General features: G+C 45.0%; 1 protein-coding gene and 2 long non-coding RNA genes across 9 annotated transcripts; 2 read left to right on the plus strand and 1 right to left on the minus strand.

Annotated features, from left to right (window-relative positions):
- Positions 1-27,776: 27,776 nt before the first annotated feature.
- LOC127326710 (uncharacterized) lies at positions 27,777-30,920 on the plus strand. Its single transcript, XR_007868098.2, has 2 exons — positions 27,777-28,056; positions 29,371-30,920. It is a non-coding gene; the product is annotated as an uncharacterized lncRNA (long non-coding RNA).
- A 1,782-nt stretch (positions 30,921-32,702) lies between these two features.
- Positions 32,703-45,093, plus strand: LOC127326742 (uncharacterized). The gene is made up of 3 exons (XM_071822580.1): positions 32,703-33,138; positions 42,943-44,273; positions 45,040-45,093. Exons 1-3 carry the CDS (start codon positions 32,703-32,705, stop codon positions 45,091-45,093), a joined length of 1,821 nt encoding a protein of 606 aa, XP_071678681.1.
- A 6,865-nt stretch (positions 45,094-51,958) lies between these two features.
- LOC127326693 (uncharacterized) lies at positions 51,959-55,536 on the minus strand. Of its 7 annotated transcripts, none has more exons than XR_007868071.2 (6): positions 55,139-55,536; positions 54,810-55,058; positions 54,081-54,536; positions 53,934-53,993; positions 52,737-52,810; positions 51,959-52,385 (listed from the first exon to the last, which is right to left on the minus strand). It is a non-coding gene; the product is annotated as an uncharacterized lncRNA (long non-coding RNA). The 7 variants fall into 7 exon arrangements; XR_007868069.2 differs by having other exon boundaries at positions 52,737-52,820; XR_011746263.1 differs by lacking the exon at positions 53,934-53,993 and having other exon boundaries at positions 54,081-54,287; positions 54,378-54,536; positions 55,139-55,534.
- Positions 55,537-72,089: the final 16,553 nt, after the last annotated feature.

A 72,089-nucleotide genomic window follows, 5' to 3' on the forward strand; every position in this document is an offset into this window, starting at 1 on the left:
TGTAAAGCAGCTCATGAGATCATTGTATTGAGGTACATGGGAGAGAGATGAACCACATAGCTACAGCGGAGCCCTCAGCCTCGGGGGTGGATTACTCCCTCCTCATCATGGAGGCAGCGATGGCGGTGAAGATGGCGGTGAAGACGGCGGTGGAGATGGCTCCGGGGGCAATTCCCCGTCCGGCAAGGTGCCGGAACAGAGAGTTCTGTCCCCCGAATTGGAGTTTCGCGATGCCGGCGGCGCCCCTGGAGTCTTTCTGGAGTTTCGTCAATTGGTACTGCGTTTTTAGGTCGAAAGGGCTTTTATAGGCGAAGAGGCGGCGCAGGGGGGTCGAAGGGGCGATGACACCATAGGGCGGCGTGGCCAGGGCCTGGGCCGCGCCGGCCTATGGTCTGGGGGCCCACTGCCCCCCTCTGGTCCTTCCCGGGTGTTCTGGATGCTTCCGGTGAAAATAGGAACTTGGGCGTTGATTTCGTCCGATTCCGAGAGTATTTCGTTACTAGGATTTCTGAAACCAAAAACAGCAGAAAACAGGAACTGGCACTTCGGCATCTTGTTAATAGGTTAGTTCCAGAAAATGCACGAATATGACATAAAGTGTGCATAAAACATGTAGATAACATCAATAATGTGGCATGGAACATAAGAAATTATCGATACGTCGGAGACGTATCAGACTTTATCCCCAATATTAAATTCTCTTTTAATAATCCTTCTATCATGCCATTTTTTAACTTTCTCTTTAAAGAGTTTAGCATTTTCATAAGCTTCACTTCTCCATTCATCTAGAGAACTTAATTGCAACAACCTCTTATCACCGGCAAGTTTAGGATCTTTATTTAATTCTCTAACTGCCCAATAAGCTTTGTGCTCTAGTTCTAAAGGTAAATGACAAGCTTTCCCATAAACCATTTTATAAGGTGACATTCCCATGGGATTTTTATAAGCAGTTCTATAAGCCCATAGTGCATCCTTCAATTTACTAGCCCAATTCTTTCTAGTTTTATTAACGGTCTTTCCCAAAATAGATTTAATCTCTCTATTTGATAATTCTACTTGACCACTAGTTTGAGGATGATAAGCGGAAGCAATTCTATGATTAATACCATACTTAGCAAGAGTTTTTCTAAAACCTCCATGAATAAAATGAGAACCTCCATCAGTCATAATATATCTAGGCACTCCAAATCTAGGAAAAAGAATGTCTAAAAGCATTCTTAAAGAGGTCTCACCATCAGCACTTTTTGTAGGTATGGCTTCCACCCATTTAGTAACATAATCAACAGCAACAAGTATATGAGTGTTACCTTCTGAAGACGGAAAAGGTCCCATAAAGTCAAATCCCCAACAATCAAACGGTTCAATAACAAGAGTATAATTCATAGGCATTTCATTACGTCTGGAGATATTACCAACCCTTTGGCATTCATCACAAGATAAAATAAACTTTCTCGCATCCTTGAAGAGAGTTGGCCAATAAAAACCTGGTTGTAGAACCTTTTGCGCGGTTCTTTCTCCGGCGTGATGTCCTCCATAAGCACTACCATGACATTTACTTAATATCTCTTGTTGTTCATACTCGGGAACACATCTTCGCATAATACCATCCACTCCTTCTTCATACAAGCGTGGGCCATCCCAGAAATAATGCCTCAAGTCATAAAAGAATTTCCTCCTTTGCTGAGCTGAAAAGGTTGGAGGCAAGTACTTGGAAACAATAAAGTTAGCATAATCAGCATACCAAGGACTGTCTCGCGAGCTCACCTTTATTACAGCCAATTGTTCATTTGGAAAACTATCATTAACAGGAACATGATCATAAGCAATATTTTCCAATCTAGACAAATTATCAGCAACAGGATTATCAGCACCTTTCCTATCTACAATATGTAAATCGAATTCTTGCAAAAGAAGTACCCATCTAATAAGCCTCGGCTTAGCATCTTTCTTTGTCATAAGGTATCTAATTGCAGCATGATATGTATGAATCGTAACTTTTGAATCAACAATATAAGATCTAAATTTATCACAAGCAAAGACTACAGCTAATAATTCTTTTTCAGTTGTAGCATAATTTCTTTGAGCAGCATCAAGAGTTTTACTAGCATAATGAATAACATTCAGTTTTTTATCTACTCGCTGTCCAAGAACAGCGCCTACGGCAAAATCACTAGCATCACACATAATTTCAAATGGTAAGTTCCAATAAGGAGGTTCAACTATAGGAGCAGTTGTTAAGGCTTTCTTTAGAGTTTCAAAAGCTTCCTTACAATCATCATCAAAAACAAATGGTACATCTTTTTGAAGAAGATTAGTAAGAGGTTTTGAAATCTTGGAGAAATCTTTAATAAACCTCCTATAAAACCCAGCATGACCAAGAACACTACGAATACCTTTAACATCCCTAGGATAGGGCATCTTCTCAATTGCTTCAACTTTAGCTCTATCAACTTCAATACCTCTCTCAGAAATTTTATGTCCCAATACAATTCCTTCATTAACCATAAAGTGGCATTTCTCCCAATTAAGAACAAGGTTAGTTTCTTCACATCTCTGCAAAACTTTATCAAGGTTTCGCAAGCAACTATCAAAAGAATTCCCATAGACGGAAAAATCATCCATGAATACCTCTACAATACTCTCACAAAAACCATGAAAAATAGCAGACATGCATCTTTGAAAAGTAGCAAGAGCATTACATAAACCAAAAGGCATACGTCTATAAGCATAAGTTCCATAGGGACAAGTGAAAGTGGTTTTCTCTTGATCTTTAGCTTTAACGACAATTTGTGAAAACCCGAATAACCATCAAGAAAACAAAAATGAGTATTTTTAGACAATCTTTCTAGCATTTGATCAATAAATGGTAAAGGGTAATGATCTTTCTTAGTAACTTTATTAACTTTTCGAAAATCAATGCACATTCTATACCCTACAACTACTCTTTGAGGGATGAGCTCATCATTATCATTAGGCACAACAGTCATTCCTCCTTTCTTAGGAACACAATGCACAGGACTAACCCATCTACTATCAGCAATAGGATATATAATACCAGCTTCAAGAAGTCTTAATACCTCATTCCTTACCACTTCCTTCATCTTCGGAATTAGACGACGCTGATGTTCAACAACAGGCTTTGCATCATCTTCCATATTAATAGCATGTTGGCAAATAGAAGGAGAAATCCCTTTCAAATCATCAAGAGTGTAGCCAATAGCGCCTCGGTGTTTCTTCAATATTTCCAATAACCTTTCTTCCTCAATCTCTGAAAGCTTAGAACTAATAATAACAGGATATATTTTCTTATCATCAATATGAGCATATTTAAGATTATCAGGCAAAGGCTTTAATTCAAAAACAGGATCTTCCTTTGGTGGCGGTGTTGTACCCAAATCTTCCACCGGTAAATCATGCTTGAGAATAGGTTGGCGAAGAAAAATTTCCTCAAGCACATCTCTTTCTTTCCTAAAAACTTCACTCTCGCTATCCTCCAAATGTTGCTGCAAAGGATTGTTAGGAACAAGAACAATAGATGCACATTGCTCCATTTTAAAATCATTATTAGGCAAATCAGCTTTATAAGGAGTTTTGGTAAATTTAGAGAAGTTAAACTCATAAGATTCACCAGCAAATTTAGTCAAAATTTTCTCTTTCTTGCAATCTATAATAGCTCCACAAGTATTTAGAAAAGGTCTACCAAAAATAATAGGACAATAATCACTAGCAGCAGAACCAAGTACCAAAAAGTCAGCAGGATATTTAATCTTACCGCATAAAACTTCCACATCTCGAACAATACCAATTGGAGAAATAGTTTCTCTATTAGCCAGCTGAATAACCACATCAATATCTTCAAGTTCACAAGAATCAATTTCGTGCATAATCTCCGTGTAAAGCTCATAAGGAATAGCACTAACACTTGCACCAATATCACATAATCCATAATAGCAATGATCACCAATTCTAACAGATAGCATAGGAACACTAACTTGTTTGGGTTTATTAGGATGTGAAACAATATTAGAAGCATCTTCACAGAAAATAATATGACCATCCTCCACATTTTCAGTCACAAGATCTTTAACTATTGCAACAAAGAGTTCAACTTTTATTTGTTCTTCAGGTTCTACAGGTTTCTTTTCACTTTTATGAACCGCACTATTTATAACAGAGTACTCCTTCATTTTAGCAGGGAAAGGAGTTTTTTCAATATAAGCTTCAGGAATAACATGATCAGCAGTTTCAACTACAACGCATTTATTAATAGATGAATCAATTTTATCTTTATACGGTTCATGATACTTATCAAAATTCTTCTTTGGCAATTCATAATGAGAGGCAAAAGCTTTATAAAGATTTGCAGCAACTTGAGAATCAAGACCATATGTAGCACTCATATTACGAAATTTATCAGTATCCATAAAAGCTTCGATGCATTTATAATCATAAATTATACCTGATTCTCTATCCTTGTCGTTCTCCCAACCTTCAGTATTTTCTTGGATCCGATCAAGAAGGTCCCTTTTAAACTCTTCTTTGTTGCGTGTAAATGATCCAGAACAAGAAGTATCCAGCAAGGTCTTGTCTTGAAAAGAAAGTCTTGCATAGAAATTATCAATAATAACATTACCAGGAAGCTCATGAATGGGGCATTTGAGCATTAAAGACATCAATCTCCCCCAAGCTTGGGCAATACTCTCTCCATCATGAGGCCAAAAATTATATATGCGATTCCGATCCTTGTGAATTTCACTTGGAGGATAGAACTTAGAATAAAACCGGGGCACAATATCATTCCATTCAAGAGAATCCCCATTATCCAGTAATTTATACCAATGCGCCGCCTTACCAGACAGCGATAAAGAGAATAGTTTCTTCCTCACTTCATCCATAGCAATACCTTCACACTTGAATAAACCGCATAATTCATGTAAGAACAATAAATGATCCCCGGGGTGGACAGTTCCATCCCCTTCATAGCGGTTATCCATAACACGTTCAATAATTTTCATAGGTATTTTATATGGTATCACTTCCTCACCTGGCGCCTCATCCACTACCGTTACAGTAGTAGTAGATTTCCCAAATAAAAATTGAAGAGAAGATCTCTCCGCAATGACTTATAGCAGCAGGCAGAAATAAAATCAGCACAACAGTAAAGGTTTTCCTTACCAATTCCACTTACCAATAGCGCTTCACTCCCCGGCAACGGCGCCAGAAAATAGTCTTGATGACCCACAAGTATAGGGGGTGTTTCGTAGTATCTTCGATAAGTAAGAATGTCGATCCCAACGAGGAGCAGAAGGTGTTGACAAGCAGTTTCGATGAAGGATTCACTGTAAATGCTCACAGACAAGTATTCAGGGGGTTTTGATGTAACAGTTGAATAAAGTACGAGTAAGTAAAGTGCGAGAGTAACAATTGCAGTGAGTGGCCCAATCCTTTTTAGCACAAAGGACAAGCCGGTTTGTTTACTTATAATGACCAAACGTTCTCGAGGACACACGGGATTTTAGTCTAGTGCTTTCGCTACATACGGCTAAATAATCTTCATTGTTATGATAAGTGTTGTGTGGGTGAACCTATGCTAATGCACCGCCCTTCCTAGGACTAATACATACTTGTGATTATACCCCTTGCAAGCATCCGCAACTACAAGAAAGTAATTAAGAATAAATCTAACCACAGCCTTAAACTCTGAGATCCTGATATCCCTCCTGCATCGATATACCAACGGGGGTTTAGGTTTCTGTCACTCCGGCAACCCCGCAATCGGCAAACGAGTACAAGATGCATTCCCTTAGGCCCATAAATGGTGAAGTGTCATGTAGTCGATGTTCACATGACACCACTAGAAGAATAACACCACAACTTAAATATCATACCATTGAATATTACCCAACCATAGTTCACTACTAGCATTTAGACTTCACCCATGTCCTCAAGAACTAAACGAACTACTCACGAGACATCATATGGAACATGATCAGAGGTGATATGATGATGAATAACAATCTGAACATAAACTTGGTTCAATGGTTTCACTCAATAGCATCAACAACAAGTAGAGATTGATACCGGGAGAGTTTCCCCTATCAAACAATCAAGATCAAACCCAAATTGCTACGGCGGTGACGGTGTCCAGCGGTGGAGACGGCGGTGATGATGGTGGAGATGATGATGATGGTGATGGAGATGATGTCCAGCTCGATGACGGTGACGATGGCGTCGATTTCCCCCTCCCGGAGGGAATTTCCCCGGCGGATTCACGCCGCCGGAGAGCTCTTTTCTCTCTGGTGTTCTCCGCCCCGCAGAGGCGGCTGTAACTCTTCGCGAGGTACCCTCTGTGGCTTAGGTTTTCGGGACGAAGGGTTTCGCGAAGAAAAGGAGGCGAAAGGGGCTGTGGGGCCCCCACACCACATGGTGGCGCGGCCAGGCCATGGGCCGCGCCGCCCTATGGTGTGGGCCCACCCTGGGTCCAGCTGGCTCCTCCTTCTGGCTTCCTTCGTCATCTTGAAAAATAGGATTTTTGGTATAATTTCCTTCCACAGTTGATCTTCCGAAATATTGCGTTCTGACGGTGCTTTTTCCAGCAGAATCCTGGCTCCGGTGCTTGATCCTCCAATAATGATGAAACATGAAAAATAGATGAAATAACATAAGTATTGTGTCCCAATATGAAATATATCAATGAATAACAGCAAATTATGATATAAAATAGTGATGCAAATTGGACGTACCAGGGCGCAATTGTGGGTAGCAAAGACATAGTCAGGTTTGAACAATTGGAAAACTGGTTCTGTAGCATCAGCGTCGATTGGCGGTGGTAGGATGAAAATTGGGTGGTTGAGTCCAAGAAATAAAGAATGCCCCTTCAAATTGTTCAATCTGTCCCACCTTGCCTCTTCTACAGGGTCCAAGGTATGGGCAGATCTCAAGAAAACGTAGCACCATACCAAAGGATAAGACATCAGCTTGTTACCCATGTGTAATATTGGAGGACTGAGGATGGGCCGATAACCCTTAACCTGAATCCACTCGAGATCAGATTCACCAGTAATGGACTCTGCTCTCATTGGTGCCAGGAACCAAGTGCGCTGATCAGAAAATCCAAGAAATACATCTTTATCTTCATCATCATCATTATCACCATCATCATCTAATTCTTCTTCTTCTAATTCTTCTTCATCAGCATCATCATCTTCATTGGCATCTCCATCGCCTTGAGCCACATCTGCTTCTTCATCTTCCATGATAGCATCTCCCTCGATTTGAGCCAAAATTGCAGCCGCTTCTGCTTCTTCATCTTCAATGACAGGGGTGTCAATGAGACGCGGGGCTGCATGCGTCCCTGCAATGCACAAAGATCAACCACAATGCAGCAAGTAGAAACTAAACTGTAAATTATCTCTTCTCTTTTATCTTCTCTCTTCTCTCTTCTACTACTATAATGCACCAGTTTTGAACAAGACATGTAACAGCAATTCTAACTGTTGGTGTCCAAAATCTAATGGTTGGGATTCGCGTGAAAAAAATACCACACCAGCGTCCACGTGTTTCTAGAACCGTCATGTTTCCATTATGTAGAAAAATCAGAGCAGGCTCACACCGATATCACACGTCCCACTTGATAGTGATTAAGAAAGGTTCTAAGTTTTTGTTCATATTTCTCAACTGCATGCTGACACTTATTTTGATGGTATAACCAAATTATTAGTTGTATTGAAAGTTTGAACAACATTTAGAACGCAACTTTTGTACATCAGTATTGGAAATCGTAATTGGTCCAACATGTGCAGCATATGCCATTTACTAGTTAAGACATAAAACAAAGACTCACCCCAGGTATATGGTTCCCAAACCAGAACATCTCCATACGGATATGTAACTGCGTATACACGATGCAGGTGTGAACTTGTACCATATCCAGGAATGCCCATGGCATCGACATAGTCGCTTCCTTCAAATAATTTGGGGTTTCTCAGGATATTCCACTCCTTGTCTAGGGGCGCTTGTAGGATAGCGATCAATCTGTCAAATACAGCGAGTACCTCGTAATGCCATGGCCCTGCTAGTTCATCTTTGTACGGCGTCTTGACGATCCGTACTTTGAGCAGTTCCAATCTTTTATCTATTTTGTATTTGAAGAGGAATGGTGGGCTTCTCAGCCACCATTCACCAGGAGGGCACAAAGAAATTCCTTCATCTTACAGAGATGGAAGAGGTATAGTAGTATCTGATCTGTATATGTTGCGGATCGTCAAGTGCCCGTCCTGCTGGACAAATGCCACCCAGTCGCCGTTACAGCCCACCCAGTGCATGGGTCCATGTCCATCCAGTTCCTCCTTGGTATGGATAAATGCTGGAACTGTCGGCTTGTCTAATGGCATCAGCAACGCGTTAATGCCCTGCAAATAGGATTTGTTTCAAAATTGTCTATGCATGCAAGGTATTCGACAAAATGAAGAGCAGATTGCGCAGAACTGAAGCACATATGTAATGGATAAATAAAGCAATTCCGAAGAGTACATGTGCATAGTGAAGGAAGCAAACTTTACAGTACTCCCAAATTAGGTGATGATGTTGAGTCTAAATACATGCATGATGTTTGGCAGTAAGAAAAGTCGATTGAAAAAACACAAGCTGAAACGAGATGACTAAATAAATAAATACTCTTACAGTATTGTCGCGGTCGTCTGGCCATGTCTCGGGGTCGCAGTGGAGCAGGATCGGTACACCGAACGGAACCTTATGCGCTCCGCGGATGGCATGCCGCATGCCGATCATGCCTCGAGTGAGGCGACCAGTGCTGAGGATATCCGCCCGCTCGGCTATGTTCTCCACCAGTGGGTAGTGGAGGTGGCCCCACCCCATGGACTGGTGGTAGCAATCAGGAATCTCCTCAACCTTACGCTTCTGCTCCATTGGAGTCGGTAATCTAATGAAAGGGAGAGAGGGGTGAACGGGAGAGAGAGACAAAAGGTTTTTTTTTGGAGAAGATGCAGTAGTACTACGTTACTTGGAGATGGAGATGCGGGGCACGTGTCCGGGGGAGAGGAACCGCTATTTCCCTTTTTAAAAAGTAACCGCAAGGTTAATCGCTTGTTGGAACTTGGGGCGGGGATATAGTGGTAACATTTATTTTCTTAGTGGGGCCAGAGAGATTCCGAGGTATTGACCAACTTTCCCTCACCATGACCCCACGTGGTAGTAGGCCCGAGATACTTTTCTTTTTGATGAACCCGATATACTTATTATAGTACTACTATAGTAGTACAAGTATATACCTTGTATATACCAACATTATTATTTTAAGGACTTTTGTTCCATGTGGAACAACTTCCCCCACTCCGCTCATCCGAAATCCTAACCCCTCCAACTTCAAGGACCAATCGACATAGCTATGGCCTTCTGATTTGGCTCTGGTCGCCGCACACATAGTCCTCCCACCGACAAGGAAGAGGAGCATCAGCCCTTTCGTCGCTTGTTGCTATACATAATCATATATAGTACCATAGTTCAAATTTCTATATCAAAAAATAGTTGAAATGTGAATTTAAACATCTCAATCTAATTCGTCGCTTGGTCTTACACATAAGCATACCATAGTTCTAGTTTTGTCTTCACCGAACAACAGAACACCATGTGTTCATCACAACACAGCCAATCGGAGTACCTAGTAATGTAACTAGAGAAGTGAACCTATAGTTGATCAAGCCTTCAACTTTAACACAATAATACCCCCACATTATGTGTTGAGGAGCCACACCCATATATAAGAGTACCATCATGTAGACCACAAATGCATCAATGAAGAGAGGGGTATACTTATAGACCACCTCTTTACAAAACAGTTGTAATAACTAGACCACAAGTGCCTCGTTCCTTAGCTATGAAATTACATACTATCAGTAGGTACAACGGCTGCATGCCCTTTTTCATAATTAAACATCACACTTGTTCCAATCCGGGGCGTTGGCGAAGTTTGGGATGAACCAAAGCGATGTCTTTACCAGGTACCTATCTTTTTTTGTTTTGCATGTTTTCTCCAAGGCGTTGGTTTGGAAAGCAACAGCGCAATCTTCACCATTCAGACTGAAGCAGCATATTTCAGGCAGCTGCGAATTGCGAAGCCATGCTTCATTCGGCAAGGTGTACACACAATTTCTTCTCGTCAGACATCCTGGGACAACATCTGCACCGCCTAATGGCAGCATAATCGGATAGTTCACTCCAAGGAAAAGAGAATATGCTCCAAGGTCATCATTTTTTCCCATGGAATACCTTCATTTAACTTACTAGTGTCCTTCGTGAACACCAGGCAACCAAACCCAGAAGCATAGTTGCCAACAGTGCAACCACGATGAACACGATGATTAGAAGCAGTATGACAAACGGTACATGAATATTCCGTTTCATCAGCAATGCCCAATGTATGGATCAGAAGAAGTCTAGAACCATCTATAGATCTTGCTAATCACCACACACCATAATCGACCTCATGATCATGGCCAAGAGCATCATCAAGTGCACACCGCCATTCAAACACGTTGGGTGGTGGCTCAACAATCAGCGGAGGACCTGCTTGAAAACGAACACTAGAAGAAAAGTTGCCATAGCCGACGAAGTTAAAGTCGCGCCGTGGTTGCTGATGCACCATGGCCGACGATTTTTGCTCTCTCCATGGTGCATGTCAAAACTTTTTTTTTCTCATTTTTGAGGCCACCTAGCCCGACGAAAACGTGGAAAACGTCGCGTATGGTGGCCCGGGATGTGGTGCATGATGAATTCTCGGGTGCGCCGGCCGAGTCAATGCAAATCCGCACAGCCCAGGGATGTAGTGCCCAGATGGCAGCCTCTCTAGCATATATTTTTTCTCGATCGCGCCATCTCGTTCAACGCTCTCCGATCAAGCCGTTTATGATACAGGATCATGGGTCCCGCATGTCATCCTCTATGAATGAAAATTCTTTCTTTTCTTGGATTTTTTTGACCCCCTGCTTTCTGGCTACTTCCTTTTTCTTTTGATCCCGTGCCGCCTTGGAAACATTGAGACCGCTGCTGCAAAATGGGACTCGCATATCATCCTCTATGTACAATCAAGTTTCTTTTCTTGGAATTATTTTTGGCACCTAATATTTGGTCACTTGCCTTTTTCTTTCGATCCCGTGCTGCCTCTGAAACGTTGAGATCGCTGCTACTAAATGGGACCTGCATGTCATCCTCTATGTACAATCAAGTTTCTTTTCTTGGAGTTATTTTTGGCACCTGATATTCGGTCACTTGCATTTTTCTTTCGATCCCGTGCCGCCTCTGAAACGTTGAGACCGCTGCTGCAAAATGGGACCCGCATGTCATCCTCTATGTACAATAAAAGTTTCTTTTCTTGGATTATTTTTGGCTTCTGATATTTGGTCACTTGCCTTTTTCTTTCAATCTCATGCCGCCTTTGAAACGTTGAGACCGCCGCTGCAAAATGGGACCCGCATGTCATCCTCTATGTACAATCAAGTTTCTTTCTTGGAGTTATTTTTGGCACCTGATATTTGGTCACTTGCCTTTTTCTTTCGATCCCGTGCCGCCTCTGAAACGTTGATACCGCTGCTGCAAAATGGGACCCGCATGTCATCCTCTATGTACAATCAAGTTTCTTTTCTTGGAGTTATTTTTGGCACCTGATATTTGGTCACTTGCCTTTTTCTTTCGATCGCATGCCGCCTCTGAAACGTTGAGTAAGCTGCTGTAAAATGGGACCCGTATGTCATCCTCTATGTACAATAAAAGTTTCTTTTCTTGGATTATTTTTCACCCTCTGATTTTTGGCTATTTCCTTTTTCTTTCGATCCCCTGCTGCCTTGGAAACGTTGAGGATGCTGCTGCCTCATGGGTCCCGCATGTCATCCTCTATCCTTGTCTACTTGAGGCAAGCTGGCCTGATGGGGCGGATGATCGCCACGAAGTTCCTCAGGAGACGCATTGCCCCTCTCCAGGAGCACGAGCGAGCTGTGTGGGATTACTCCAGGGCAACCGTCTCCATGAAGCTCGGGGAAGGTGCCTTAGGAAAAGCCGTCATCGCAAAGGAGATGGGGATGCTCTTCGCTGAGGCGGGGATCGCCATCCACCCCGAGGAGGCTGCCCCGTTGTACCGTCTGACGGAGCCTGAGATGCTGAAGATCCTTGCGGGAATGCCTTCTTTTGATGAGTGGGGAATTCGCCCACCAGGCCTGGTCGGGAAGCGGGAGAACCCGCTGTTTCATGCCCTCATCTCAAGGTTGGACGGTGCCGGGCCCTCCACCAGCTCTACATGGCTCCGCGAGGATGAGCTGGAGGACGGGGAGGTTACCCTCTCTGAGGAGGGATCCGACCGGCCGCAGCGTAGAGGGTTGGTGGTCTCTTCAGACGAGGAGATGGCGCGTCAGCTGGGGCCTCCGTTGGCGAGAGCGGTGCGGAGGACATTGGCATGTCGAAGTTGTTGGAGGGGCAGTGGGTTTCCACCCCGAGGTATGCATCTGATTATGACCTGGACGTTGATCTTCTGCTCGCCCCCTCCTTATTTAGCATCACGCTGCAGGGGTCCTCCGAAGAAGAAGCAGAGGGCGAGTGACGTGCCACATGCTTCGAGCCTCGCGGGGCGGCGCCATGCCTCGCAGAGGAGAAACCCGCCCCCTCGGAGAGGCCCACCGAGGAGAGGGAGCGCTCTGCGGAGGAAGAGCGCCCCATGGGAGTGGATGACCTCGAGGCCTCGAAGCCGTCTGGGGTGGCCGGCACCGCCGAGGAAGGAGTTCATGCCAGCCCCCTGCGCCTCCTGGAGGGTCCTCAGGTACCCCTTCGGGGTTTGCCCAGGCCCCGCTCTCCCTGAGGGCCCCTGGTGGGACCCTTTGGAGTGGGCCGGGTCGCGTGGGTTCCGCAGGCGGCCTGAAGCCTTCCCGACCGCGCGAGTGTTGTGGACGCCGCCATTTACGCCACGCAGGTGGAGCTGGAGGTGCTTCACCGAGAGATGGTGAGGGTGGAGCTGTCGCTGAGGGAGGAACATGAAAGCCTCGCCGAGGCTCACCGTCGCTTCAGGGAGGGGGTCCAGGACGGCCGCCAGACCGAGGACGCTGCCCGCCAGCATCGTGGGGACGCGTGTCACGAAGTAGAGGAGATCCATGCTGGCGCTTCCCGGGATGCCACGGAGGCGCTCGAGGAAGTGTGCCAGTGGCTTCAGGAGGTACGCAACCATGGGGACGATGTCCGGGCCCGCGAGGAGGCCGTGGCCACCGAAGAAGATGCCATCAGCGTTCGTGGCACCTCCCTTGCCCGGCGAGGGGAGATATTCACCCTCCGCGAGAGGGAGGTAGGCGCTCAGTCGCGGTATCCCACTCCCCCAGAGGAGGACCTGGTTCCTCGAGAGGAAGCCGTCGAGGCCCGTGAGATCGAGCTGGCTAAAGATCTCGAGGCCCTTGAGGCACGGGAAACCTAGCTTGCTGCTAGCTTGAGCCTCCTGGAGAGCGAACAGTCCAGCCTTGCTGAGCGCGAGAGTGCCGCCCAGGCCTGGGTTATTAGGAGGGAACAGGCCCTGAGGGCGGACTGCCTCTAGAAGTTCGAGGAGTTCAAGGAGAAGTGCCAGCAGAACTTCCACGCCAAGACGGATGAGGCACGGGAACACTACGCCAAGAAGTGCGACATCCTCAAACGCGAGAAACAATAGCAGGTGGCAGACAAGAAGAGCATGAGGCTTCAAATGGAGCAACCGCTCCACGTCCTCTGAGCCTAGCTGGGTGAGGCGGTGGCCGCCAGGGACACTTCGGTCCAGGAGGCATCCCAGCTTGGGGGTGAACTCGCTAAGCTTCGTGAGCAGCTGGGGGCCTTGGCTGAACACGTCAAGGAGAACGAGAGGGCGCAGCTCACCGAGCAGCTGTTGAAACGACAGTGGTGCATCATGTACCGGGAGCTCGCCACCCAAGCCAGCACCGCCCTCCAGCGCCTGGGGGCCCACGACTTCCACACCCTGGGATCCCTCGAGGCCAACGAAGACGCGACATTCCTGCAGCTCTTCAACCTCATCGTCGAGGCGGTGGAGAGGGCGGTGACCAGAATGAACGACGTCATGGTGAACGAGTGCCGCGATCTCCTGCGCAACGCGGTGACCGCTATCTTCTCCAACTTGTACCACGCTGCCAAGCCGGTGGGAGAGCTTCTTGATCTCTACAGCAGGACGGTCCCGGGCAAGGTTCCCGACAAGGCTGGTGCGTCTTCTAGAGCCGTTCCTGACGAAGACGCAGAGGACAGCTCGTCGACTACGAGGACTTGTCGTTTCTAGCTCGCGGGAGCTCACCTTTCATGTATGCACGCGACGCGGCGAATTTTTTGCACTTACGGAATATTAACCCTTCCGATTTTGTCCGTGTCTTGAATATTCCTGGCTTCGGGGTCTTGGTCACTCACCGCTCGTAGGCTGTTCATAGGGCCGAGCGTAACCGGAGGGGCTTGGCGGAGTGAGGGGCCTTGCCAAGGCGATTTCCCTCCTAGGGCCTCATGAGGGGAATCCCTCCGTGAAGCGTAGAGCCTCGTGGAAGGAGTTCCTCATGGGGCGTGAGATCTCGTGAGGGGATTATCCTCGGCAAGGTTTGCCTATGGCGCCACCTTGAGAAGGTTTGCCTGTGGCGTCAATTCCCACATGGCGCGTAGCCTTGCGTAGGGACTTCCTCGTGAGACGCGAGACGTCTGAGGGTATTGCCTATGGCGTCACCTTGGGAAGGTTTGCATGTGGCGTTATTTTCCCGCATGGCGCATAGCCACGCGTAGGGACTTCCTTGCGAGACGCGGGACGTCTGAGGGTATTGCCTATGGCGCCACCTTGGGAAGGTTTGCCTATGGCGTTATTTTCCCGCATGGTGCGTAGCCTCACGTAGGGACTTCCTCGCGAGACGCGGGACGTCTGAGGGTATTGCCTATGGCATCACCTTGGGAAGTTTTGTCCGTGGCGTTATTTTCCCGCATGGCGCGTAGCCTTGCGTAGGGACTTCCTCGCGAGATGCCGGACGTCTGAGGGTATTGCATATGGCATCACCTTGGGAAGGTTTGCCTGTGGCGTTATTTTCCCGCATGGCGCGTAGCCTTGCGTAGGAACTTCCTCACGAGACGCGACGTGGGACGTCTGAGGGTATTTTCCTCGGCGAGGTTTGCCTATGGCGTCACATTGAGAAGGTTTGCCTATGGCGTCACTTCGTGAGAGGGCTTCCTCTTGAACTTTTCTGTTTGTTTCCTTGGGAAGGTGGCTGCTTCTGTTCTGCAAAGAAGCGCACACAAGATAGCCGAAGAAACACTCGTGCACTCGCTGGTTCACACATGGGTGTCACGGGAGGAGAATAAGTACCAAGGACTTTGGAGGTGGCGTACGGCGGGAGCACCGCCCGCGAGCCAGAGCTCAGTCGCTTTGGGTTTTCCGGGCTCATTGGGTGCGACCCAATCGTAGGCACCGTGCCTAGCCCCCGCTCGCGTGATACCCAGGTGAAAACCCATGAGCGCACACAACCCTTTGCTTCGGTGAGGATAAACATAACTTAAACAACTTAGTCTTAGTGCTGGAAAGTAAAACTAGTTCAATACATCACCACCCCCGTGATGGGCACAGGGCCTTCTTAGCTGGTCTTCAGGCATGCACCGATGGTGAGGGTAGCCCCCGAGCCATGAGCGCTGAGCAGGGTCTTCTTGGTGGTTGCACGCTCTTGAGCGAACGGCATTTTCCTCGCGGGGCCTGGAATAAGCTCGGCGAGGTCCTCGGTCGCTGGACTTGTCCTTGACGAGGACGGTGTTGAAGAGGGTTGTGGCTTCTTTATCGCGGAGACATTGGGAAGCTCGACGAGCTCGTCAGCCTCGGCTGATCTCTTAGCCACTGCTCGTTCCTGAGAGACGAACTGCTTCCTCCTCGTGGAGCCCCCGACGTGCTCGACGAGGTCTTCATCAGTAGGGAATGCTGCCGTGGCTTCCTTGTAGACATGCTCGACAGAGCGAAAAGCATCTACCTCATTGCAGCGGATGGCGATGGTTCCTCCTGAACCGGGGATCTTGATGATGTTGTAGGCGTGGTGTGCGACCACCATGAACTTGGCCAGCGCGGGGTAGCCAAGAATCACGTTGTAGGGCAGGGCGATGTGCGGGACGTCGAAGGTGATGTACTCTGTGCAGTAGTTCTCGCGGGTACCAAAGGTGACGGGGAGGCGCACTTGTCCCAAGGGTGTGGTGGCCTCGTCAGTCACCCCGAAGAAGGGCCCCGTGGGTGTCGATGGAGATGATGTTGAGACCAGCGCCCCCGTCGATGAGCGTTTTCTTGATGGCGATGTTGTTGATGGTGGGCATGCATACCAATGGTATGATACCCACGGACTTGGTGCTCTTGGGATGGTCCTCGTGATCGAAGGAGATCCGGTCGTTTGACCACTTGAGGCTTGGAGCCTCCGCTCTGACGGCAGCAGCAGCGACTTGGCGCTGGATTTGCTTGAAGTGGCGATTTGAGAGGGGCGCTTGAGCGCTGCCGAGAATGCATTCAACGAGCCCCCCTAGGCTCCTGGTAGCCTCCGCCATCATCCTCGGCGAGACAGTTGTCGGCCTGAGGAGGAGGCTATTCCTGGTGAGCGGCATCACCTCGTGGAGGGTAGTTGCTGCGGTCATGACCACGGCCACCTCCTCGTCCATCTCCACGGCCGTGGCCATGGTAGTTTCCGCGTCTCCTGGAGCCCCCTTGCTCCTCACAGAGCTTCTTGAACTCGTAGCATTTTACAGTGTCGTGGTTGCCCTTCCTGTGAAAGGCACGGAATGGGCGATCATCCTTGTTTGCCCCGTCGCTGTCCTCGTGGTGGTACTTATGCTCCGGTTCTGCCGTGAGGATGGCCGGTTCCTTACGTTTGTAGTCCTTGGACTTGGCCCTGGCCGCAGGAGCGGAGGGAGCGGGATCGTCGACGCGGATGAACAGACGTCCCTCCTCGGCCTTGGCGAACCTATCGGTGATCTCGAACAGCTTGACCGTGGAGTGGAGGTCGTCCTCGTGGATGGAGAGCTTCTCCTTCATTCTCACATCGGTGACGCCTCCGGCGAAGGCCCCAATGATCTCCTGGTTGGAAATCTTGGGAATCTTGCTACGAACCTGGCAGAAACACTGGATGTACTTGCGGAGGGAATCTTCACTGCCTTGAGGTCGCTCTTGGAAGCAGGTCGCTCATACGTGGCCATGAAGTTCGCCGTGAAATGGTTGCACAGGTCCATCTACGAGGAGATTGACGCCACGGGGAGGTTCATCAGCCACGCACGGGCTATTTCCTTGAGGGCCATGGGGAACCAATTTGCCATGACGCAGTGATTACCGCGAGCGGCCAGGATGGCCATGGTGTAGAGTTGTAAGAACTCGAGAGGGTTGGTGGTGCAGTCGTAGCGCGGAGGGAGTTCCGGCCTAAACTTGTCGGGCCACGCGACATAGTGCATCTCCTCCATGAGGAAGAGGCATCCCGTGTTGTACACCTATGTACCGTCGACGCGGATGTCACAGCTAGCCTCGGTAATGCCTTGGATGGCGTGGTTCTGGTGCTCGCAGCTGCGCTCGAGGCCTACGCGAGCGTCTTCTGGAGCCCGCATGACCTCTTGGCAACTGGGCTCTTGGCGTGGAGAGGAGGCGTAGTGGGAGGCTGCCCTTGCAGCAGGCGCCGAGGGAGGGCGTGGGGGACGCAGCGGAAGTGGTGGAGCCCCATGAGCGACCTCCCCCGCGTGTGTTCCCTCCGGAGGTGGAGGTGGCGCAGCCGGACCGGCGTTGGTGATGGCGATGAGCTCGACGACGCGCGCGAGCTAGCCGTTGTGACCGGCATCCGTGGGGCGGTACTGCAGCATCTCTTGCGCCGCGAGGAGTGCCGCCGAAGGGCTTGGCTGGCTCCCCAAGCGCGTGCGTGAGGTCGTGGTGGCGGTGTAGGAGAGGGATCCCTCCGGCTCCCGTGAGGGGAGGTATGAAGAAGCGGCATCATCGCTATCGTGCTCGAAGAGGTGCGCGCGGTTCCTGGCAGGTGCGGACTGGACCCTGATGGCGTTGCGACGCTGTGCGCACTGGCTCCGGGCGTTGGCCATGGCAATGACGAACTTGAAAGCGCGCCTTAGCCCCCTACCTAGCGCACCAACTGTCGGGGTTTTGTGTCTCGAAAGGAACACGGGTACCTCGGCGAGACCCTTGAGGTTATCGAATCACTAGGGGCTAAAGGGAAGGCTTCCAGATCTTACGAACCACGGCGGTGCAAGCGGAGCAGGGAGGTAGCGACGAGCAAGCACGGCAAAGAGGGATACCGGACTTACCCAGGTTCGGGACCCTCGTGAAGAAGTAACACCCCTACTCCTGCCTTCTCTGTATTGCATTGCAATATCTCGTGAGGTAGAAAGAGGTATTACAAGGTTGGAGCTTGAAGAAGCAGCCGCTAGAACTAGAGTGTCCGAACCCTAGATCAGATGGGGATCCAGAGGAAGAAGAAGCAGATCCCAAAGAGATCCTCTCTACGGAGCAGCTGCCCCTCCTTTTATAGAGGCACTGGTCCTCCTCTCCAAGAAAACTTGGGTGAGGGGCTACCACAGACGTGCGGAAGGAGGGTGCCAGCTGTCCTCTACTGTACAAATGGACTTGTTCCACGCCCTGGAAAGGAGCGTTGGTCTACGAGAGTGGTTGTGGACCACTGACGCCACCCCCTGCCGCGCCGCACTGTCCATGGTGCTATTTACGGAAAGGAGCAATGGGCGCCTTGCTTTATGTAGGTGGTGTCAGGGCTTCCCTTGTCTTCTAGAGTGCGTCATGGCTTCCGTCATCATCTCCGTCTTCCAGCCCAAGTGGTGCCCATGCGGCGCACCATGCCTTATGGCGTAGCGCCGGGCCTCACGAAGGCTTCACGCCGATCCCTCGTGAGGGGGTCCTCGCGAGGGGCTTCTGTCTTGTGGAAACTTCAAGTGCTAGCTTCCTCACTAGGGGGTCCTCGCGAGGGTCTTCTCCTCGTGATGCCGAAAGGCCTCGTGAAGCAAAGCTTCCTCATGGTTATAAATGGGCCGCCGCATGGGCCTAGCAGTAGGTGGACCGTGGTACCCCCGGTGCCACTACACTGACAGAAAGACACTACAAAATATGTTGATCTTGATGACACGGCTTCTATCCCGGTTAAAACAAATGATATTGACATGGGGGACAAGGACAACTTATTGAAGAGAAGGCTTGGATTTGAGAAAAATTCTGGTAATGTTCTTACTATTACTAGCACTGACATGATAGTTGATGATGCAAATGCAACAAATTTTGGAGAGAATAACAAAGCGGGAGAGGGGGAGAAGAAGAGACAGAAGAAGGCAGACGGCTCTACGTTCTTAGGACTTATCACAGGATCGGTGGCATCCCTCGAGGATGACAGCCGTTCACAATGAAAATCTGTAGTTGGAACTGCCGGGGGTTGGGCAAATGCTCAACCCAGCACGTCTGGCTATTGTTATTATCTAGTTATCATTGATGATTATACTAACTTCTTCTGGAGTTTTCCTCTTCAAAAGAAATCTGATGTTTACCTTACTTGCCTTTCATGCCTATGCATGCACACAATTTCAACTCCTAATCAAATCTATTCAATGTGACAATGGTCACGAATTTGATAATACCAAACTTGACACCTTCTGTAGCACCCATGGCATTCTTTTCCCTTTTTCATGACCTTACACATCCTCCCAAAATAGCAAGGCCGAGAGAGGCATTTGCACCACCAATGATGTTGTGCGCACATTACATTTTCAAGCTTTTCTCATTTTACTTTTTGGGCTGAAGGTCTTCACACTGCCACCTATTTGATCAACATATGACCCACCAATTCCTCTCAATTTACCATTCCCGATTTTACTCTCCATGACCATCATCCACGCTGCACCGATCTTCGCGCCTCCGGTTGCCTATGTTATCCCAATACTGCCTCAACCGCTCCTCACAAACTAGCCCCTAGTGCTACCCGCTGCCTATTTCTTGGCTATCCCTCTAGGCATCACGATTATCACTGTCTTGACCTTGACACACGGCGCATCATTATCTCTCGCCATGTTTCATTCGATGAAAACACTTTTCCCTATGCCCCAACAACCAACTCCACCCCTAACTCTACCAACGAGCCATTCGATCCCACCTCAACCATCGATCCTCTTCCAATCACACTATATCATCCCCAACCACACTCGCCATCTTCCGCCGCCGCGGCAGAAAATCTGACCATTCCCTCTGCCGCAGCAGAAAAACCGTGCAAACCTCTGCCGCGGCAGCCAGTCCTGTCGTGGCAGACAAATCCCCCGCTTTCTAAGCTACGGCAGCCAGCTCTGTCACGTCGCCACTTCTCCTTGACCTGCCTCTCCTGCAGCATCTGCACCTTCCTCCCCAACCTCGTCAACCAACTCCACCTATTCCACCACCGCCACCACCACCTCCTATTCATCGGACACGCCGTAATACAAACAAACTTCTGGGCCCTCCTGATCGCCTCAATCTTTCGTCCACAATTTCTTGTCCCGTTCCACACAACTATCTTCTTGATCTCCGTGATCCCTTGTGGCGCCAAGCAATGCAAGAGGAATACGACGCTCTTGTCAGCAATGGCACTTGGACTCTTGTTCCTACCCCTCCGGGTGCCAATATTATTAGTGGAAAATGGATTTTCCACCACAAATTTCACTCCAACGGTTCTCTTACTCGTCACAAAGCTCGTTGGGTGGTTCGAGGCTTTACTCAACAACCCGGTGTTGATTTTGATGAAACCTTTAGTCCTGTTGTTAAACATACTACCATTCGTGTCGTTCTCTCTCTTGCTATTTATCAAAATTGGCCATTCCATCAACTCGATGTTAAAAATGCATTCTTACATGGTCACCTTCATGAGGAAGTTTATAGTCAGCACCCCTTCGGTTTTTTGACTCTCGTTTTCCCACTCATGTTTGTCGTCTCCAAAAATCTTGTTATGGTCTTAAACAAGTTCCTCGTGCATGGTTTCAACGGTTCTCTAGCTATGCTCATTCCATTGGATTTGCTGAGTCTAAATCCGACACCTCTCTTTTTGTTCTTCATCATGCTTCCATGACTGCCTATCTTTTACTCTATGTTGATAATATCATTCTCACTGCATCTTCTTCTATTCTACTTCATAAAATCATTGCTCAACTTCAGACTAAATTTTCCATAAAAGATCTTGGCCATCTTCATCACTTTCTTGGGATCTCTATCACACGCACTCCTACTTCTTTCCATTTATCTCAACGCCAATATATTCTTGATGTTCTTAACCATGCTGGCATGACTAACTGTAATCCCTCTTCTACAACTATTGACACAAAATCCAAACTTTCGGCTCTAGATGGCTCGCCCATTTATGATCCCACTACCTATCGTAGTCTTGCTGGTGCCTTACAATACATAACTCTTACACGTCCTGAAATCTCATATGCCATTAACCAAGTGTGTCTTCACATGCATGATCCATGAGAGCCTCATCTCCAACTCATCAAACGAATTCTTTGCTATCTCAAAGGCACTCTTGATCTTGATCTCACACTATATACTCCTCTTCCTCACATAACCTCATTGCCTATTTGGATGCCGATTGGGTTAGATGCCTGGATACTCGTCGTTCTACGTCCGGGTTTTGCATATATTTGGGGGACAACCTGGTTTCCTGGTCTTCTTGTCGCCAATCGACAGTCTCTTGAAGCAGTTCCGAGGCTAAATATCGTGCAGTGGCCACCGCTGTGTGGCTGAAACCTGCTAGCTACCTATCCTATTGCTTGAGCTACACCAACCCCTCAACAAGGCTAGTATTGTCTATTCTGACAATATATCTACAGTGTACATGTCCGCAAACACGGTTCAACATCGTCGCACCAAATATATTTTGTTAGATATACATTTTGTTCAAGAGAAAGTTGCTCTCGGTGCATTAAGGGGTTTGCATGTTCCTTCGAACAGTCAGTTTGCGGACATCTTCACAAAAGGACTACCGACATAGTTGTTCCTGGAGTTCCGATCCAGTCTTCACATCGGCGACGGTTTGTCTCCACGTTCAGACTGCGGGGGCGTGTTAGACAACAACTCGTGTTCGAGTCCATCACGGTTACGATTACCTTGTATAGATCAAACTGAACCGACTTAGACTACAATTGCCTTGTATTGCAAGTTGTAATCCATGCATAAATATACAATATGCACAAGGCATATGGTAGGGTGGAGTGGAAGGTTTTGGAGAGAATTCTTTAGCAGATGGGGTTTGATCTCTCTTGGATTAAACTTATCATGTCATGTGTAAGTTCGGTGCAATACCAAGTTCGGTTCAATGGTCAAGAGACAGAATGCTTTTCCCCTACCCGGGGTCTAAGCCAGGGAGATCCTCTCTCTCCCTATCTATTTCTTTTATGTGCGGAGGGGTTAACAAGTCTACTGAAATATGCTGAGGATGAGGGATCATTGGTGGGTGTCAAAGTCTGCCATTCTGCTTCTGTTATTCGCAGATGATTCACTAATCCTAATGAGAGCTAATCTGACAAATGCTGATGCTCTACACCAAGCCTTACAAGCCTATTGTGCATCCTCGGGCCAGCTGGTGAGTGAGGCGAAGTCGAGCATCTTTTTCAGTCCGTATACAAGTGTTGAGATGAAGGAAGCTATATGTCTGAGACTGAATATTCTTACAGAAGCAATCACTGACACTGATTTGGGGCTGCCAACTCAAGTTGGTGTGGATAGGCTAGACTGTTTCATTCACCTTATTGAAAGAGTTGTGGAAAGATTGAAAGGATACAAGGAAAAGTTGCTATCATGTGGTGGGAAAGAGGTACTGTTGAAGGCGGTGGCCCAAGCCATCCCGGCGTATTCTATGTCCGTGTTCAAGCTCCCCAAACAGGTAATAAAAGGGATCACAGATGCTATGACCCGTTACTGGTGGGGAGATGACTATGTTCATAAACATATGCACTGGTTCTCTTGGTGGAAAATGTGTGTACCAAAGAAGAAGGGTGGAATGTGTATTAGAAACCTAAACTGTTTCAACTTGGCAATGCTAGCAAGATAGTGTTGGAGATTGTTGTGTGAACCATAGTCCCTTTGTGCCCAAGTGTTGAGGGTAAAATATTTTGCCTCGGGAGATCTACTGAATGCAGAACTAAAGAAGGGCTTCCTCCTATACTTGGCAGAGTATTTGGGTGGGTATTCAAACTTTCAAGAAAGGGTACATATGGCGTGTGGGCAATGGAGAGAATATCAACATCTGAAATGACCCATGGATTCCAAGCAGTCCATCGAGGAAGATTATTACTCCAAGAGGCGATATAGTTTTCACCAAGGTGGCAGAACTCATTGATCCTATAAATATATGTTGGGATGATGCATTGTTGAGATCCTTTTTCTATTTGGAAGATGTGACTAGGATACTGAATATCCCTTTGGCAATAGGGATGATGGAGGATTTTGTTTCCTGGAACCACACAAAGAATGGCATTTTTACGGTTCGCTCTGCATACTATGTTGAATGGGATCACCAACATGGAAGAAAGTTGATCAGAACAAGTGGCCCAGGTGTGTCTGACATCAATCTAGTTTGGGCGCAGGTTTAGAAACTGAAGGTTTCAGCAAAAATTAAAATCTTTAGATGGAGACTGTTACACGGGACTCTTCCTTGCAATTGCATCTTCGCAAACAGACACATAATAACCTCGAGTCTATGCCCGGTTTGTAAAGTAGGGTGTGATACTACGAAACATTCTTTTTTTGAATGTCCAAGAGCCATGGAGATTTGGGAGAATCTGGGGATTCAAGGAGTAATTGAAGAGGCGTACATGGACGAGGAAGGTTCTGCAGTCTTTGAATCCATCTTGCGAAAGAGAGATTCTATGCATGGGGAAGTGGCCGACCTGGGCCTCAAAGAACTGATTGCTTCGGCTTGTTGGTACTTGTGGTGGGAGAGGAGGAAAATCTCTCGAGACGAACAAGTTCAGAAGCCGGCCAGGAGCAGCCAAGCGATATTGGCTCTTTCTATGAATTACTACAAAGCTAGTAAGAAGAACCCAGGTATCAAGCACCATGGATGGCAGAAGCCGGCGGAGGAGTTTGGAAAACTAAACATCAATGCTGCGTTCTCTGCAGAAAATTACACGGGAGCTACGGGCGCTGTCATTAGGGATGACGGAGGTATGTTCGTTGCAAATAGCTGTCGTGGCATACCGCATGTTGCAGATGCAGCCATGGCCGAAGCCATTGCTCTTTGAGATGGTCTCCTCCTTGCGGGACAACTTGGACGCAATAGGATTGAGGTCAATAGCGACTGTTTGGAGGTGGTTAACACAATGCAGAACAGAGGAAATTCTATCAGCGCTGCAGCCGCCGTCTATGAAGAATGTTCTTTTCTAGCTCGTAACTTTATTCATGTTAAATTTGATCATTGTCCCAGGGGAAAGCAACGGTGTAGCTCATACTTTGCCTTGTAATGCGGAGGGACCTCAGTCAATAGTTTGGCATGAGGATCCGCCTAATTTTCTTTTGAGCCTTTTGGCAAACGATGTAAGTTTGTTCAACAATTAATAAAGTTTCCGTGGTGGCTTTCCCTAAAAAATAAGAGTATGGAAGTCAAACGAAGTTTTTCCTGCATGTTATTGCCACTGCGTACCTGATTTCTTTTCATGATTTTCTAATAAGACGGTGAGACGAATAATTTTTACGATCAACGAAGAACACACTGCTTCAAAGCGCATGTACACACGAATATGCGACCTGCTATTCATATGCCAGAGCGTTAGTTGAGCAAAGAAAATAATTTGAGGTTGTCAAGGGCCAAGGGAGACCCTAAAGAAAATAAAAGCAGGGGCATATCAGTGAGAATTATTAGGAGTTTAAGTATTTTCTACATATAAAACATGTAAGTTTATCTTATTTTAAAATTTGGCGACCTCTACAAAAGAATCTTCGATTAATTTAGTGACACGTCAAGTGTGGGTGCCTTCATCTATGCAAGCGTATTCTCACTTTTTTCCAGAGTGAAGTGTGGCGATCGGCGGGTAGGGCATCATTAAAGAGGTCCAGATGTAAAGAGTATTTCAAAAGCAAGAGATAGAGAATGTTTGTATCCTTTCAGCAGCTTTAACGGAATTTTTGTGCGAATAACAAAAAGTCCATTTCTCTTGCACGGAATACTTGTGGGAATAAAAAAAAGTCATTTTCTCTCTCCTGCCAACTTTCGTTACTACTTGTGCGAATATTGGCAGTGTTAGGAGGTAGGAGTAGTAATAAAACAAAAGGTTTGGGTACGACTAAAATAAATATTGTAACTCTAGGTAGAAAATTCATAACAAAAAAGTGGTAGAATGATATAGAACATGAGATGAGCATAAGAGTAGATACAAGCCATCAGCATTTACACTTTGCATAAAAATGGACAACATGGGTGGTTGAGCAAGCGGGGAAGAGGTAAAAGCTAAAGATTAATATGAAAGGCTGTGATCTTGCATGAGAGTCCATTTACATGGATGCCACAGCTGTTGTCATACAAAGCTTCTATGCACCAATAAAATATGCTACATGGAGTATTTACGGTATGGGTTTGATACAATCAATTTTCAATATACTTTTTCTTATCTCAGCTAACATCTAATGTGTAGCGAGAACAAAACTGAGTAAGAGTTAGCCACAAGGCTAATTTACAATACGAGAGAAACACATGAAATAAGACAATACATAGCAATATTAGCTCTAGCCACGCAAATTGTGCGGGCCATCAGCTAGTTAATGAAAAGAGAAGAATGGACGACTAGATAAAAAGCAAAAGATTCGTAAGGATCCATCCAATGCGAATATAGTTATCACACTTTTGTAGTCGCGTAATGCGTAAGGATCCATCCGATGCGAATTGGATAGGGATATTATCAAATATGGTTTGGATTTAATTTTTTTCCAAAAAAGATGATAAGCTCGGACCTCTGCCCTCTGCTATATCTGGCCGAGTAGCCCACTAGTGAAAAACAGGCCTAATGTCGCGGGCCGTAAGACCCTTTCGTCGTAGGCGGCCAGCCAGGACAACGGGGGCGCGACAAGGCCTTTTGTCCCGGCCCGCTTACCACCCGCGACATAAGGTCCACCACGTGGCAGCCGCGGGGCGCGCAGGGGACACCCCTTTTTGTCGCGGGTGGTAATACAGCCCGCGACAAAAGGCCCTCTACGTGGCGCGCGCAGGACGCTGCTGCTTTAGGGTTTGAGGGGTGCAGCACCCCCCCCCCCCCATCCGCCACCGCCCCCACTTTTATTTCATTTTTTCATTTTAAAATAAAATTTGCATATATTTGTACGCTACTACAAGCTGTACACGTTCATTCATTATATATAGATCGAGCAAACAAATATTGAAAGCAAAAGTCTATTTGTAGATTCCCCTTACACATACATGCAGCTCACGACTACCGGCACTAGAGCCTGTCGTCTATTCGAACTATTACACGGGGATCATCAGAAGCGCCTATTTGGACTAAACAAGCCGTTGTCGTCTATTACTTCTCTCATCAGAAGTCCCGCCACTTCCTCCGTAATTCCTAGTAGGTGTTCGTGTGGTTGGAGCTTCTCCCGCATGAAGTCGACCTATATAGGAAAATGAGATGAATATGACTATATCAATCTTGATAACGAAATATTGACGATAATAAATTAAAGTTGTGAATGTTATTGCTTACGTTGAATCTATTATCGTTCTGCTTCTCAGTGGTTAACATGCGAATGGACTCGCAAACGTAGTATCCACATAGATTCGTCCCCTATGACTGCTGGGCGCACAGTACAGGAGTAAATGTTAGAGTCTCTGCGAAGTTTCCCTTATTACTCTTCTTGAAAACTCTCCAAACCCTGCCAGGCAAAAGAATGATTGAATGAGTGGATAATTAATTGATATCTCACGAAAGATATAGTGCGGCAATTAATGATTGAAATTACCTCTGGAGCAAGTTGTAACATCCCAAGAGTAACATCTAGTCCCCTTTTACCTTTTTGTTTTGTTGTCTCATCATATTGTTGCATATCATGCATATCACCTTTTTGGTTTTATAAAATTGCTTTGCTTTTGGTTTGGTTCTTTTTCCTTTGCTTGTGTTCTTCCTCTCTTTGCTCTTGGCTCTCACACTCTTGTGATGTTCCAAGGAGAAGCTAACAACCCCAACCTTCCTTCTCTCTCTCTTAACACAATACAAAATGGTCATATATTTTTGTACATGAAATCATGGAGCTTTTTCTCCTTCTTAGCTCTATGCATATCTCCCCTCTTAATGCCTTCTTCTCAAACATCATTTTATGTGATATGATGCTTCTCATACTCTTCCCTCTTCTCATTCAAACATTCCTTACCTCCATTTACTAAAACAGTTTTTATTTTAGTGAACAAAATAAAAACAGAAAATAAAAGGAAGAGAGAAAGAAAAATCAAAGAAACCCTAAGCTAACCCTAAATAGCTAACCAGCCGGCAGCCCAGCTTCCTCTCTCTACCTCCCCAAGCCTGGCCCAGCCTTTTTCTCTCCTGCTCTCGGTGAAGCCCAACCGAGGCGGCCCATCACCCAGCCCTCTCTGCATGCTGAGTATAGTAAACGGAGGACCTTCCTTTTCCGTCGACGTCTCCCTCGACCTCCTGTGTCTGGCAAAAACCACGACGACGCCGTCGTCTCTCTTCACGGCCAACCACCCCACCGTCCTCCCTTATAAGCAGCGCCGCATCTCCTCCAAAACCCTAGCTCAGCTTCCCCCTCAGCCGCCGCCACTCCTCTTCCTCTACAACAAACCCTACCGAGAGCTTCTTCTCCGTCTACCACTCGCCGCCGTCGCCATGAGCTCCGTCAACGCCACCTGAGCTGCGGAATCGGACCACCGCGTCCTCCTCTACCTCCTGGACGCCGTCAAGGACGCCAACGCGCCAAGATCTGCTCCACCTCGTCGAGTGCTGTCCGTCTACTTCCCAGCCTCCTCTTCTTCCTCTACGCCGGCAACCCTCTCTGCCTCCTCTTCCTCTTCGACGAGCACCAGGGTGAGCAGCACCGTCTACCACACCTCCCCCCGCATGTCTCTACCCTGCATCATCGAAGTGAGAGGAGATCTGAGGAGAAACGAAAAACGAAAACGATAAAAGTGTGCACTTTCATGTCTGCCACGGTCACCGACTTCCGATGAACCTCACCGGCGACACAAGCCTCCCCAGCACGAGCACCTCACACCGTTGGGAAGCTGCGACATAGGGCTACGAATTTTATGTTTACATCATCCTCTGTAACCCTGTAGTTTCGTCGCCATCGTCGATCAAAGTCAGGTCCAGAAATGTTTTCAGTTTTCGCGGTTCGTCTCTGTGACACTGTCACGTTTTCCGATGATCACCGCCGTCACCACCGTGCTCGTCTCACACCAAGGTTTGCACCGTTCGAATCTTGGCACCACGGACATGCTCAACTCGTCGAGACCCCCACCAAAGCCTGCCCAGTTTCTTAGATATTGTTGCTTTAAAATCTGTGCGTAAGACTGACTACAGAGATCGGCCGCTGTCTGTTTTTCAGTTTCAGCTGTTCAATCTTCAGTTAACCACGGGCATACACTTCACCTTGTTAACGTCCTGTACAGAATCAAACCCGAAGAGCTAGCCCACTGGCTGCACCCCTTGTCTTCCACTGCTTAGGCCCGAGTTCGAATCCCACCCGGCGCAAATAAAAAACCCCTTTTTGTCCTTTGCCGTGCTGGCGCCTACGTGGCAACATGGACCCTCTGTCAGTGTCTCTGGCTAGCTTCCAGCTTGGTGAAAAATGTTTCCCGCCCAAATCTCTCTCCAAAATTCAATTCCTTTTATGAATTTGAAATCTGCCTAAATTCCAAACTATTTATTTTTGCACTTTTCTAAACTCAAATTTGACAAACCATATATCCAATTTGATCAACTTTTCATGTACTTTCCAAATATGAAGTTTGTTTTGGGTTTTGGATAATTAAAATTTGGACATAATTAAAATCTGAATTTAATTGAGTATTATGGCATAATTCTTATCTCCAATTTTACAATTCCAAATTCAACAAATGAAATGTCCATTCTCATCAGAAAAATGAGAGGAATCCAAATCTTGCATCCTCATGCATCATTGGCATCATCTCTGAATTGACCAAAAATAAAACTTGCAAATTCAATTAAGGTCTATGTGAGGGTGCTTATCATTTCATGTGACATTAGAGCACCCCACTTAATTTTGTCTTGCACAAATCATATTGCCATGTCATCATGCATCATATTGCGCATTGCATCTACTTGTATTGATTTGTGCTATATCTTCCTTGTATGTGCTATTTGGTTCTTCTCGAGTAGACGCCGACGCAGAGCAGTACGAGCAGGAGTACGAGCACCCTCAGGAGGATCGTGCCTGTGCTTCTACCGCTGATTTGACAGGCGAGCCCACCTTTTCACCTATTTTACTTTTACATGCTCTTTTGATCTACTGCTATCCCTATGTTGCGATTCTGTTGTGTCACGTGTCCTATTCCACCTGTTACCTATATATCCGAGTTACACCTCCTCGCCCTACCTATTGTTTGTTGTTTGCCAGCTTTGCGAGTCGTAGGCGAGTTTAGGGTTTTTGTTGATATCTCGAAATGTTCGGGATATCTTGTTGGGATGTTGACACATGTACTACCTTTTCGAAAATGAAGTTGATAACTTTTGCTACAATTAAAATTGATATGGGATAATAATATTGCAGAGGCATCGGTGAGCCCCTTTGCGAAAGCATCGGATTTTTGTCTCGCTTGTGTCCCCTAGGACCCGAGTTCTTGTTATCTGTTTCTAAGACTGAGCGTGCTAACCACTCGTGGGAGGTTTTATCGGGACCCCCCATCACCCATTACCATTTCTCAAGTCTGTTGAAAAGGGGGCCACAACCTTGGTTTTATTTGGCGCATGCATGTTTATATACTGTTGCCTTCGGGTGTTTACTTCCTGTTGCCTTCGGGTGTTTTATTCTGTACTGCACTGCATAATTGCTAGACGACTTATCTAGTGCTTGGCCGCTAGTGCCCGCCTAGACGCCTACGCAACCTCTAGGTCCGTATCGGAGTACGGCCGAACTTCGTCACGGGTAACTTAGTTGGGTGGCCCCCCTAGGCATTCTTGCAGATCTGGGAACGGTCTTGTTGTGAGACTCCGCACTTGACTATGCGGGTTCGAGCATGCGTGTATGGTAACATTGGTGCACCCCTGCAGGGTAAATCTTATCGATAAGCCGTGTCCGCGGTTATGGACGACTTGGAGCTGTTTAACTCGATCATAGAACAACTTACACCTAATGCTGACGCTAATAACTTGCTAATTACTTGCGTAGTAAGTTAGCCCTATTATAATGGAATGGATATAAAATTGTCAACTGTGTGAGTGCCTTGCTAGTACCTCTTGGCTAAGGGGGTTCGCATTGGCTGGGTTTTGTTTGCAGAGTATAGAACTGCTAGTTTATGCGCTCTCTCATCTTCTCTGATAGACGAATGTTGTAGCGTGTCTCTATTGGTTAGTTGCTTTGCTGCCGCTAAACTCCACATATAGCCGGGCGAAGTTTACACCGCCCACCAGCAAGCATAGCTGGTCTTGTCTCGCAAGTACGTGCCACTTGGTTCTTACCCTCGTTTTTCTCTCTCTTTTTCCGGAACCCGCTTTTCGATAAACAGGTACGACAGATGATGAGCAGTACGCAGGAGGCTACTTTGTCGAGTTCACGGACGACGACTTCGTTGCGTAGCAGGATCGTTCCTAAGGCAGCAGCCTGTGGCTTGTTGGTTATGGATCCCGCTTGGTTATCTTCAGGACTCTTAGTCCAATTTGGATCTTGTCTGTACCCAGACTTTTTGCTACCTCTATGTATGATGTACCGATGGGACATGTGTCCTTTGCGTGTCATTTGTATCTTGCTCATTAGAGCGTTGCTACATATAAACTTTATTTCCATCTTTTGTGTCGTAGATGGTCATGTTGTGATATTCAATCTGTATTCTACCCTTGTATCCTGTGCACAGTGCGTGTATGTGTGAAGTGCACAGGAAGGTGAAGCACTCATGCTTGGAAAGCCTAACGTGAGCCTATGAGGTGGGTGTTGTGTGCATGGGCGTGTCGAGCTGTTGCTTGGCCTATCCATAAGCTTGGGAATGCGAGGTGACCTCGCGGTCCTTCGTAGTGACCTCATGCACATAAACCCCTCGTACCTGCGCGCTCTGGGTTTTCCTACTCCTGGGGCTTACAGACTTGGTATCAGAGCAGGACTGCCTTTAGGAGCCCCTTGCAGCGGACGAAGTTGTGTCTAGTAACTCATATTTTAGTAGCTACACAGGAAAACTTTATGCGCGAGAGTAGGAATTCTGCTTTTATTCTTTACCCCACCCACCCTCCCTCTGGTAAGGACGTGCAACGGTTTTACTCTATTCTTATCTTGTTTCACCTAGGCTTGGACGTGTTTGTGGGAAACCATAGTGCCATAGGGAAAAGTGTTTTAAAAAAATTTCTGTACTATGGTTGCTTCATTATCATCCTTGTCAATCTCCACATATAATCTTGTTCCTTGCAAATGTTGGTATTTTCATGCTAACATGTTTTCTCTCTGTTGTTCCGGTGCTATCTTGACCACTTCCTTGTTCCGGTGCCTGACTTCTTTCCGATATCCTCATGCAGATGGCGTATCAACAGATCGTTCGTATGACCCAGTGCGAGGACACCCGTGGTTTTCCGGTGCTACTACGCGAGATGCTCAGCTACTTGGGCTACGTCTGGTACCCTGAGTATAGAGTGACCGAGATTCCTCGGGGAGACCAGCAGCACCGCTACAGAGCTGAGGTCCACGTGCCTGCTGATGACCTCCGCTACTTCCCGGAGCACTTTGCTGAGGCCACAGCGAGCTCTGTTGAGATGGCTGTGCAGAGAGTAGCGTACTGCATGGTCATTACGCTGCGCTCCACCTACACTTGCTTCGAGAGCTCTCCGTACCGCTACGTCCCGTCTGGGGTTCGTGTTACGCAGGCGAGGTACCACACTGGTGGGTACGCTGACCCGGAGCAGGAGAACAGCCGCCTGTTCATGACAGCTCAGTTCGTGCAGTGCCAGGACCGTTTTACTCAGGCTCTTCTCCACGAGCTGGACTCCGTCACTGAGCAGCTCTGGCGCACACGACAGCACTTGGCAGCTTATACCACTCCTCAGCCGTCGCACCCCTCCTACCCGCAGAGTGTGCGGTTCCCTCCCACCTGTGCTCCTTCAGATGTTGGAGGGTACGTGCCGGACCGTGGGCAGCTTCTCTCAGTCGACCCACACCACCGAGGGCCACTTCTGTACGGAGAGCAGGGTCCTGAGGCTCACTCTTTGTACACTCCGAGGCTCTGTCTTCCCGTGGATCAGCACAGTCGTGGTCGCCGCCGTACCAACAGGCATCGTGGTGACTACCAGCCCATGGGTTGAGTGGATGTGTTAGTTTTGCTATCTTTGTATCCTTGTGTTGGTTGTAGTTGTTCCATCCTTGTATCCGGTTGTATGGATCTCATGTGTACTTGAACCTTGTATGGTGTACCTTGATGAATTCTATGGATCGATGTGTTATCTGGTCTTGAATCCTTGTTCTAAGCTTGTTGTCATATGTTGTTTCAACCGTCTTAATGTTTTCCCTCAACAGGATGGTTAGACCTCCACCACCTCCTCCGCTGGGACCAACCCTGTTGCAAATGACTCAACTGTTGGGTCAGATGCAGCAAACCCAGCACAACTTTGATCAAGCTCGTCAAGGCTATGGCCGAGTGTTGATCCGGGACTTCCTGCAGCTGAACCCGCGATCGTTCGACTCTACGCCTGAACCGCTGGATGCAGATGATTGGGTGCGCGATGTCAACCGCATGCTCAACACAGCGGGAGTCGCCCCAGAAGACAAGGTGCGGTTTGCGACTCACCTACTGACAGGAGGGTCCGCCGCATGGAGGGAGAACTTCCTCGAGATGCGTCCCGCCAATGCGCCTGATGTCACATGGGAAGAATTCAGGGAAGCTTTCAGGAGCCACCACATTCCTGAAGGGCTAATGGACAGGATGAAGGAGAAATTCCTCAGTCTTGTTCAAGGCAACAAAGATGTGATGGCGTATGATGACCCACAAGTATAGGGGATCGCAACAGTCTTCGAGGGAAGTAAAACCCAATTTATTGATTCGACACAAGGGGAGACAAAGAACACTTGGAAGCCTTAACAGCGGAGTTGTCAATTCAGCTGCACCTGGAAACAGACTTGCTCGCAAGAGTTTATCGATAATGTGATTTTATAGCAGTAGCAGTAGTGAAATAACAGCAGCAGAGTAACAGAGACAGCAGTAGTGATTTTAGTAAACAGCAGGATTAAAATACTGTAGGCACGGGGACGGATGACGGGCGTTGCATGGATGAGAGAAACTCATGTAACAATCATAGTAGGGCATTTGCAGATAATAATAAAACGGTGTCCAAGTACAAAGCAATCAATAGGCATGTGTTCCATATATAGTCGTGCGTGCTAGCAATGAGAAACTTGCACAACATCTTTTGTCCTACCAGCCGGTGGCAGCCGGGCCTCAAGGGAAACTACTGGATATTAAGGTACTCCTTTTAATAGAGTACCGGAGCAAAGCATTAACACTCCGTGAACACATGTGATCCTCACATCGCTACCATTCCCTCCGGTTGTCCCGATTTCTGTCACTTCGGGGCCATCGGTTCCGGACAGCGACATGTGTATACAACTTATAGGTAAGACCATAAACAATGATTATCTTGATGAAACAATAACATGTTCAGATCTGAGATCATGGCACTCGGGCCCTAGTGACAAGCATTAAGCATAACAAGTTGCAACAATATCATCAAAGTACCAATTACGGACACTAGGCACTATGCCCTAACAATCTTATGCTATTACATGACCAATCTCATCCAATCCCTACCATCCCCTTCGGCCTACAGCGGGGGAATTACTCACACATGGATGGGGGAAACATGGCTGGTTGATGTAGAGGCGTTGGCGGTGATGGCGGCGATGATCTCCTCCAATTCCCGTCCGGCGGAGTGCCAGAACGGAGACTTCTGGCTCCCGCGACGGAGTTTCGCGATGTGGCGGCGTTCTGGAGGGTTTCTGGCGACTTCGACTTCTCCCCGTGCGTTTTTAGATCGAGGCCGATAAATAGTCCGAAGGAGGGCGTCGGAGGCCGGCCGAGGGGGCCACACCATATGGCCGCGCGGGCCCCCCCTGGGCCGCGCCGCCCTATGGTGTGGGGCCCTTGGGCCTCCACCTGGTTTGTCCTTCTGGCTCCGTCAGTTCTCTGGGAAAATAGGGCCTTCTGCATAAATTCCGAGGTTTTTCCCAAAAGTTGGATTTCTGCACAAAAACGAGACACGGAGCGATTCTGCTGAAAACAGCGTTAGTCCGTGTTAGTTGCATCCAAAATACACAAATTAGAGGCAAAACAATAGCAAAAGTGTTCGGGAAAGTAGATACGTTTTGGACGTATCAACTCCCCCAAGCTTAGCTTATTGCTTGTCCTCAAGCAATTCGATTAACAATCGAGCGATAAAAGAACTTTCACGAACACATTTGCTCATATGATGTATATATTCTCATGCTATGGCTAATACTTAAGCAGTTCATAATGAGATACATGCAAATAAGATCATCTAAAAGCTATGTCAATCATGAAGAGGTACCAACAATTAATAATAAGCATCATGAATCATGTATATAAGCAGGATTGCAATGTTCATAAGAGAGTATGATAAAGTGGTATCTCGCTTGCCTGTATTTGATTGGCAAAACATAAATGCTCGGGCACCTCTGGAGTTCATAGAAAGACTAGAAGTAGTGATTGTCAAAAGATAAATGCATCAAAGTTATACCACAATCAATCATATTTTGAGACAAGCATATTATACTAAGAATGACAGTTGTGCTCTCAAGATAGTGCTCAAAGAAATAATGGAGACACAACATAAAAGTAAAAGATTGACCCTTCGCAGAGGGAAGCAGGGATTAACATGCGCTAGAGCTTTTCATTTTTATAAAGACAGGAGTAAAATTATTTTGAGAGGTGTTTGTTGTTGTCAACGAATGGTAATGGGTACACCAACTACCTCGCCAACCGGACTTTCAAGAGCGGCTCCCATGAATTATTGCATATTTATGTGGCACTCCTTCCAACCTTTCTTACACAAACCATGGCTAACCGAATCCTCGGGTGCCTGCCAACAATCTCATACCATGAAGGAGTGCCCTTTTATTTTATTTTTATTATGATGATGACACTCCCCCCAACCTTTGCTTACACAAGCCATGGCTAACCGAATCCTTCGGGTGCCGTCCAACAATCACAAACCATGGAGGAGTGTCTATTTAAGTTAATTAATTTGGGACTGGGAATCCCATTGCCAGCTCTTTTTGCAAAATTATTGGATAAGCGGATGTGCCACTAGTCCATATGAGAGTCCGTCAAAAGTAAATGACAAGGTTGAAAGCTAAACACCACATACTTCCTCATGAGCTATGAAACATAAACACAAATTGAGAAGCATTTTGAAGGTTTTAAAGGTAGCGCATGAGAATTTACTTGGAATGGTTTGAAATGCCATGCATAGGTATTTATGGTGGACACACTGGAATAACTTGGTTTTCATGTGGTTGGAAGCACGAGCAGCGTTCCCGCTCAGTACAAGTGAAGGCTAGCAATAGACTAGGGAGCGACAAATCAAGAGAGCAGTAACTGTCATAATCATGCTTGCGGCAAAATAAATTAACGGAGGCATAAAAGTGATACAAGAACTCTGAAGCAATATAGATCATCGAGGCTTAATTGACTTTTTGTTCAGTCATATGCATGCGTGAGCATGTGCCAAGTCGATATAAATGAATTATTCAGAGGAGGATACCACAATGCCATACTTACTTATGAATAAAACAATGCAAGCAAACATCCATGACATGCTACTCATATTAATAGATTGGAGCTAAACATGAGAGATCATAAACTACTAGACTTTCTCAAATAACATATACCTCACATGAACCAACTAAGCATGCTCACATGGGTGAGTATATGTACAAAAATGAAAACAAATAGAGTTCATACCAGCCTCTCACCATAATCAGATTGTCGTAGATCGTCATTATTGCCTTTTCACTTGTGTAGCTTGGATAATATGAAATGAAAACCACGCTCCAGCCACCGAAGACCATTGAAATCATAATGAACTTTACAAACCAAAGAAGAACAGCAAATATTTTTGGTGTTTTCGAATTTGAGAACAAGAACAAAAAGAAACAAACAAACAAACAAAATCTTTTTGGGTTTTCTTATAGCAAACTAGCAATAGCAAATAAAGCGAAACAAATGCAAGAAACCAAAGCAAACAAATGGTGAAGAGAAACAACAGAAATATTTTTGGTCTTTTTGTGTTTTGGGAAGGAAACAAAGCGAAAACAAGAAATAGCAAACTAAAAGAAACACAGAAAAGCGAGATGGCAGAAATCTGCCAAAACCTAACAGCAGTACAGAAATCGATTTTTACAAAAATCTTACGTTGCTCAGCTCGAAAAGTGCTCAACTAATGAAAGTTAGATAACAACCTGGGGAACCTGCACAAAAATTGGCAGCTCAAAATAACGCTCTGGCTGTGCGCACGAATTTTTCTAGTAACAGTCCAGAATCTGTTTTCAGGCAGCACTTCCCCAAATATCATCTTCCTCTCATTAGAAAACCACTCAAACGAACAAAACAAGTATGTACAAGTATCCAGCAACCATAATATGCAAAGAATGAGTGATGCCGGTATACCTCCCCCCAAGCTTAGGCTTTTGGCCTAAGTGGAGCTCAATCCCATCGATCCCATGAGGTAATATCTCCGTAGTATGACGAAGATGGATCGTATTCCGGGTATGTGCTAGAAGAAGCACCGGGATACGTGACGGTGTAGTCGTGGGAGGCCTCGGCGTCCTCGGAGTCATGCTGCTGGTGGAAGTCTTGTATCTTCATATGTTCATCCACCTCCTCCTTAGTGCACGGCCATGATTGCCTGTCAATACTGAACAAACCTGGTTGGGGAAGAGGAATTTCCTTCTCATCCCCGTCAGAAAACAACATTCTATAGACCATATTATCTAAAGTAGAATCAGCGGTAACAAAATGGTGACTCTTCATAGCAGCAATATCAAGTTTCCTAGGGGCCAATGGCACATCATTAGGATCAATAGGAAGCCTTAGATAAGTTAAAACACGCAGTGCAATAGTTCCTCCAAAAATAGGCCCTCTATTAGACAGGCGGCGAGCAATAAGAGAACCAAGGTGATAAGATGTCCGACCAGTAAGTGCAATATTCAAGAAAGCAAGATGGTAACTAGAAATATTGCTAGTGTTCTCCCTACCAAGAATGCTAGTAGCAATGTAATACGCAAAATACATAATGGCGGGGAGTTGAATGTTCCTTATCTTGCCACGCTGAATGGTGCGACAATCATCATCGGTAATCCCTCGATAGAGCTCCAACAAGTCCCGGGGGTTGTCATCAATCCTACTTGCTGTACCTACAGGGGCAATATCCAATGCACGACAAAAATCTTCCAATCCCATAGTAACAGGATTACCATAGATCTTGAATGCAACTGTCGTCTCATATTGCTTGTTGTGGAACCTGAAGCTCTCGACGAAGATTTTGGTGAGCATGTAGTATTGCTCCCTTTCATCACCCACATAGGTGGTTAAGCCCGCCCTGTTGACAAGGGTGGAGAAATCCTCCAATATCCCTGCATTCCTCAGAAAATCATAGCATGGAAAAGACGAAGCATTAGGAGCCCCGTTGTCCTCTTCGGGCGCGAAGCTAGGCGCGATGATATCCTCGTTGTACGATCGCCTAAGCCGGGTGGCGGCCCTAGAAGGCCTCCCGGTGCTGGTTGTTCCTTTCTTGAACAACTCCCCAAAGTTGAACTTCTTCATCTCTTCTCTGAAATTTTCAACAAACAATATAAAAATTTGATTTGGTGACATATAATCAAGGGAAACTACCATAGGAACTTGCTAGAGTACTAATCATGCATCAAAACTAGTTTCTACCACTTAGAACAAGCATGCAAGCTCACTAAACATGTTACCTACAGCAGCAAAATATTCAAGATATACTCAACCAAACAAAATTCTACTTGGATGGGTGGAGGAGTCACATACCAAGGAGCAAATGTGCCAAATTTCAGACAGAAATCTGGGCTGAGCAAAGAGATCGAGAAATCTGGAGCTCTTGAGCAAAAACGCGAGTGAGAGGAACTTGGTACGAGTTTTTTCGGGAGAGAGAAGGTGCTGGGAGAAAGAGATGGCAAAGTGGGGCAAGGAGGGGCCCACACCACAGGGTGGCGCGCCCCCCTCCTTGGCCGCGCCGGCCTGTGGTGTGGCACCCTCTGGTGCCCCACAGGTCATCCTCTGGTGCTCCCAGGTGCCTCGTCGAAAAATAAGACCAACGGTATAATTTTTGTGAATTTTTGAAAACTTTGAAAAATGCACATTTCTGGGTATTTAATTTATTATTACTGGCCAGGAATTTTTTTGAAATCTTCGATTAACTAAGGAACTTTGCAAATTAAAAGTGCTACAGCAACTAGAGCAAGTGGAGGAAGAAAGAGATGTTGTTTACCTCTTCTATGCATATAAAAAGTATTCGTTAACAAGGTTGATCAAGTCTCGTCACCAAATAAATTTTACATAGCATAAGAAGAAATAAACCTCAAATCAATCATGTTACCTTGAATTGTATTGATATGGATCCAATCACGAGAGTTTGATATTCTTCCTTAGGCTCATATATAGGACAATCAGTAGTTCCCACTTTGATAGTTCTCACATTAGAAATAGTATTAACTCCACATACTTTATCAATCTTCTTGGGGAAATAGACGGTATGCTCTTTATCATCAACATTGAAAGTAACCTTTCCTTTATTGCAATCAATAACAGCCCCTGCAGTGTTAAGAAAAGGTCTCCCAAGAATAATAGACATATTATCATCTTCAGGCATTTCCAACACAACAAAATCAGTTAATATCAAGCAGTTAGTAGTAACTTGAACAGGAACATCCTCACATATACCAACAGGAATAGCAGTAGATTTATCAGCCATTTGCAAAGATATATCAGTGGGTATCAACTTATCTAAGTAAAGTCTCTTATAAAGAGAAAAAAGCATAACACTAACACCGGCTCCCAAGTCACATAGAGCAGTTTTAACATAATTATTCTTGATAGAACAAGGAATAGTAGGTATACCTGGGTCACCCAACTTCTTTGGCACTTTGCCATTGAAAGAGTAATTAGCAAGCATAGTGGAAATTTCCTCATTGGGGATTTTCCTTTTGTTAGTAACAATATCTTTCATATACTTTGAATAAGGAGGCAATTTAATAGCATCAGTCAAAGGGATTTGCAAGAATAAAGGTTTCATCCAATCGCAAAATTTATTATAGTGTTCTTCTTCCTTTGATTTTAGTTTCTTAGCAGGAAAAGGCATTTGCTTTTGCACCCAAGGTTCTCTTTCATTACCATGTTTCTCAGCAATAAAATCTTCTTTAGTGTACTTTTTATTTTTAGCATGCTTTTCAGGTTCTTCTTCAACCTCTTCTTTATCAGGAGTATCATTCTTATCATTATCTTTATCATGTTCATTACCACTTTCAGTTTCAGCATCAGAAATAGAAATACTATTAGGATCATTAGCAGGTTCAGAGGATTCTACAACATTTTTATGTTTCTTCTTCTTTTTCCTCTTAGAAGGAGCACTAGGTTCAATGCGTTGAGAATCTTGTTCAATTCTTTTGGGATGCCCTTCAGGATATAGAGGATCCTGGGTAGAGACACCACCTCTAGTTGTTACTTCATAAGCATATTTCTCTTTAGAATTATTCCCTAACAAGTCATTTTGCACTTTAGTGAGTTGATCAATTTGAGTTTGAACCATATGAAAATGTTTAACAAGCATCTTAACATCATTGGAGGTTCTCTCTACAATATCATGCAATTCACTAATAGCTCGAGAATTTTCCATTAAATGATTCTCTACTCTCATATTAAAATTTTCTTGCTTAACAATATAATTATCAAACTCATCTAAGCATTGTGCAGGAGGTTTCGAATACGGAATATCTTCCCTAGTAAAGCGTTGAAGGGAGTTTACCTCAATCATGGATGAAGGGGGAATTATCTCACATATATCCTATGGGGGGAAGATTCTTCACATCTTCAGATTTAATACCTTTCTCCTTGAGAGACTTCTTGGCTTCCCTCATATCTTCATCATTCAATTTAATTAAACCCCTCTTCTTTAATATTGGCATTGGAGTTGGTTCAGGCGTAGTCCAATCATCATGATTCCGGCTTATTTTAGCCAATAATTCTTCAGCGTCGTCTGGAGTTATTTTCCTGAAAACACAACCAGCACAACTATCCAGGTACGCCCTAGACTCAATGGTTAGTCCACTATAAAATATATCAAGTAAATCATGCTTTTCCAAATCATGGTCAGGCCGAGCTCTAATAAGAGAGCAAAATCTCGCCCAAGCCTCAGGCAATTTCTCTTCATCTCCCTGGTCAAAATTATAAATTCTCTGCAAAGCAATATGTTGAGCACTAGCAGGAAAGTATTTACGGAAGAAAACATCAAGCAATTCTTTTGGACTTTTAATAGAATTAGGTGGCAAATTATTATACCAAGTTTTAGCGTCATCCTTTAATGAGAATGGAAAGATTTTAGCAACAAAGTAAGTACGCATCTTGACATCATCAGAAAACAAGCTACTTAGAGTAGATAACTCAGTCATGTGTTAAATGACACTTTCTTTTTCAGTACCACAAAAGGGTGTTTTCTCAACAATAGCTATATGAGATAGATCAAGAGAAAAATCATAATCTTTATCCTTAATGTTTATAGGAGATGTGGCAAACTTAGGATCAGGAGACGGTTTATATCTAACGGCATGTTACGCAAGCAACTTTTTAATTTTTCTTGCATCAGTAGTAGCATTGCATTTTTCAATAAAATCATCATTAAGCTCCACATAATCTTCATCGGGATCATCACTAAAATAATCAAGTTCGGGTGAATTAACGGGTGTAGTAGCATTAGGAGTTTCAGTATTTTCAATTTGTCTAGACCTAGCAATTGTAGCATCTAGAAAGGATCCCAAAGAACCACTATCATCAAGCACAGCAGAAATATTATCAATATTATGAGAGTTTTCAGATTCAGCAGAAGTACCCGCATGTGAAGCATGTGGCAGTGAAACAAGTTTATCAATCACAGATGGTGAATCAAGTGTAGCGGAGGTATTCAGAATTGTACCTTTTCTTGTAGTGGATGGTAATATGGCGACCTTAGTATCGCGAGGTTTACCCATGATGGAGAATTTGCAGCGAACAATATTAATCCAAGTGAACTTCCAAATAAAGCTATGCTCCCCGGCAACGAGCGCCGAGAAAATAGTCTTGATGACCCACAAGTATAGGGGATCGCAACGGTCTTCGAGGGAAGTAAAACCCAATTTATTGATTCGACACAAGGAGACAAAGAACACTTGGAAGCCTTAACAGCGGAGTTGTCAATTCAGCTGCACTGGAAACAGACTTGCTCGCAAGAGTTTATCGGTAATACGAGTTTTATAGCGATAGTGATAGTGAAATAACAGCGACGAGTAACGAGACAGCAGTAGTGATTTTAGTAAACAGCGGGATTAAAATACGTAGGCACGGGGACGGATGACGGGCGTTGCATGGATGAGAGAAACTCATGTAACAATCATAGTAGGGCATTTGCAGATAATAATAAAACGGTGTCCAAGTACAAAGCAATCAATAGGCATGTGTTCCATATATAGTCGTGCGTGCTCGCAATGAGAAACTTGCACAACATCTTTTGTCCTACCAGCCGGTGGCAGCCGGGCCTCAAGGGAAACTACTGGATATTAAGGTACTCCTTTTAATAGAGTACCGGAGCAAAGCATTAACACTCCGTGAACACATGTGATCCTCACATCGCTACCATTCCCTCCGGTTGTCCCGATTTCTGTCACTTCGGGGCCATCGGGTCCGGACAGCGACATGTGTATACAACTTATAGGTAAGACCATAAACAATGATTATCTTGATGAAACAATAACATGTTCAGATCTGAGATCATGGCACTCGGGCCCTAGTGACAAGCATTAAGCATAACAAGTTGCAACAATATCATCAAAGTACCAATTACGGACACTAGGCACTATGCCCTAACAATCTTATGCTATTACATGACCAATCTCATCCAATCCCTACCATCCCCTTCGGCCTACAGCGGGGGAATTACTCACACATGGATGGGGGAAACATGGCTGGTTGATGTAGAGGCGTTGGCGGTGATGGCGGCGATGATCTCCTCCAATTCTCCGTCCCGGCGGAGTGCCAGAACGGAGACTTGCTCCCCGCGACGGAGTTTCGCGATGTGGCGGCGTTCTGGAGGGTTTCTGGCGACTTCGACTTCTCCCCGTGCGTTTTTAGGTCGAGGCCGATAAATAGTCCGAAGGAGGGCGTCGGAGGCCGGCCGAGGGGGCCACACCATATGGCCGCGCGGGCCCCCCCTGGGCCGCGCCGCCCTATGGTGTGGGGCCCTCGGGCCTCCACCTGGTTTGTCCTTCTGGCTCCGTCAGTTCTCTGGGAAAATAGGGCCTTCTGCATAAATTCCGAGGTTTTTCCCGAAGGTTGGATTTCTGCACAAAAACGAGACACCAGAGCAGTTCTGCTGAAAACAGCGTTAGTCCGTGTTAGTTGCATCCAAAATACACAAATTAGAGGCAAAACAATAGCAAAAGTGTTCGGGAAAGTAGATACGTTTTGGACGTATCAGCGTACAGCATCGAGTTCTCCAAGCTAGCTCACTATGGTGGTGAAGAAGTGTCTACTGATGCCAAGAAGCAGAAGAGGTTCCGTAATGGCCTCAAGCCGGCACTCAAGTACGCGCTCACTCATGTCACGGTGGAAACCTTCGACAAGCTTGTCAACACTGCCATCAAGGAAGAGTCGGGTAGGCTCGCGTTTGAGGATTCGCGCAAGCATACTCGAGAGGTTGGTGCTCCTTCAGCATCAGCACCGCCTCAGAAGCGCAGGCTGTGGGTTCCTTATCCCGCACCGCCAGGACAAGCTACACAAGCTGGGTATGCTCCCCGCGCAGCAAACGCTGGGTATGCTCCCCGCCCTCCCACCCCACAGCTACAGCAGAGGAACTACCAACCTCCGCCAAGGCCTGCATATGGTGGACCAAGGCCGATGGGTCCACGTGCCGACCCCACATGCTACAAGTATGGTCAGGTTGGGCACATCTCCACCTTCTGCCCTCAGAAGCTGCCTCCACCACCACCTCGCTCTACTGCAACAAATGCGATGGTTCGTGCACCAGCTCCGGGCCGTGCCTTCAACAACAACAACAGGCAAGGTCCGAGGGCTGCTCGCGTCAACAACCTCAACATCGAGCAGGCTGAACAAGCTACCGACATCGTGCTTGGTACTTTGCTTGTTAACTCTATTCCTACAAAAATACTGTTCGATACAGGAGCTTCACTTTCTTTTGTGTCGCTTCCTTTCTCTCAAAAGCATGAGTTACCGGTTGAGTACTTGTCCAAATCTTTCACGGTTGTTTCTCCCGGAGGAATGTTGGAAGCGCTAAGAATAAGTCATGGCAATCAAATTCAAATTGGAAACCATGTGTTCCTTGCGTCCCTCATCGAGCTAAGATCTTCTGGTATCGATGTCATTCTTGGCATGGATTGGTTGAAGGCCAACAAAGTTGTCATTGATTGCGCCAACCATTCAGTTTCTTTTCCTACTTCTACAGGAACCTTGACCTATACACCTTCTCAAACACCTTCCGTTCAGCTCTTTGCTTTGAATCCTAGTTCTCTTCCGGAGCTTGAGTCTATACCGGTGGTTTGCGACTTTCCTGACGTCTTTCCTGAAGAACTACCAGGTATGCCACCTGACAGGGCTGTTGAGTTCGTCATTGAACTAGAGTCTGGAACAGCTCCTATCTCAAAGCGGCCATACAAGATGGGTCCAAATGAGTTGGCTGAACTCAAGAAGCAGCTTGACGAGTTGCAAAAACTTGGGTTCATTCAGCCAAGCACTTCTCCATGGGGATGTCCTACCATCTTCGTGAAGAAAAAGGATAAAACTGATCGATTGGTGGTTGACTACCGCCCTCTCAATGAGAAAACGATCAAGAATACATATCCTCTTCCTCGCATCAATAAGCTCTTTGATCAGCTTGCGGGTGCAACTGTGTTCTCTAAGATGGATTTGAGAAGCGGTTATCACCAAATCAAAATCCGTAAAGAAGATGTACCCAAGACAGCCTTCAAAACTCGTTATGGTCTCTATGAATACACCGTCATGTCCTTTGGCCTCACTAATGCTCCTGCCACTTTCTCTCGGTTGATGAACTACATTTTCATGGAGTACCTCGACAAGTTTGTGGTAGTCTATCTCGACGATATCCTTGTCTACTCCAAGTCCAATGAGGAACATGAAGAGCATCTTCGCCTCATCCTCATGAAGCTTCGTGAACATCGCCTTTATGCCAAGTTCTCCAAATGTGAATTCTGGCTTCCTCAAGTCGTGTATCTTGGCCATGTCATTTCAAGAAAAGGCATTGCTGTCAATCCTGAAACCGTCAAGGCGATCGTTGAATGGCTTCCTCCGAAGAATGTCAAGCAAGTGAGAAGTTTCCTCGGTTTGGCAAGTTACTGCCGCCGCTTTGTTGAGAATTTCTCCAAGATCGCCAAGCCGCTTACCGATCTACTCAAGAAAGACAAGAAGTTCCTTTGGTCTCCTCAATGTCAAGAAAGCTTTGACCTCCTCAAGCAGAAGCTCACTTCCACACCTGTCCTTGTTCTTCCAGATACTTCTAAACCTTTCCAGATATTCTGTGATGCCTCTCTTCATGGACTAGGTGCGGTCCTCATGCAAGAACGTCAAGTTGTGGCGTATGCTTCTCGTCAGTTGAAAAAGCATGAACTCAACTATCCCACACATGATCTCGAGCTTGCAGCTGTGTTACATGCTTTAATAACATGGCGCCAATACTTGTTGGGCAACAAATGTGAGATCTTCACCGACCACAAGAGTCTCAAATACATCTTCACCCAACCCAACTTGAACCTCCGTCAAACGAGATGGATGGAAACCATCAAGGACTTTGATCTGTCTATCAGCTACACTCCAGGCAAAGCTAATGTCATGGCTGACGCCCTTAGTCGCAAGTCCTATTGCAACAATCTCATGATTCAAGAAAGTCAACCTGCTCTTTATGAAGAATTCAGGAAATTGAATCTTGAGCTCGTTCCCCAAGGCTACCTTGCAAACTTGGTGATCACGCAGACTCTTGAAGATAAGATCCGAAAAGGACAGTTGCGAGATATTTGCAGCAAGAACATCAAAGAGAATATGCACAAGCCCAAGTACAAGTCTTTCTCTCTCGATGATCAAGGAACTCTGTTCTTCCAAGGTCGTTTTGTTGTTCCGAATGATCCAGACCTGAGAAACCTCATTCTCAAAGAAGCTCACGACACTCCTCTTTCTATCCATCCTGGCAGCACAAAGATGTATCTCGATATCAAGTCTACCTATTGGTGGACCTATGTCTTTTGATTAATATAAAATATAAAAAAATATAGACCGTAGGGGCTTCCCCTACGGTAATTCAGTCAAAAAAAAAAAAAAGAGATGTTGCTCGCTATGTCTCAGAGTGTGATGTCTGTCGCCGTGTCAAAGCAGAACATCAGAGACCTGCCGGTGTCCTCCAACCCCTGAAGATTCCTGAGTGGAAATGGGATAAGATTGAGATGGACTTTGTAACTGGTTTTCCAAAGTCTCGAAAAGGCAATGATGCTATCTTCGTGGTGATCGACCGTCTTTCCAAGGTTGCTCACTTCCTTCCTGTCAAAGAGACAATATCTGCTAGTCAGTTGGCTGAGCTCTACACTGCAAAGATCGTCTCTCTTCATGGTGTTCCCTTGGAGATAAGCTCTGATCGCGGAAGTATCTTCACTTCCAGATTTTGGGCTAGCTTTCAGAAAGCTATGGGAACTAATCTGCTCTTCAGCACAGCTTATCATCCTCAAACGAGTGGGCAAGTCGAAAGAGTCAATCAGATTCTTGAGCACATGCTCCGTGCCTGTGTTATCTCCTTCGGCATGAAATGGGAAGAATGTCTTCCATTCGCTGAGTTCTCTTACAACAACATCTATCAAGCCAGTTTGGGCATGGCACCTTTCGAAGCTCTCTATGGTCGCAAATGCAGAACACCTCTAAACTGGTCTGAAACTGGTGAAAGGCAAATCTTTGGCCCCGATGTCATAAACGAGGCTGAAGAAAAGGTGCGAATCATTCGTGACAATCTGAAGATAGCACAATCTCGGCAGAAAAGCTATTATGACAGCAAGCACCGTGATATGATCTATCAACCTGGTGATCAAGCTTACCTCCGTGTTACTCCTATGAGGGGCACTCATCGCTTTGGTATCAAAGGCAAGCTGGCGCCAAGATACATTGGTCCCTTCAAAGTTCTAGCAAAGCGTGGTGAAGTCGCTTACCTCCTTGAACTTCCTGAGAAGCTCTCCAAAGTGCACGATGTTTTCCACGTGTCACAGCTCAAGAAGTGCTTCAAAGATCCGGACCGTGCAGTTGATCACGAGTCCATTGACCTCCAAGAAGACCTCTCCTACAAAGAGCATCCCGTTCGGATTCTTGATGAAGCTGAACGTCGAACTCGCAACAACTCTGTCAAGTTCCTCAAGGTGCAGTGGTCGCACCATTCCGATAAAGAAGCAACTTGGGAGCGGGAAGATCAACTCCGTTCCGAGTACCCGTCCTTTTTCTCTTCCTCCTGAGAATCTCGGGGCGCGATTCCTTCAAGGGGGGGCGTTTGTAACATCCCAAGAGTAACACCTAGTCCCCTTTTACCTTTTTGTTTTGTTGTCTCATCATATTGTTGCATATCATGCATATCACCTTTTTGGTTTTATAAAATTGCTTTGCTTTTGGTTTGGTTCTTTTTCCTTTGCTTGTGTTCTTCCTCTCTTTGCTCTTGGCTCTCACACTCTTGTGATGTTCCAAGGAGAAGCTAACAACCCCAACCTTCCTTCTCTCTCTCTTAACACAATACAAAATGGTCATATATTTTTGTACATGAAATCATGGAGCTTTTTCTCCTTCTTAGCTCTATGCATATCTCCCCTCTTAATGCCTTCTTCTCAAACATCATTTTATGTGATATGATGCTTCTCATACTCTTCCCTCTTCTCATTCAAACATTCCTTACCTCCATTTACTAAAACAGTTTTTATTTTAGTGAACAAAATAAAAACAGAAAATAAAAGGAAGAGAGAAAGAAAAATCAAAGAAACCCTAAGCTAACCCTAAATAGCTAACCAGCCGGCAGCCCAGCTTCCTCTCTCTACCTCCCCAAGCCTGGCCCAGCCTTTTTCTCTCCTGCTCTCGGTGAAGCCCAACCGAGGCGGCCCATCACCCAGCCCTCTCTGCATGCTGAGTATAGTAAACGGAGGACCTTCCTTTTCCGTCGACGTCTCCCTCGACCTCCTGTGTCTGGCAAAAACCACGACGACGCCGTCGTCTCTCTTCACGGCCAACCACCCCACCGTCCTCCCTTATAAGCAGCGCCGCATCTCCTCCAAAACCCTAGCTCAGCTTCCCCCTCAGCCGCCGCCACTCCTCTTCCTCTACAACAAACCCTACCGAGAGCTTCTTCTCCGTCTACCACTCGCCGCCGTCGCCATGAGCTCCGTCAACGCCACCTGAGCTGCGGAATCGGACCACCGCGTCCTCCTCTACCTCCTGGACGCCGTCAAGGACGCCAACGCGCCAAGATCTGCTCCACCTCGTCGAGTGCTGTCCGTCTACTTCCCAGCCTCCTCTTCTTCCTCTACGCCGGCAACCCTCTCTGCCTCCTCTTCCTCTTCGACGAGCACCAGGGTGAGCAGCACCGTCTACCACACCTCCCCCCGCATGTCTCTACCCTGCATCATCGAAGTGAGAGGAGATCTGAGGAGAAACGAAAAACGAAAACGATAAAAGTGTGCACTTTCATGTCTGCCACGGTCACCGACTTCCGATGAACCTCACCGGCGACACAAGCCTCCCCAGCACGAGCACCTCACACCGTTGGGAAGCTGCGACATAGGGCTACGAATTTTATGTTTACATCATCCTCTGTAACCCTGTAGTTTCGTCGCCATCGTCGATCAAAGTCAGGTCCAGAAATGTTTTCAGTTTTCGCGGTTCGTCTCTGTGACACTGTCACGTTTTCCGATGATCACCGCCGTCACCACCGTGCTCGTCTCACACCAAGGTTTGCACCGTTCGAATCTTGGCACCACGGACATGCTCAACTCGTCGAGACCCCCACCAAAGCCTGCCCAGTTTCTTAGATATTGTTGCTTTAAAATCTGTGCGTAAGACTGACTACAGAGATCGGCCGCTGTCTGTTTTTCAGTTTCAGCTGTTCAATCTTCAGTTAACCACGGGCATACACTTCACCTTGTTAACGTCCTGTACAGAATCAAACCCGAAGAGCTAGCCCACTGGCTGCACCCCTTGTCTTCCACTGCTTAGGCCCGAGTTCGAATCCCACCCGGCGCAAATAAAAAACCCCTTTTTGTCCTTTGCCGTGCTGGCGCCTACGTGGCAACATGGACCCTCTGTCAGTGTCTCTGGCTAGCTTCCAGCTTGGTGAAAAATGTTTCCCGCCCAAATCTCTCTCCAAAATTCAATTCCTTTTATGAATTTGAAATCTGCCTAAATTCCAAACTATTTATTTTTGCACTTTTCTAAACTCAAATTTGACAAACCATATATCCAATTTGATCAACTTTTCATGTACTTTCCAAATATGAAGTTTGTTTTGGGTTTTGGATAATTAAAATTTGGACATAATTAAAATCTGAATTTAATTGAGTATTATGGCATAATTCTTATCTCCAATTTTACAATTCCAAATTCAACAAATGAAATGTCCATTCTCATCAGAAAAATGAGAGGAATCCAAATCTTGCATCCTCATGCATCATTGGCATCATCTCTGAATTGACCAAAAATAAAACTTGCAAATTCAATTAAGGTCTATGTGAGGGTGCTTATCATTTCATGTGACATTAGAGCACCCCACTTAATTTTGTCTTGCACAAATCATATTGCCATGTCATCATGCATCATATTGCGCATTGCATCTACTTGTATTGATTTGTGCTATATCTTCCTTGTATGTGCTATTTGGTTCTTCTCGAGTAGACGCCGACGCAGAGCAGTACGAGCAGGAGTACGAGCACCCTCAGGAGGATCGTGCCTGTGCTTCTACCGCTGATCTGACAGGCGAGCCCACCTTTTCACCTATTTTACTTTTACATGCTCTTTTGATCTACTGCTATCCCTATGTTGCGATTCTGTTGTGTCACGTGTCATATTCCACCTGTTACCTATATATCCGAGTTACACCTCCTCGCCCTACCTATTGTTTGTTGTTTGCCAGCTTTGCGAGTCGTAGGCGAGTTTAGGGTTTTTGTTGATATCTCGAAATGTTCGGGATATCTTGTTGAGATGTTGACACATGTACTACCTTTTCGAAAATGAAGTTGATAACTTTTGCTACAATTAAAATTGATATGGGATAATAATATTGCAGAGGCATCGGTGAGCCCCTTTGCGAAAGCATCGGATTTTTGTCTCGCTTGTGTCCCCTAGGACCCGAGTTCTTGTTATCTGTTTCTAAGACTGAGCGCGCTAACCACTCGTGGGAGGTTTTATCGGGACCCCCCATCACCCATTACCATTTCTCAAGTCTGTTGAAAAGGGGGCCACAACCTTGGTTTTATTTGGCGCATGCATGTTTATATATACTGTTGCCTTCGGGTGTTTACTTCTGTTGCCTTCGGGTGTTTTATTACATGCCTTTGCATAATTGCTAGACGACTTATCTAGTGCTTGGCCGTTAGTGCCCGCCTAGACGCCTACGCAACCTCTGGGTCCGTATCGGAGTACGGCCGAACTTCGTCACGGGTAACTTAGTTGGGTGGCCCCCCTAGGCATTCTTGCAGATCTGGGAACGGTCTTGTTGTGAGACTCCGCACTTGACTATGCGGGTTCGAGCATGCGTGTATGGTAACATTGGTGCACCCCTGCAGGGTAAATCTTATCGATAAGCCGTGTCCGCGGTTATGGACGACTTGGAGCTGTTTAACTCGATCATAGAACAACTTACACCTAATGCTGACGCTAATAACTTGCTAATTACTTGCGTAGTAAGTTAGCCCTATTATAATGGAATGGATATAAAATTGTCAACTGTGTGAGTGCCTTGCTAGTACCTCTTGGCTAAGGGGGTTCGCATTGGCTGGGTTTTGTTTGCAGAGTATAGAACTGCTAGTTTATGCGCTCTCTCATCTTCTCTGATAGACGAATGTTGTAGCGTGTCTCTATTGGTTAGTTGCTTTGCTGCCGCTAAACTCCACATATAGCCGGGCGAAGTTTACACCGCCCACCAGCAAGCATAGCTGGTCTTATCTCGCAAGTACGTGCCACTTGGTACTTACCCTCGTTTTTCTCTCTCTTTTTCCGGAACCCGCTTTTCGATAAACAGGTACGACAGATGATGAGCAGTACGCAGGAGGCTACTTTGTCGAGTTCACGGACGACGACTTCGTTGCGTAGCAGGATCGTTCCTAAGGCAGCAGCCTGTGGCTTGTTGGTTATGGATCCCGCTTGGTTATCTTCAGGACTCTTAGTCCAATTTGGATCTTGTCTGTACCCAGACTTTTTGCTACCTCTATGTATGATGTACCGATGGGACATGTGTCCTTTGCGTGTCATTTGTATCTTGCTCATTAGAGCGTTGCTATATATAAACTTTATTTCCATCTTTTGTGTCGTAGATGGTCATGTTGTGATATTCAATCTGTATTCTACCCTTGTATCCTGTGTACAGTGCGTGTATGTGTGAAGTGCACAGGAAGGTGAAGCACTCAGGCTTGGAAAGCCTAACGTGAGCCTATGAGGTGGGTGTTGTGTGCATGGGCGTGTCGAGCTGTTGCTTGGCCTATCCATAAGCTTGGGAATGCGAGGTGACCTCGCGGTCCTTCGTAGTGACCTCATGCACATAAACCCCTCGTACCTGCGCGCTCTGGGTTTTCCTACTCCTGGGGCTTACAGAAGTGCTGCAAGTCGGGGAACCCTTCCAGGCCTCTACTCAATGGGTCCCTTACTTCAACTATTCCCTTATCAACTTGAATATCTAGCAGAATCCAGTGAAAACTGCACATGTTTATATATATATATATATATATATATATATATATATATATATATATATATATAGAGAGAGAGAGAGAGAGAGAGAGAGAGAGAGAGAGAGAGAGACACGCTATTTGACTCCCTAAGGGCAGAATATTATTCTGCACCCCACCGCACCAGGCGCACCACAATCCCCGTCCACGCGTCAGCGACGTAAAGTTATGTCGCATGCTCGATCCCCGTCGGTTCCAAGCCCCGCACCAGTGCACCACGATTCGACGTAAAATTATGTGGCATGCTCGGTCTGCGTCCATTCCAGGCTTCCAGCATTCCCGGCCTGTACTTTTCTAATTTGGCAGATTCTCAGCGTGCGGCGTAAGATTCTTTGCATGCAACATAAGATAGCTAACCATGCAATCCATGTGTCTCGCTGACTGATTAAGCATCTATGCAAGAAAAATGAACCTACTAAGAAAATCTGCTAACGAGCATGGGTGACTAATTCAATTTGTACTCCATCACAAGAAATATTGGGCCAAACACTCACGTAGGAGATCTCAGAGGCGATGTAAAAACTTGATAAAAGACAAAAATTACAACTTAATAAAGCTAAGAATGATTACAACTTAATAAAGCTAAGATAATTCAGAGGTGACGTAAAAGTTTAACGCCCGTAAGAATAGTATAAGGATGGCCTGATTACACAATGCAAGTTTTGCACGTACGGCTTGAGTAAGAACTCCAATGTGTCCATGCACACATGGCAATGCGCGCATATCAAAAATAAAGGAATTAATATGTCAACATGTAATAAATTACATGAGACTGTGCAAATTATCTAGTTACATCAGCTCCACTAGATGACCCTTCGATGTTCGATTTCTACCGTACTAGGCAGCCCGACGCTGAAGACCACAACATGCGGTGCAGCTCTACATTTCATTGTGTAGAACACACCCCCAATCCCACTTAATCTTTTGAACATCACTGTCTGTCCTGAAAAATGGGCAGAGAATTACCATAAGAATCAAGAAGCTGGACATAATTTGCAACCATAGAATTCGTTTGGCAAAAATTGAATCAGTGAAGAGAAAGGGGATGTCCATTGTCACACCATCACCAGTATATTTAACAAGATTTAGAAGCTAGTCAGCCTGTAAGCCCAAAATTTTAGTTAGCTCAACTTTGCTAGCTTAAATCCCCAAATGCAGAGGTAAAGAATTGAGTATTCGATCAGCTGTTTTGGGCATTGCAAAACTATAAGTTTAATACTAACATTTATTTTTAATCAACCCGGGGATATTTGGCCTAGAATTGTCTAGAAACTGAAAATAGACGGAGGGTAACCTTTGTTGTACATATCTGTGTTTCCTTTCACTGGCAATGGAAACTAGGGGGCACTTGCCGTTCTAATTAGCAATCTGCAAGAAACTGAAAGACAACTGTATTATGTGACCATTTAGAATTCTGTCATTTTCTGCTTGAAAGTCCTAGAATATCATCTATGCACGACTAGCAAACTGAAATAAGATGCATAATGCTTTTCCCAGATTTAGAACACATTTGGCATACTAAATCTGTATCTGTACGTAATGTACTATGCTCGAAACGTGATCAAAGCTCGAAGCGAAGGTAACAAACATGTTACACCAACTTCCATGCGTTTTCCATGCATAATGCACATGAACATAGTATAACCAGGTAGCTGAAAAGGTGAGAATCATTTCTACATGACAAAAGTTATGTATAATGATGAGAAAAGCATAAATATTTAGAAGCACGCCAAGTAGAAAGAGGTAACTTTCTTACTAACAGAAGGTATTGTGAGCAGCTAGCAAACACAAAGGCGCAAAGACCATGTATCTAGTACGGCCATGTGTTGAGCTGAAACTCAAAAATGCCACCAAGGAAAAGAAAGAAACTGCAAAAAGAGTAATTAGAAGGACATGCATACTTCTTATTTGTACATATACCCATTTCAAAAGAGCAAGTACAGCTGACATTGCATTGGGCAACATAGGTGCTTTGTCAGTACATCATTTTCTCTTGCTGTGTGATAGTAGCATGTTCTTAACATTTTAAACTAGCCACCAACAAACTACAGTTCGGTTATCCTCAATAAAATATTACTGCTGAGAGATCCATGGAGTGGTATATGGACTACAGTGAGGAAAAAATGAAATAACTATGACTGAATGCTTTCAATGGGATCGAGAACATATTTCTAATTACCGCGAGACATTAGCTGCTTGGTTGCACGATAACAGACTGAGGTGTTTACAAAATAGAGAAGTAGTACTCCCTCTGATCCATAATAAGTGACAACATTTATTATGCATCGGGGGGAGTAACTAAAATCACAAGAGTCACCACTAGACGTAGCATATTTTCTATTCGACAAATCCCCTAATGTGTGCTCTTCTTGCCACTTGCTATTCAACAAATCCATGCAACAACACAAGAAGAATGTAGATAGGAAGAGGATGAATGCCATGTAGTCCAAAGAAGTACCAAAAGAAAATAAACAGTGCGAAAAAGTTTGACCTTTTGTTTCTAATCAGGCCGTAGGGACAAAGGCCATCATCCTGGCCGCAGTCCTCTGGACTGAATGCAATGTAGATAGGAAGAGGATGAATGCCATGTAGTCCAAAGAAGTACCAAAAGAAAATAAACAGTGCGAAAAAGTTTGACCTTTTGTTTCTAATCACGCCGTAGGGACAAAGGCCATCATCCTGGCCGCAGTCCTCTGGACTGACCGCTTCATGCCTCAAACAGCCATCGGTGCCATGCCAAAACAATAGTTGTCGTCGGTTTGTCGCTAGGCCATATGTATAGAATATCCATCAGTTCAGAGGTAAGATGAGTACTTCACTCAATGGCACAGTTGAAAGAAGATAGCTGAGAGGTTGAAAATTTGGTTATAATCAAATGCAGGGTGAGAAAGAAAGACACAAGGGAAAATCAACCTTCAACAGAGTGGTCACGAACTCTGCCTTATGGGGGTACCCATGCTCATGGAGGTTCAGCTCGGGCGACACCAGGCTAGCTACAACAAGAACACAAACGCTGACATTTGTTTGGCTCTGCAACATTGGCTCTAGATACTTGCTCTTCGTCTCTAAGTCCCTTGCTTTTTTTGGGAGAATCCTGAAAAATTATTACTCGCCAGGCACAAACTTTTTATTAGCTATGTTGACCAAATGATCTAACCAAGAGAAGAAACATGAGATCTTTCAGCTGAATCTGCGTACGCTTGATCACACACAATTGTAGTTATTTCAGTCTCTCAATCATTATAACTTCCAGAGTTCTAATTGACTGTATCAATTATCAAACACAAAGATACAAGAAACAAAAAAATTGACACAACTAGAAATTTTTGATAATACGGAGATCAGAAGTTTGAGGAATATCCCTGACCTGGGAGGCAGCTGAAGGTTGGAGAACTTGAACGGGATCTTGAGATCGGGTCGAAGGTTGGATCTGAAGGTACAGAGGTCGAGGTCGATTTCAGAGGCTAGTGGAGGTCTGAGAACTCAGGTGCTGGTGGAGAACGAGATCGCGGGGAGTCCGCCCTACTCGATCCAATCCGGTGACGAACACGCACGAGATGCCGCTTCTCCAGCCGCGGCAACAACGCGAGTCCATGCTCAGGTTGCTGCTAGAATCCTGCTCCCAACGTTTGACCAATCAAATTGGGAAAAGAAATTTTTACGAAAAGAGGCGAGATGTCGGGAGAAGCTTGCTACCGGCTGTCCTCCCACGAAGATGATGCCGCCGACAGTCCAACCGCCGCCACCGGACGACGAGATGAACCGCAGAAACGCACGCAACCGAGGCCATCTGCTCAACGCCTGCCGCTCACGCTCCCGCCGCCCGTCGCCCGTCGCTCACCCTCTCACCACCAGTCGCCGCGTTGAGCCGCTCGCCGATGTCCGCAACCAGCGCCCGCCGGCCATGACGCCGCTGAGACCACGGGCCGCTCGCCTAGCCACCGGGGCCGGCCACCGGCGTAATCCGCAGCTGCAGTCGCTCGCCCACCGCCCAAGTCCCTCGCCGCTCGCCTCGAGCCGTCCAGATTCCGAACCGCCCGCCGCAGACCAGCTCTCGATTGATTCATTCGGAAAAAAACTGTGGTCGTAGCGTCCTAGCGTCGTAGTGGTCTACCTCGTACCCCACGACCACCAAGGGCAAAAACCGTCAACGTAAAAAAAAATACATTACTACGGTGCGAAGACTGGGCCGCACAAGGTTTGGTGGATGTCTGGATGGTCCGGCTCGGTAAATCGACCCGGGTGTAGAATTACTTATTCTGCACCTAGGGTGCTTAATAAAGTTTCTATAAACACACACACACACACATGAATTACACTTAACATCGAGTAAGAAAAATTGAATGTGTACAACAGACCAAGACTCTCACCTATAGTTGTAAGGAAACAATATTGAATCACAAAAATGTTGCTCCGTTATAAACCTTAGTAGGTTTTCCCTTCAAATAACAACTACAGGTGAGAGTCTAAATTGAGAGATTTGTCGAGGGAGTCTAAATTGAATAACTGCCAGAGTTCAGAAAACTCAATATGGAGATCCTCCCTTCAGAAGTAATATTCTTCTGGGATATTCGCCACGATGAATCTTTGGTTCTCCTTGCACGCATCAAGGTACCACTTATGCAAATTCCGCATATGCGTTGGCAGTTGATGCAGCCGCTCTTTGCTGACCAAGTCGGCCCCGTAGATAAATTTAGGAGCTATATCGCGATGGGTACTTGCACCATCATGGGCACTCAAACAATTCCTCCACAAAGATGCCCAACTTGAGCCGCTAGCGCCGCAGCTGCTTCCATATCGAAACCACCATGTTCCTGGTACACCGAGGAAACATCTAGCACTTTGAGGGGTGGGATCGATTGTTTGGCCTGTTCTCCGAGCTGGGGAACTTCCTTTCTTTTTCTGCTCGCTGTCGCTTGCTTGGCCTTGAGGGGTGCACTTGTTGAACTTGATTTCTTCCCGGCTACACTTCTTGTTGATGATTTGCTCGTGCTAGCACTATCCTTCTCTTTGCCATGCTCAATTTGTTGGAGATATGCCCGAGAGGCAATAATAAAATAGTTACTATTATATCTTAATGTTCATGATAAATGTTTACACTCCATGCTATAATTGTATTAACCGGAAACATTGATACATGTGTGTTGTGTAAACAACCAAAGTCCCTAGTAAGCCTCTCATTTAACTAGCTTGTTGATTAATAGATGATCATGGTTTCCTGATCATGAACATCGGATGTTATTAATAACAAGATCATATCATTAGGTGAATGATGTGATGGACACACCCATAGTAAGCATAGCATAAGATCAAGTCATTAAGTTCAACTTGTTATAAGCTTTCGATACATAGTTACCTAAGTCCTTCGACCATGAGATCATGTAAATCACTTACACCGGAAGGATGCTTTGATTACATCAAACGCCACTGCGTAAATGGGTGGTTATAAAGATGGGATTAAGTATTCGGAAAGTGTGAGTTGAAGCATATGGATCAAGAGTGGGATTTGTCCATCCCGATGACGGATAGATATACTCTGGGCCCTCTCGGTGGAATGTCGTCTGATTAGCTTGCAAGCATGTGATTAAGATCACAAGAGATGACATACCACGGTACGAGTAAAGAGTACTTGTCGGTAACGAGGTTGAACAAGGTATGGAGATACCGATGATCGAACCTCGGGCAAGTAAAGTATCGCGTGACAAAGGGAATCGGTATTTTATGTAATTGGTTCAATCGATCACTAAGTTATCGTTGAATGTGTGGGAGCCATTATGGATCTCCAGATCCCGCTATTGGTTATTGGTCGGAGAGGAGTCTCAACCATGTCTACATAATTCACGAACCGTAGGGTGACACACTTAAGGTTTGATGTCGTTTAAGTAGATATGGAATATGGAATGGAGTTCGAATGTTTGTTCGGAGTCTCGGATGGGATCCAGGACATCACGAGGAGGTCCGGAATGGTCCGGAGAATAAGATTCATATATAGGAAGTCATTTTCTAGGTTTGAAAATGATCCGGTATTTTTCTGGAAGGTTCTAGAAGAGTCCGGAAGAAATCACCATGGAAGGTGGAGTCCCAGAGGGACTCCACCCACCATGGCCGGCCAGCCTAAGGGAGGAGGAGTCCCAGGTGGACTCCTCCCCATGGTGGCCGGCCACCCCACCAAAGGAAAGGGGGGAGTCCCACTCCCCCTAGGTTTGGCCATATGGAAGGTTTTTGAGTTGGGGTCTTATTCGAAGACTTTGGCCAAACCCTTGGGGTTCAACCTATATAATGAGGAGGAGAGGGAGGGGGCTGCCCTAGACTTGGCCGCACCACCTAGGGCTCCCCTGGCCGGCGCCCTAGCCCCCCTCTCTCCCAAACCCTAGCCTCTCTCCTCCTCCATCTTCTCCCACAGCGCTTAGGAGAAGCCCTGCCGGAGATCTCCACCACCACCGCCGCCACGCCGTCGTGCTATCGGGATTCCGAGGAGGATCTACTACTTCCGCTGCCCGCTGGAACGGGGAGAAGGACGTCGTCATCAACACCAAACGTGTGACCGAGTACGGAGGTGCTGCCCGTTTGTGGCACCGTCAAGATCTTCTACGCGCTTTTGGAAGCGGCAAGTGATCGACTACATCAACAACGAGATCTAATCTCGTAGGCTTTGGAAATCTTCGAGGGTTAGTCTCATGATCTTCTCGTTGCTACCATCTACTAGATTGGATCTTGGCTTGTTATTCGTTCTTGCGGTAGGAATTTTTTTGTTTTCTATGCTTCGAATCCCATCAGTGGTATCAGAGCCGTGTCTATGCATAGATTGGTTGCACGAGTAGAACACAATGGTTTTGTGGGCATTGATGCTTTTGTTGTCTTTAGTTCGTGTACTTTGCATCTTGCGGGATGGTGGGATGAAGCGGCTCGGGCTAACTTTACATGACCGCGTTCATGAGATTTGCTCCACGCTTGACATGCAACTTGGATTGCATAAGTGGCTTTGCGGGTGTCTGTCTCTCCCACCATAGTGAAGATTCAATCTACTCTTTCTATTGACAACACTAGTATCACCGTTGTGGTTCATGTTCGTAGGTAGATTGGATCTTACTCGAAAACCCTAAACCACGTAAAATATGCAAACCAAATTAGAGGCGTCTAACTTGTTTTTGCAGGGTTTGGTGATGTGATATGGCCATGATATGATGATGAATATGTATGAGATGATCATTATTGTATTGTGGCAACCGGCAGGAGCCTTATGGTTGTCTTTAAATTTCATGTTGAAGTATTATTTCAAAGTAGTTGTAATAGTTACTACATGGGAGCACAACCATGAAGATGGCGCCATGGACCTTGACGCTACGCCGACGATGATGGAGATCATGCCCGTTAATGATGGAGATCATGTCCGTGCTTTGGAGATGAAGATCAAAGGCGCAAAGACTAAAGGGCCATATCATATCACATATGAATTGCATGTGATGTTAATCCTTTATGCATCTTATCTTGCTTAAATCGCGACGGTAGCATTATAAGATGATCCCTCACATTAATATCAAGATAATAAAGTGTTCTCCCCTCGTATGCACCGTTGCTACAGTTCGTCATTTTGAAGCATCTCGTGATGATCGGATGTGATAGATTCTACGTTCACATACAACGGGTGTAAGCCATGTTGCACACGCGGAAATACTTGGGTTTGCTTGACGAGCCTAGCATGTACAGACATGGCCTTGAAGGAGATATGCCCTAGAGGTAATAATAAAGTGGTTATTATTTATATCTTTATGTTTATGATAAATGTTTATATATCATGCTAGAATTGTATTAACCGAAACATTAGTACATGTGTGATATGTAGACAAACAAGAAGTCCCTAGTATGCCTCTTAAACTAGCTTGTTGATTAATAGATGATTAGTTTCATAATCATGAACATTGGATGTTATTAATAACAAGGTTATGTCATTGTGTGAATGATATAATGGACACACCCAATTAAGCGTAGCATAAGATCTCGTCATTAAGTTATTTGCTATAAGCTTTTGATACATAGTTACCTAGTCCTTATGACCATGAGATCATGTAAATCACTTATACCGGAAAGGTACTTTGATTACACCAAACACCACTGCGTAAATGGCTGGCTATAAAGGTGGGATTAAGTATCCGGAAAGTATGAGTTGAGGCATATGGATCAACAGTGGGATTTGTCCATCCCGATGACGGATAGATATACTCTGGGCCCTCTCGGTGGAATGTCGTCTAATGTCTTGCAAGCATATGAATGAGTTCATAAGAGACCACATACCACGGTACGAGTAAAGAGTACTTGTCAGGAGACGAGGTTGAACAAGGTATAGAGTGATACCGAAGATCAAACCTCGGACAAGTAAAATATCGCGAGACAAAGGGAATTGGTAATTTATGTGAATGGTTCATTCGATCACTAAAGTCATCGTTGAATATGTGGGAGCCATTATGGATCTCCAGATCCCGCTATTGGTTATTGGTCGGAGTAAGTACTCAACCATGTCCGCATAGTTCTCGAACCGTAGGGTGACACACTTAAAGTTGGATGTTGAAATGGTAGTTCTTGAATATGGAATGGAGTTGGAATATTTGTTCGGAGTCCCGGATGAGATCCCGGACATCACGAGGAGTTAGGAATGGTCAGGAGAATAAGATTCATATATAGGATGTCATTTTATGTGAATAAAATGTCGCGGAAGGTTCTATGGAAGGTTCTAGAAGGTTCTAGAAAAGTCCGGAAGAAACCACCAAGGAAGGTGGAGTCCACAAGGGACTCCACCTCCATGGCCGGCCAGCCCTAGTGGGGTGGAGTCCCAAGTGGACTCCACCATAGGGGCCGGCCACCCCCACATGGGAGGTGGGAATCCCACCTTTGGGTGGGAGTCCTAGTTGGGCTAGGTTTGCCCCCTCCTATGGAAGGTTTTGGTTTCGGGTCTTATTCGAAGACTTGGACACCAACACTTGGGATCCACCTATATAATGAGGGGCCAAGGGAGGGGGCCGGCCACCCCAAGACCATAGCTTGGCCGCCCCCCTTGAGTGGCCGGCCACCCCCTCCCAAACCCTAGCTTTGCTCCTCCACTTCATATTTCCCGCGTAGCTTAGCGAAGCTCCGCCGGACTTCTACACCGCCACCGACACCACGCCGTCGTGCTGTCGGATTCAAGAGGAGCTACTACTTCCGCTGCCCGCTGGAACGGGGAGGTGGACGTCGTCTTCATCAACAACCGAACGTGTGACCGAGTACGGAGGTGCTGCCCGTTCGTGGCGCCGGAACCGATCGTGATCAAGATCTTCTACGCGCTTTTGCAAGCGGCAAGTGATCGTCTACCGCAGCAACAAGAGCCTCATCTTGTAGGCTTTGGAATCTCTTCAAGGGTGAGACTCGATACCCCCTCGTTGCTACCGTCTTCTAGATTGCATCTTGGCTTGGATTGCGTGTTCGCGGTAGGAAAATTTTTGTTTTCTATGCAACGTTATCCTACGGTGGTATCGAGCCGTGTCTATGCATAGATGGTTGCACGAGTAGAACACAATGGTTTGTGGGCGTTGATGCTCTTGTTATCTTTAGTTTGAGTACTTTGCATCTTTATGGCATAGTGGGATGAAGCGGCTCGGACTAACTTTACATGACCGCGTTCATGAGACTTGTTCCTCGTTCGACATGCAACTTGTATTGCATAAGAGGCTTTGCGGGTGTCTGTCTCTCCTACTATAGTAAAGATTCAATTTACTCTTCTATTGAAAACATTAGTATCAACGTTGTGGTTCATGTTCGTAGGTAGATTAGATCTCTCTCGAAAACCCTAAACCACGTAAAATATGCAAACCAAATTAGAGACGTCTAACTTGTTTTTGCAGGGTTTGGTGATGTGATATGGCCATAATGTGATGATGAATATGTATGAGATGATCATTATTGTATTGTGGCAACCGGCGGGAGCCTTATGGTTGTCTTTAAATTTCATGTTGAGTAGTATTTCAAAGTAGTTGTAATAGTTGCTACATGGAGGACAATCATGAAGACGGCGCCATTGACCTTGACGCTACGCCGACGATGATGGAGATCATGCCCGAAGATGATGGAGATCATATCCGTGCTTTGGAGATGAAGATCAAAGGCGCAAGAACAAAAGGGCCATATCATATCACATATGAACTGCATGTGATGTTAATCCTTTTATGCATCTTATTTTGCTTAGATCGCGACGGTAGCATTATAAGATGATCCCTCACTAAAATCTCAAGATAATAAAGTGTTCATCCTTAGTAGCACCGTTATCAAGTCTTATCGTTTGAAGCATCTCGTGATGATCGGATGTGATAGATTCGATAAGTACATACAACGGGTGCAAGACAGTTTTGCACATGCGGATACTAAGGTGGCCTTGACGAGCCTAGCATGTACAGACATGGTCTCGGAACACGTGATACCGAAAGGTAGAGCATGAATCATATGGTTGATATGATGAACACTTTGAGTGTTCGCCATTGAAATCACACCTTTTCTCGTGATGATCGGGTTTAGGTGCGGTGGATTTGGTTCGTGTGATCACTAAGACAATGCGAGGGATATTGTTTTGAGTGGGAGTTCACTTAGGTTTTTAATTATGTTGAATTAAAATTTGAACTCAATATGTCATAAACTTAGTCTAAACTATTGCAAATATATGTTGTAGAGATGGCGTCCCCAATCAATTTTAATCAGTTCCTAGAGAAAGAGAAACTTAAGAGCAACGGTAGCAACTTCACCGACTGGTTCCGTCATGTGAGGATCTTCCTCTCTGGCGGAAATCTGCAATTTGTGCTTGATGCACCGCTAGGTGACCCTCCTGCAGAAGATGAATCCGATGAAGTAAAAGCTGTTTACGCGACTCGGAAAACTCGGTACTCTCAAGTTCGGTGTGCCATCCTGTGCGATGCGGAATCCGATCTTCAAAAACGTTTTGAGCACCATGATCCTCATGAGTTGATGAATGAGCTGAAAGCTATATTCGAGACTCATGCGGCGATGGAATGCTATGAAGCATCGAAACATTTCTTCAGCTGTATGATGGAAGAAGGCAGCTCCGTTAGTGAGCACATGCTCGCCATGACCGGGCATGCGAAGAAACTTAGTGACTTGGGAATAGTGATTCCTAACAGACTGGGGATTAATCGTGTCCTTCAATCACTGCCACCAAGTTACAAGAACTTTGTGATGAACTACAATATGCAGAACATGAACAAGGAGTTACCTGAACTCTTTGGCATGCTAAAAGCTGCTGAGATTGAGATCAAGAAAGAGCACCAAGTGTTGATGGTCAACAAGACCACCAGTTTCAAGAAACAGGGCAAGTCTAAGGGAAAATTCAAGAAGGGTGGCAAGAAAGCTGCCACGCCTCCTATGAAACCTAAGAACGGCCCTAAGCCTGATGCTGAGTGCTATTACTGCAAGGAGAAGGGACACTGGAAGCGTAATTGCTCCAAGTATTTGGCAGATCTGAAGAGCGGCCTTGTCAAGAAGAAGAAAGAAGGTATATCTGATATACATGTTATAGATGTTTATCTCACTAGTTCTCGTTCTAGTACCTGGGTATTTGATACTGGTTCGGTTGCTCATATTTGTAACTCGAAACAGGAACTAAAGAATAAACGACAACTGCTGAAAGATGAAGTGACGATGCGCGTTGGAAATGGATCCAAGGTCAATGTGATCGCAGTCGGCACACTTCCTCTACATCTACCTTCGGGATTAGTTTTAAGCCTAAATAATTGCTATTATGTACCTGCGTTGAGCATGAACATTATATCTGGATCTTGTTTAATGCAAGACGGTTATTCATTCAAGTCTGAGAATAATGGTTGTTCTATTTTTATGAATAATATCTTTTATGGTCGAGCACCACAAAAGAATGGCTTATTTCTGTTAGATCTCGATAGTAGTGATACGCACATACATAACATTGATGCTAAGCGAATTAAACTTAATGATAATTCTACTTATATGTGGCACTGTCGTCTTGGTCATATTGGAGTGAAACGCATGAAGAAACTCCATACTGATGGATTACTTGAATCACTTGACTTTGAGTCACTTGATAGATGCGAAGCATGTCTAATGGGAAAAATGACAAAGACTCCATTTTCTGGTTTGATGGAGCGAGCTACTGACTTATTAGAAATCATACATACTGATGTATGTGGACCAATGAGCGTAGCATCGCGCGGTGGTTATCGTTATGTTCTAACCTTCACAGATGATCTGAGTAGATATGGGTATATCTATTTCATGAAACATAAATCCGAAACTTTCGAGAAGTTTAAGGAATTTCAAAGTGAAGTAGAAAATCAACGTAACAAGAAGATCAAATTTCTACGATCTGATCGTGGAGGTGAATATCTGAGTTATGAGTTTGGCATGCATTTAAAGAAATGCGGAATACTTTCACAATTGACACCGCCGGGAACACCTCAACGAAACGGTGTGTCCGAACGTCGTAATCGAACTCTCTTAGATATGGTTCGTAGTATGATGTCTCTTACTGATTTGCCGTTATCATTTTGGAGTTATGCATTAGAGACAGCCGCATTCACTTTAAATAGAGCACCATCAAAATCCGTAGAAACGACACCGTATGAATTATGGTTTAATAAGAAACCTAAGCTGTCGTTCCTGAAAGTTTGGGGTTGCGAAGCCTATGTAAAGAAGTTACAACCGGACAAGCTAGAACCCAAAGCGGAGAAATGCGTCTTCATAGGATACCCTAAGGAAACTATAGGGTACACTTTCTATCACAGATCCGAAGACAAAATCTTTGTTGCTAAGAACGGAACCTTTCTTGAGAAAGAATTTCTCACTAAAGAAGTGACTGGAAGAAAAGTAGAACTCGATGAGATTGATGAATCTATACTCGTTGATCAGAGTAGCGCAGTACCGGAAGTTGTACCTGTACCGCCTACACTGGCAACAGAGGAAGCTAATGATAATGATCATGAAACTTCGAACGAGGAAACTACTGAACCTCGCAGATCGACAAGGAACGTGCCACTCTGATTGGTATGATCCTTGTCTAAATGTCATGATTGTGGATAACAATGATGAGGACCCTGCGACGTATGAAGAAGCGATGATGAGCCCAGATTCCAACAAATGGCAAGAAGCCATGAAATCCGAAATGGGATCCATGTATGATAACAAAGTATGGACTTTGGTAGACTTATCTGATAGCCGTAAGGCTGTCGAGAATAAATGGATCTTCAAGAGAAAAACAGATGCTGATGGTAATATTACTGTCTATAAAGCTCGACTTGTCGCAAAGGGTTTCCGACAAATTCAAGGAGTTGACTACGATGAGACTTTCTCACCTGTAGCGAAGCTAAAATCTGTGAGGATTTTGTTAGCAATAGCTGCATTTTTCGATTATGAGATTTGGCAGATGGATGTCAAAACGGCGTTCCTTAATGGTGACATTGAGGAAGAGTTGTATATGGTACAACCCAAAGGTTTTGTCGATCCTAAAAATGCTGACAAAGTATGCAAACTTCAGCGTTCAATCTATGGACTGAAGCAAGCATCAAGAAGTTGGAACCGACGCTTTGATAAGGTGATCAAAGACTTCGGGTTTATACAGTGTCATGGAGAGGCCTGTATTTACAAGAAAGTGAGTGGGAGCTCTGTAGCATTCCTGATATTATATGTAGATGACATATTATTGATCGGGAATGATATAGAACTATTAAGCAGTGTTTAAGGTTATTTGAATAATAGTTTTTCAATGAAAGACCTTGGTGAAGCATCATATATATTAGGCATCAAGATTTATAGAGATAGATCAAGACGCCTAATAGGGCTATCACAGAGTACATATCTGGACAAGATTCTAAAGAAGTTTAGAATGGACGAAAGTAAGAAAGGGTTCTTACCTATGTTACCAGGCAAGGTATTGAGTAAAACTTAAGGACCGGCTACGGCAGAAGAAAGAGAAAGGATGTGTAACATCCCCTATGCCTCGGCGATAGGATCTATCATGTATGCCATGCTATGTACTAGACCGGATATAGCACATGCTGTTAGTTTGACTAGCAGATATCAAAGTGATCCGGGAATGGAACAACGGACAGCGGTCAAGAATATCCTGAAGTACTTGAAAAGAACTAAGGATATGTTTCTTTGTTATGGAGGTGACCAAGAGCTCGTTGTAAACGGTTACACCGATGCAAGTTGGAACACTGATCCTGATGACTCTAAGTCACAATCTGGGTACGTGTTTATATTGAATGGTGCTGCAGTAAGCTGGGCAAGCTCGAAGCAGTGCACGGTGGCGAAGTCTTCAACAGAATCAGAGTACATAGCGGCTTCAGAGGCTTCATCAGAAGCGGTATGGATGAAGAGGTTCATTGTAGAGCTCGGTGTGGTTCCTAGTGCATTGGACCCATTAATCATTTCTTTGTGATAACATGGGTGCCATCGCCAATGCACAAGAGCCAAGGTCACACAAGAGGCTGAAGCATATCAAGCTGCGTTATCACTCGATTCGCGAGTACATCGAAGATGGAGAAGTAAAGATTTGCAAAGTACACACTGATCTGAATGTAGCAGATCCGTTGACTAAAGCTCTCCCTAGGGCAAAGCATGACCAACACTAGAATGCCATGGGTGTTAGGTATATTACAATGTAATCTAGATTATTGACTCTAGTGCAAGTGGGAGACTGAAGGAGATATGCCCTAGAGGTAATAATAAAGTGGTTATTATTTATATCTTTATGTTTATGATAAATGTTTATATATCATGCTAGAATTGTATTAACCGAAACATTAGTACATGTGTGATATGTAGACAAACAAGAAGTCCCTAGTATGCCTCTTAAACTAGCTTGTTGATTAATAGATGATTAGTTTCATAATCATGAACATTGGATGTTATTAATAACAAGGTCATGTCATTGTGTGAATGATATAATGGACACACCCAATTAAGCGTAGCATAAGATCTCGTCATTAAGTTATTTGCTATAAGCTTTTGATACATAGTTACCTAGTCCTTATGACCATGAGATCATGTAAATCACTTATACCGGAAAGGTACTTTGATTACACCAAACACCACTGCGTAAATGGCTGGCTATAAAGGTGGGATTAAGTATCCGGAAAGTATGAGTTGAGGCATATGGATCAACAGTGGGATTTGTCCATCCCGATGACGGATAGATATACTCTGGGCCCTCTCGGTGGAATGTCGTCTAATGTCTTGCAAGCATATGAATGAGTTCATAAGAGACCACATACCACGGTACGAGTAAAGAGTACTTGTCAGGAGACGAGGTTGAACAAGGTATAGAGTGATACCGAAGATCAAACCTCGGACAAGTAAAATATCGCGAGACAAAGGGAATTGGTAATTTATGTGAATGGTTCATTCGATCACTAAAGTCATCGTTGAATATGTGGGAGCCATTATGGATCTCCAGATCCCGCTATTGGTTATTGGTCGGAGTAAGTACTCAACCATGTCCGCATAGTTCTCGAACCGTAGGGTGACACACTTAAAGTTGGATGTTGAAATGGTAGTTCTTGAATATGGAATGGAGTTGGAATATTTGTTCGGAGTCCCGGATGAGATCCCGGACATCACGAGGAGTTCCGGAATGGTCCGGAGAATAAGATTCATATATAGGATGTCATTTTATGTGAATAAAATGTCGCGGAAGGTTCTATGGAAGGTTCTAGAAGGTTCTAGAAAAGTCCGGAAGAAACCACCAAGGAAGGTGGAGTCCACAAGGGACTCCACCTCCATGGCCGGCCAGCCCTAGTGGGGGTGGAGTCCCAAGTGGACTCCACCATAGGGGGCCGGCCACCCCCCACATGGGAGGTGGGAATCCCACCTTTGGGTGGGAGTCCTAGTTGGGCTAGGTTTGCCCCCTCCTATGGAAGGTTTTGGTTTCGGGTCTTATTCGAAGACTTGGACACCAACACTTGGGATCCACCTATATAATGAGGGGCCAAGGGAGGGGGCCGGCCACCCCAAGACCATAGCTTGGCCGCCCCCCTTGAGTGGCCGGCCACCCCCTCCCAAACCCTAGCTTTGCTCCTCCACTTCATATTTCCCGCGTAGCTTAGCGAAGCTCCGCCGGACTTCTACACCGCCACCGACACCACGCCGTCGTGCTGTCGGATTCAAGAGGAGCTACTACTTCCGCTGCCCGCTGGAACGGGGAGGTGGACGTCGTCTTCATCAACAACCGAACGTGTGACCGAGTACGGAGGTGCTGCCCGTTCGTGGCGCCGGAACCGATCGTGATCAAGATCTTCTACGCGCTTTTGCAAGCGGCAAGTGATCGTCTACCGCAGCAACAAGAGCCTCATCTTGTAGGCTTTGGAATCTCTTCAAGGGTGAGACTCGATACCCCCTCGTTGCTACCGTCTTCTAGATTGCATCTTGGCTTGGATTGCGTGTTCGCGGTAGGAAATTTTTTGTTTTCTATGCAACGTTATCCTACAGGCCTCGGAACACAGGAAACCGAAAGGTTGAACACGAGTCATATGGATGATATGATCAACATGTTGATGTTCACCATTGAAGCTACATCATCTCACGTGATGATCGGTTTTGGTGTAGTGGATATGGATCGTGTGCCACTTAACAACTATGAGGGATGTTGTATTAAGTGGGAGTTCATTAGTAATTAGATTAAAACATGAACTAATTATCATGAACATAGTCTGAATAGTATTTTGAATTGAATTTGTAGAATTGGCATCCGTTATCTACCATGCGCTAGTCTTGTAATTGAGATAGAAATACTATTAAGTATGACAAGAAACTTTACGGACTGGTACCGTATTGTTAAAGAATCAAGAAATGATTAAGTCTTATTGCAAACTTTTAGTAAACCTCACATTGTTGATTCAAAGAGCAATGGTTTCAATTAGTACCTAAAGTCATCTTGTCTCCGTGAAACTTTAAGTTCAAATCTGTTTGAAAAATAAGGAGCTGGAAATTTTGTTTTCAGAAATAAGCAAGGTATGAGATATATGTGATATCTAAGACCTTATTGCAAGATGATAGAATATAATCTAGTGAGACTACATAAACTCATAAGTTTTATGGGAATGTACGAAGGTTGAAGACGCCAGGCGTCCCAATCCTCCAACTAGTTGGGCACTAACGATATTCACATATCCATGAAGTGGTCGTCCTTAGTATGCACCGTTGCTAAGACTCATCGTTTCGAAGCATCACGTGATGATCGGGTGTTATAGATTCTATGTGTGCATACAACGGGTGCAAGCCAGTTTGCACATGCGAATACTGAGGTTAAACTTTACGAGCCTAGCATGTACATACATGGTCTCGGAAAGTCGTCATGATTTGATAGATAAAATTATGAGTGAAATTGTTCATCACATTACAAAGTTACTAATAGTGAAATCTGAAACACTTGTCATATGATGATCAACTTCAAAGTAAGAACCTCAAGGTCATTGGTATTTGACCAATGGACCTAGAAGTTATTGAAGGTGAAGTGTTTTCTGAGAATGAGGAAAACTAAAAGAGAAACTACAAAAGATTTTGGCAGAAAGAAATACTAGAAAGTCTAGCTCAGGTGTATATAGATGATATACATGTTATGAATGTATTCCTTGATTGGTCACACAATGAAGTTCTTGGGTATTTGTACCAGATTGGTTGGTATGAGATGTCATACAATACAACGCAATACAAGAATACGATGGCCTAAATGACTGATAAGGAATATGGTAATAATGCACGTCTGGAACATAATAAAGTGTTATTATGTTTGTCGTTGGCATTCTACCTAGCCCTTAGGATTTATAATAAAGAACTTAATAATTGTTATTTTGCTCTGGTCAAATGAAAACAATGAGTTGTTCAAATTATGACCTTACTCCATGTACGATGGATAAGTTATTATAAATCTTAATGGTGAAACACACATACATAACACTGACGCTAATATGACGTAAGGCAAATGATTTGAATTCCACTTATTAGTGGAACCGCCATTTAGGTCATGTTAGAAAGGAACACATGAAGAAACTCCATGCAAATGGATTTTTGGAGTCATTTGATTTTTGAATCGTTTGGCGCTTGCAAATCTCTTCTAAAGAGAATGACTGAAATACCGTTCATAGGCTAAGAGTTGAACGGGCAACTAACCTAGTGGATACATACATGATGATATATGTGGTTCACTGGGCATAGTTGTGTGCGGGAGATTCTTCTACTTCATGAAAACTTTCAACAATGAATTGAGTATATATATGTGGATATATTTATTCGATAAGGAAGAAGTTTGAAACTTTTTGAATGGATTCAAATAAATTTTAGTATGAAGTAGAAATCATCGTAATAGAAAAGTCAAATATCTATGATTGGATCATGGTGGAAATATTTGAATTACGATATTTAGCGAACATCTAAGAGAGTTATGAAATTGTTCTACAACTCACGTTTCTCGGAACACCATAGTTATGATGGAATGTTCGAGAGACGTATCCAAACTTTGTTGGATTAATGATGATATATTTGATGCCATTATATTTTGTGGATTATACTTTAGAGACTACCGCTTTTACACTAAATAGAGCGTCATCATTAATCAGTTGAAATGACATCATACGAGTTATGGCATGGGTATAAACCCTAATAGTCCTTTCTTAAATTTTGGTATGCATAGCATAAGTAAATAAGTTTACAACCAAAATCGGATGAATGTCTTTGTTGGTTATCCCAGAGAATTGATTGGGAATTCCTTCCACTATGGAGACAAAGACAAAAGTGTTGTTTCTAGCGAAGTATTTTGAGTGGGAGGACAATGGAACTTGATAAGGTTTATGAACCTGAGCATGATGATCAGAGTAGCGCAGCATCGGAAATGGTTCCGGAAGCGGCCACGAAGATCATAGCTCCCATGTCTACAAAGAGTTATAGTCATGGAGATTGAAGTACCTATTGAACCTTGTAGGTATGGTTTACTTTGTGATCAAATAAATGATTTGTGGACAAAGGATTGATTTTGAACAATGATAAACCATCTACATACAAAGAAGCTATGATGGGCCCTGACTCTGTTAAATGGCTAAGAGCCATAAAATCCAAGATAGGTGAATACTTTTTGAAAGTAAATGTATCTATAAAATTGATGGACTTGGATGGAATATCCTTGAAGAAGCTCGACTTGTCGAAAAATTGTTTATGACAAAATTTAAAGAGTTGACTGCGATAAGATTAGATCTTCAGCAGCGATGCTTATAGTCTATGCGGATTGTTCTAGTAATCGCTACATATTTCTTTTATGAGATATGCTAGTAGGATGGCAAAATACATTACTTAACAGAAGTGTGTATTAAAGGTGTATACAAGATACAACTGAGAGTTTTGCTAGTCCGTAGAATACTAAAAAGGTATACAAACTTCACTGGATGAAGTGAGTATCACGGAGTTGGAATCTTCACCGGATGAAATAATCAAAGAGTTATGATTTCATCAGAAACGATGGAGAAGCTTGCATTTGCAAGAAATTAAGTGGGAGCGCTGAGACATAGTTATAATATTATATGTGGATGACATATCATTGATTATAAATGATGTAATTATATACTTGATTAAAAGGTTTCATTGAGAATTAACTTCAATGAAAGGATATGGACTGAAACATATTTAGTGTCAAGATCTATGAAGATAGATTGAAACACATAATAAGTTTAAGTTAAAGTACATAGAATGAAGATTGAAGTAGTTCAATATAAAAATATTAAGAAGGTGTTCTTTTCATGTGAAGGTTTAACAAGACTTGGGTGTATCTGACACTCAATAAGTAAAAATACATGAGTGATTTTAGATCACGAATAATATGTACACAATCAGATGTTCTGTGCTCTAAAGAGTTAGGAGTATATACCAGAATGATTCATGTGATGATCATTGAACAACAGTAAGAATATCCCTGAGTGATTTAGAAGAACCAAGGATATTAGTTGTGTATGGGAAAATGACAAACAAATCGTTGTAAGGTGTTGCACCGATATTAGTTTGGTCACATATAAAAATGAATTTCAAATCTCAATTAGGCTAAGTGTTCATTAGAAGGTAGCACAATGCTAGATTTAGATGAGTTCTAAATATTGTGACGGATTCTACAAATGAAGGCAGAGTATGTCATTGTTTTGACAATGACTGAGGATGTTAAAGTCGAGGAGTTCTTTGAGAACTTGGTGTAGTTCCGATAGTGTCAGAACTTTGAAGCTATATTATGTGTGACAATATTAGTGACATATTTCAGATCGCGGAATTAAGGTTCCACCAGAAGACTGAACATATATGATTAATGCCGACTCATTTGGAAAATGAGTGATGCGTTGAGACGAAAATGAATTGCAAAATACATACGTTTCTGAGCGTGTTAGAACCGTTGACTGAAACCTCTCCCGTGAGCAAGACATGATAAGCACCAGAAGGCCAAGGTGTTATATCTTTACATATGTAAACTAGATTATTGACTCTAGTGCAAGTGGGAGACTGTTGGAGATATGCCCGAGAGGCAATAATAAAATAGTTATTGTTATATCTTAATGTTCATGATAAATGTTTACACTCCATGCTATAATTGTATTAACCGGAAACATTG

Source organism: Lolium perenne, chromosome 6 (assembly GCF_019359855.2).
Source record: "Lolium perenne isolate Kyuss_39 chromosome 6, Kyuss_2.0, whole genome shotgun sequence".
Classification (NCBI taxonomy): Eukaryota; Viridiplantae; Streptophyta; class Magnoliopsida; order Poales; family Poaceae; genus Lolium; species Lolium perenne.

Coding starts and splice junctions, on each gene's coding strand:
- LOC127326742 (XM_071822580.1), top strand. CDS start 32,703: ATGGTTAGACCTCCACCACCTCCTCCGCTGGGACCAACCCTGTTGCAA. Junction 33,139..42,942: donor ATTCCTCAGTCTTGTTCAAG/GCAACAAAGATG, acceptor TGGACGTATCAG/CGTACAGCATCGAGTTCTCC. Junction 44,274..45,039: donor AGGATAAAACTGATCGATTG/GTGGTTGACTAC, acceptor TTCATGGACTAG/GTGCGGTCCTCATGCAAGAA.